Source organism: Dipteris shenzhenensis, chromosome 4, assembly GCF_047967505.1.
Source record: "Dipteris shenzhenensis isolate YYH24624 ecotype China chromosome 4, Dip_SZ_1.0, whole genome shotgun sequence".
Taxonomy (NCBI): domain Eukaryota; kingdom Viridiplantae; phylum Streptophyta; class Polypodiopsida; order Gleicheniales; family Dipteridaceae; genus Dipteris; species Dipteris shenzhenensis.
In genome coordinates, this window is record NC_141599.1 from 48,512,733 (window position 1) to 48,584,821 (window position 72,089).

At 44.6% G+C, this 72,089-nt stretch overlaps 1 protein-coding gene across 1 annotated transcript; it reads right to left on the reverse strand.

The window, feature by feature from the left end:
- Positions 1-4,737: 4,737 nt before the first annotated feature.
- UBP27 (ubiquitin-specific protease 27) lies at positions 4,738-51,329 on the reverse strand. The gene is made up of 12 exons (XM_087374086.1): positions 50,950-51,329; positions 26,490-26,625; positions 26,226-26,326; positions 25,821-26,081; positions 25,643-25,711; positions 25,398-25,529; positions 25,146-25,283; positions 24,530-24,592; positions 23,919-24,377; positions 23,625-23,694; positions 22,608-23,534; positions 4,738-4,967 (listed from the first exon to the last, which is right to left on the reverse strand). Exons 1-11 carry the CDS (start codon positions 51,280-51,282, stop codon positions 22,720-22,722), a joined length of 2,577 nt encoding a protein of 858 aa, XP_087230212.1. The 5' UTR covers positions 51,283-51,329; the 3' UTR covers positions 4,738-4,967; positions 22,608-22,719.
- Between the last annotated feature and the right edge of the window lie 20,760 nt (positions 51,330-72,089).

Below are 72,089 nucleotides of genomic sequence, written 5' to 3' on the forward strand. Positions count from 1 at the left end.
TGCACTTTCTGGCTGTGCTACCTGCAGAGATTTGCTCCCAAACTCGAAAAAGGAAAGCAACACTGGTCCTCTTACTAGGACACGGCGAAATTGGTTTGCTTTCTTGAGCTCCTTACCACGAACCAGGCTCTGATACCATGTGAAGATAGTGGGAGAGAAGGAAGGAGTCTCACTTGCGGCTTTCTCACATACACAATGGGAGAATGCACACAAAGGTGGAGGCTGAAAACAATTTTCCTCTTCTTAGTTGTGAAAGCCAAAAGAAGTCTAGTACAAAGAAATAGGAGAACCCTATATGTGGGTCTCAAACCAAACTCAGCTAACTAAGGTGGCATACTAACTGAGCCACGAACTATAGTACATAAGGATAGCTGTCATCCAGCTATTATTCATGGGCGGTGTACCAACCGCATCTGCAGCTAATAAGTCGGTGACATAAATGCACAACAGTCACCCTGGCATATCACGAGTGGAGCTCGATATCTCAACACCACTTTCGTTGAGAGCACTCTCAATGTGTGTGTGTGTGTGTGTGTGTGTGTGTGTGTAGTACAAAGAAATAGGAGAACCCTATATGTGGGTCTCAAACCAAACTCAGCTAACTAAGGTGGCATACTAACTGAGCCACGAACTAGAGTACATAAGGATAGCTGTCATCCAGCTATTATTCATGGGCGGTGTACCAACCGCATCTGCAGCTAACAAGTCGGTGACATAAATGCACAATAGTCACCCTGGCATATCACGAGTGGAGCTCGATATCTCAACACCACTTTCGTTGAGAGCACTCTCAATGTGTGTGTGTGTGTGTGTGTGTGTGTGTGTGTGTGTGTGTGTGTGTGTGTGTGTGTGTAAAGCACAAGAAAGGTAAAGGAAATCCAACAAGCATAGGAGGGAGCACAAAGAGGCTTAGGAAGACCAAGAAGCAAGTTGAAGCCTAAATCCATGCCCAAGTGGTAGGAGAGATCTAGGCCAAGGCACTTGTGTCCCCTTAGATGGTGGTCATGGAAAGAGTAACGAGAGCCTCTCTAGCGCGCCTCTTAAAAGCACTACCTAGTTCACTCCCAAGTGCAAGGAGATATGCAGACGAAGGCACTTGTACTCAAATGATCATGGGAAGAGTAATGATAGCATCTCTGGTGCACCTCTTAAATGCACTACCTAATTCACTCACCACTCGTGGAGTGTGCTCAAGCAATGATACATTGGCAAGCATCTCCAAAGGCATGGGTATTCGAGGTAGCGAAGCTAGAAGTGCTCCAAGACAGGATCCTCAATTTGGGTACTAACTCGTGCAACTAGGGCAATTGGATATTAATTGCAACCCCCCCTTATGTACCTACCTTACATATATATATATATATATATTGAGAGAGAGAGAGAGATGCAATGACGTTATGAAGGGCCTAAGCTATACCCAAGTTGTGGAAGGGGCTACTTTTCATGAACACGGCAAGGAGGATACAATAACATAAAACTACTTGGGCCACAAGAGACTCAAATGGGTCCAAGCCATATACTGTAAATCCACCCAATTAGACCTCATTCCTTGAGGGTCACTTCCCTACACATGCTTTTTCATCCTAGCCCATTTGGATTTGGACCTGAAAGACATGCACATAATAATGTCAATCAAAATCATTTAGCCAAAGCACGTTCCACTTCATGCGCATTCCCTATTTCTACACACCGGTCACGAAAGTGAGGATCTCAGCCATTGGATTGTGAGATTTTCTTGGATGTAATAATTCCATCTACCAATGTGATCCAAACTTGACACTACCCAGTAGCCACGCCCACATCGTGCGACAAACCGCTGTCGACCATGGTTTTGTGGCACACACCTCGTGGGCCATACCTCGTGGAATTCCCAACCCAATGCCTCATGGCACATGCACTTGTGCTGACCACGTCTCATAGATACCCCCCCCCCGTCACATCACAAATGGCCACTGCATCGTGTAGCCATGTGGCAGTTTTGCTCCCGACATTCTCGATGACAGTTGTCCCTTCGACTTGTTTGAAGCACCTGTGTGAAGAGCATTTTATTGACAATTATAAAGAATTAGTCCAAGGTTTTATGTTTTCCAAGCTGGATAACGAAAGTCAAACGATTAAGAAGACACTAGACGAATAGTTACTGAATTAGGCATAGGGAGATTTGCTTTTGTTTGTGCTCCAAGCACTTTGAGTTTAATTTTAAAATAAAGCTCAAAGCGATGCTCGCGGCTTGAGAGAGGTCAATTCACAGCTCCACAACAGCGATCCATCTCACTAATTTTGTAACATTCGAGGGATTCCAACTTACAAGCATGGCATCAGCGAAGAGTCTACTGCAAACTCTCTGGAAGCGAGACTCAAGAGGGTCGCTTTGCTTAGGGAAATTCAGGACATCAGAGATTTAATTACCGATTTTCTAGATGGATTTGATCAACATTTTTCAACGAAAATCTATTGGCTAGAACGGGCGTAACGATGTGCCTGCAGACGTGCTCCCTGGTTTCCTTGTATTCTTTTCTGTGTTTGCATCCACATATTTGTACCTCATGACCTTAACAAAGGGTCTGCGTTGTGAGTCAACATCGGCCTAAATAGGGACCCACAAATGCAATTTGGGGCTAACGGGTGTCGTTTATGCATGGCACGTCTGGAGTTTTCTGGGGGTTAAACAAGATAAAAGCATCATTTTGGCTTCGTCCCACGACCAAGGCGATGATGAACGCAACAAGCTTATTGACTGTCGGCGGATGATTGCATCGACGCGCGTATTGACAGCAATGGAGCCGACGTTGGCGATATATCTGTGGGCGGGTTGTTGGAGCTGGCGGATTGTGGATGAAGATGAAGGGCAAAAGGCTTGCGAGGTGTTGTGGCGCAGGAAGAGGACGCGGAGGCAGATCGGATTCTGAAGAAGCTCGATGGAGATGTGTTAGTGGTTGTAGACCGGATTCGCTTGGTTTTGGTTTGAGAGTGGAGTGTGTGTTGAGAAGTTGTGCTTTGTGCAGGACAAAGGCATGTCTACGAAGTCCAGGAGCAAGAAAAGCGGGGAGGCGAAAGTGTTCGAGTTAAGTATTACGGTGGGCGTAGACGGAATAAAGAATGTATATCAAGTATTGTTGATAAGAGTCGAGCTCAATAGATGAATGGCATCAATGTTAGGTGTAGTTTTTAATGTTTTCATTTGTTTTGCTTTTCAAGAGACATTTTGGTTTGAACGTGTGTTAATACCCTTCGCATTTGATTCTTGGAGTTTGTTAATCAAGACAAGACCTTGGGTGACTACAGCCAACACTCGTCGCAATCAAAATTCAAAACATTAGATTCCTTTATTACATTTCTAGTACTTGTTCAGTCCCTCCTCTTCAGCATCTGCAATGATTCCTATCGTAAAACCAGCATTAACTAGACATACACATGCTTCGGATCTGTTCACGAAAGTTCCAGATCCTAAAGACTATTTTCTATCATCAAAAATAGGAGTTAACGAATCTTAATAAGAGTTACAAATCTTAAAACACAAACTTTTAGGAGTCCCATGCCAAGACAAGACTCACTTCCAAGCATCACAAAACAATTACACAATTGCCTATAGGTGGGCAGGTAGATGCTTACAGGGCTTTTCTAGCAAAAAGCATCATGAATACCACCACATAAAGCCCCCAAGTTAACTAAAAGATTTTATCAAGCAAAAAAAATTCTTAAGTACATTGCTTTGGATAAATTTCAATTCACCACTGCACTAATTTGCTTGGATTTGATAATATGCCTAGTTTGAATGATAATGCAAACATAAAAGTTTTCTTTTTGAAAATGGTTGGACCTTGGGTTTTTGTATGTAATTCTAATATTGACACAATAAAGTGCAGGGTTGTAATAATGCAACTTCTCACAAAACATTCTAATCAGTCACAAGAGCGACATGCTAAAGTCAATTTTACGTTAAGAGTAGAGTGTTGAGTAAGAATTGAGAGCATGCAACACCCACACAATGACACCTATTGATAGATAAATGATCATGTTAGAGATCATGAATGCTATTTGATGTGGGCAAAAACACAACTACCCTTTATTTTGAGAATAGGTGCACTGCATATTCCACGCTTTTTGGGGTCAAACCTTCATTCCCATGGCATCTTGGAATTGTCAAAAAGCATTGGAATGTACACAAACGTGTATGTGCATGCACATAGATTCTTTTTGTCGTTAACTCAATAATAAGGGCCACATAAGAAATTGAAGATTGTGTGTTCTATTCCCCTTAAGGATGCTCCTTATCAGGAGTGTTGGCTCTCTCTCTCTCTCTCTCACACACACACATCTTCTATATGCACGTATAATTGAACATTTGAACATATTAGAATTTGATTTAGATTCTCAACGTTGTCATTGCAGCATGTGTTAGTAGATCTCTGGTGAAAATGATGCGTGAATGAGTGAATTTTAGATAATGATTGGGAGAAGGCAACATCCATGTGACAATTGCTAAATTTTAATTTACAGAGAACAGAGAGAAAACATTTGAACATATTAGAATTTGATTTAGATTCTCAACGTTGTCATTGCAGCATGTGCTAGTAGATCTCTGGTGAAAATGATGCGTGAATGAGTGAATTTTAGATGATGATTGGGAGAAGGCAACATCCATGTGACAATTGCTAAATTTTAATTTACAGAGAACAGAGAGAAGTATGAATTACTACAAAAAGATTTACAATTTCATTTTCCTTATGACTTTGAGCAACTGGTTATTCATGCGTTCCAGCTTTATAAACTCCCAACCTTATTCAATGTGTATCATTCATGTACTAGGATAGCAACTCTTGTGACATTTACAACTGTTTATGGATTTGGAGATCTTTTACCTTGCTAGTATTAGCATGTCTCGTATTTCTCCTGTCAAAAAGTGGGCTTGACGCCCTTTGCCTTAAAAACACCCTCCAACAAATGCATTTAGAGAAGTTCATGTCCTGCATATCAAAAGGAAAGAATCATATTCATCCTCTCTCTCTCTCTCTCTCTCACACACACACACACATTCCCTCTCTCTCTCTCTCTCTCTCTCTCTCTCTCTCTCTCTCACACACACACACACACACATTCCCAACACAACCACACACATACATGCATGCATGTACAGGCCACAATTTCTTTCTAACTTTTCCAATTAAAAGACATTTATTTCCTTCATAATACTCGTACTTTTAGATAGTTTCTTTACTTTAAAGTATGCAACAAGAACTCTCTTGACATTGACACATACATGCATGCACGTACAAGCCACAATTTCTTTACTTTAAAGTATGCAACAAGAACTCTCTTGACATTGACACATACATGCATGCACGTACAAGCCACAATTTCTTTCTAACTTTTCCAATTAAAAGTCATTTTTTAGCTTCATAATACTCCTACTCTTAGATAGTTTCTTTACTTTAAAGTATGCAACAAGAACTCTCTTGAAATTGTCATGACAGTGTTTCTATCCTTCAGAAAGTCTTCAGCATATGACAGGGGAACCTTTGGAATCTCTCTCTCTCTCTCTCTTCATGCCAAGCCTAGCCACCACCAAAATCACATCCTCCCATAGACAACAGGTCAAATTTTATCCACAGCCTCAATCAAGGACCATAAGAGCTTAAGCAGGTGGGGACAGTTCCAAGTAGTGAGCAGTGGAGGCACAAATAGCCATTGTGCAGTTGGCCATCGAGAAGACTTCCAACCGTTGTGGCAACCATTCTTGAGCAGTGTGCAATGGAGGCACAAATAGCCATTATACAATCAGCCATCGAGGAGACCTCCAATCGTTTTGGCAACCATTCTTGAGCAATAGTAGAGCTAGTAAGGCTCTCAACGTTAGAGTCAAGGGGATTCCTTGTACCTATGCACCCGCTTCGCGGCTTCTACCTTGGGAGTCCAGGAGCAGGGATTGAGGCACATAGCGCATAGGACGGGACCCCCCTCGAGAGGAGCCTGTCGTCATCTGATTCAGAGACACTCAGCTCGCCTTGCACTACTAGGATAGTTCTACGAGACTACCCCCATATCCATTTGTAAGAGGACCTCACACCCTTGCAGGTAAGGAGAGGCACACCCTCCTGAGATGAGCGGCTTCTAATAGGCCCCCCCATGGGCATCTGGTGGTCCCCTTGCATAAGGGGACGGGGTCTATGATACTCAAAGCATCGAGACTTGACCTGCACTGTTTGGAATTGTAATGGTACTTTATGCTCAAATCCAAAAACTTCTCAAAATCATATAACATATGAGATATAGCTTTCCGTCAGAGCCCAGAGCGCCCTTTGCCTATAGTCAGTGGATACACATGGGAGACAGCATACCAAGATGAGACTCCGGAAACAAGTGGAATACGTGGATCAGGCAATCAAACTTTGAGCCCTCACTCTCCCTAAATTTCCAAAACAAGGAGTTAACATATACCATGTTTAGTAACAGCTCTAAGGACTTCTAGCAAAAGCAAACCCCCTCTCCTCTCAAAGACACCAAACTATGCCACCCTTATGCATGCACGCTATAGACATTCCCCACCAACCACCACCTGACCTCTCACAGTTACCTCGTCCCACCACTTACGCACTGTTCACTAACCATTGACATCAAACACGCAGCTTTGAAGCTACATAATGACCAAGCCAAAGATCATGAGTGACTATGTAGTTTGCATATGGACTAAGTACTATGGCCCCGACCTTGGCATATATTTTCAATGAAGCGGTTTGCACCGATTTTGCCACATGTGGACCCTTAACACCATCACTCCCATTCAAAAGGCAAGGTATCCCCTAAGGCCACAAAACTACAAGATCTTATGATTGCGCATGTCATGTTCAAGTTCTATCCCTCAGTATTCCATACACAGGCTAGCCAATTTGCACAACTCCATGGACTCAAGGCCGAGGAATAGGCAAGCTTCTGGGCCGATCATGCAACTCTAGACCACATGTTGACACTCACAAGTGTCATTGAGGAGACCATAGCATGGAGCCATCTGCTTTGTAGATTTTTACAAAAGCTTTTGACATAGTGCCGAGAGCTCACCTTATCACACCTTTGCAAGTTCTGAGATATGGTCATGAGATCATTGGGGCACTCATGGCACTGTATGAGAGTCTTAGGCAAGGTCCAGACTGGTACAGGGTTGTCCGTTATCTCCAACCTATTTGGCATATATATTGACGAGCTTGAGACTTTCATCAGGACACTAGGGGGGCCAGGCTGCTCTCTAGCTGGCTCCTTGATCTAGATCCTCCTATTTGCAAAGATGTGATCTTACTCTCATCATCCAGGAAGGGCATCCAAAGACACTTGGATGCACTCCATACCTTTTGCAAGACACATGATCTGAAGGTCCAACCTTGGTAAAGCCAACGTCAGCCATGCATAGAAGAGCAATTCATGCTGGACAGATTACCAGTGGAGGTCGCCGCATCCTATACAATGTACATACTTAGGGATTCTTTTCTATAGCCCAATTTTACAACAATGCAAGCTCAACTGAGCAAGGGATATGCCACACTTCCTAGACTTGAGCAACATTTCTTTCACTCTCATTTCCAAGATCCTTGGACCAAGTCTCTTCTCTTTGACTCCTTGGACTGCCCAACACACATGTATGGCAGTCCTTGCTGAGGCCTGATCTATGAGACGTAGACTGGGCTTGAGTGGAGAGGTCCAAGTTCTCCAACTGCCATGGACGATCTACAATAAGTCATAAGGTTTCACACCAAATCATTTTGGCCAAGTTTGGGGTCCCCCAACTTCAGCTTGACACAGCATTCCATGTGATCACAAACCTTCACTGAGTCTAGGACTATGGATCCTCAACCTGCAGGCTACCATGGCTCTCCCTATCCGCATGCATGACATTAACAGCTAAGGACGATCAAAGGTCTTGGTATGCCCAATTCTGCTCACTTATCATAAGTCTTACCAGGTTATTCGGGAGGATCTCATTCAGCTAGACCTGGTTAGTGTTAGAAATGACCCAACACAAGGTATGCACAGCAGAAGACTGATAGTATTGCCCAGGAGCTCACACAGTGTGGTGTGGGGTGTGGAATCACAAACTTCTTAATTTATGTGCATAGATGTGCAAGCCAGTAAATAGACAATGCTCAGAGACAAATATAGAAGCAACACTTTATATTTCCGTCTGTCCACAAAGTAGGACAGGATACAATACCAACAGGTTGTCCTACTAGATGTCAAGCACTTCTAGATCTCTAAGCCCGCGTGCTCCACCTCGAGCAAATGTAGACTCTCTGTCTAGAGTGATCCTCTCCCCCTTGCTGTCTGGAAACCAGCCTAGATGGGCAGCCTTCTATGAGCTAGGACTGCAGCACAAGGTACTTCTTTCTCCTCCTGAATGTAGGCCCAAAGGTAGCCCTGCTGCTGCTCCTTCTGCTAGTGGATTGGCTGCTGCAGGTGATGCTGAATGAGGGCTGGAGGCCCTCCTTTTATAGGGCGCAAGGCCCCCTTGAATGGACTGACTAGCAAGCCTTGTCCTGGCCGACCAGTCCGCTTGCTGGCCGACCTGGTTGGCTGGTCCTCCAGCCAGCCCTTTATCAGGGCCTTTGGCAGCCCCTTTTGGGCTGCTGCCTTTGCCCATTCCTGTGCCTATTGCAGGCCTTATGACTGCCCATAGACCCCCGCCATGCAGCTGTACTGCAGCCGTACAGTTGCGCCACCTGTCCGCCATTATTTGGGGCCTGTTCCAGCCCGTACAGGCAGCCCTTGAGGCGCCTTTGACAGGCTGATGTGCTGTCCTTTCCCTGTGAGGTGCTGCCCATGTGGCAGCCCCCTCCCTTATTTTTTCTGCCTAGGTTCACCCCCCCCATGCTCTCCTCATATGGGGGTTTACAGATGGGGAGGTGACCATTCCAACAGTTAGCCCTTATTGAGCTTCTTGTGAAGCTCAGCTTCTACAAAGAGCATTGCTTACAAATATCAAAGGAGGGCTTCATCGACCAGCCAGGCTAAATACAAATCCACCTCCCCCACTCTTTGATAATTTCGAACGTGCAGTTCCGTCACACCGCCTATGCACTGAGACTCGACAAGCTGAGGACAACCTAGAGAGAGCCGCATATGCACTCTATGTGATCAACAGTGCATATGCGGTCCTCTCAATCTCTTGTAGATCACATAGACAGCATATGTGGCCCTCTCAATCTCCTGCAAACAAACACAACATCCGATGCAGCTACTACAGGGTCAATGTCAACAGCTCCGAGAGCCGTCCTGCTATTCAGGAGCATAACGACTATTTGAAGAGCTTGGGCTGTCGAATCTGTGCCCTGGCTTCCCTCCTTGCTTCCGGGGCCCAAGAAAGCCTCCATAACCTTCAAGTGCCTACAGGAACTGCTGTTCCATATTGGCAGCGGGGCAGGACTACCTTGTAGTCTATGGATTATCATTGTTTGCAAACAAACACAACATGTGAGGAGAAAAAGCAAAGCATGCACTCTGGTATACAGAAGAAAAGAAAACTGTCAGGAAATAGCAGGAATTACAGGACTATTTTGCACAATGCCTACACAAGGATGTGTGGAAGACACATGGGGAAAGCCAGCTTTGGAAAATGCTATGCAGCTTACTCAACAGGGACACCCCCTAAGGCTGCATCCAATGTCCTTGCCAACCTCAAAAAACATGCCTAGTCTTGATTGAAAATTTTGACAATTTGGAAGCCACAAATGTGGCCCTGCTAGCTGAGAAAGCACATGTGGACAAGACATTGACTGAAGTAAAGAAGCAAGAGGGAAAAGTGCAGGAAGAATGGAGGCCAAGAGGAAGGAATGGGAGAAGTAAAACTAGGTGGGAATCTGTAAAAACCAGCCTCCAAGACAAGTAGCATGCACTGGGAACTGAATTGCAGAAACTCAAAGACATGCCTAAGATCTATGGATAGGTCTTGGGATAGGCTGGTTTCCGGAGGTAACTTTCCACTCTTAACCACATCTTTAGCCTACCAGCCGTCATCCAGGAGGCAAGATCGAGATCCCAAAAAGTCTACACTTGCTTTGTAGACTTTCGGACGGCCTTTGAGACAGTCCCACGAGACCGCATGATTAGGAGACTCCATGAGATGAAGATCCCAAGGGACATGATCTGAGGGGTGACAAGCTTATATGAGTCAATCAAAGGGAGAGTGGCAGGGCACGACTCACGAGGGCAAGGAGCTCTGGTCCGATTAGAGCGACAGTGCTTTCAAACACACTCCCAAGACCCATCCGACAAAGGGATGGCTATTCGATACACTTGTGAGGCTGACAGCCATGTATGCAGCACTAGCTTAAGACTACCAATGTTGGCACTAGAGTCATCTAAATGACTAGCCGAGGAAGGGGTTAACACGCCTAGTATGCACACATATCCAGATGGTTTGCCAACCAGGGTATTTAGATAGACTACCTCCCCCCCTTCTAGTCCAGGTTGGATGCCACGTCCCTCCAGGTCTCGTGACATAAGATCAACCATATCATAGGATTGGATATACTCCATCTCTATACGTCATGGACTAGGCGGGGGAGCTAGGAGTTTCCCACAAAAGTCCAGTTCTAACATGACCACTTCCTAAGAGTATTAGAGGATGGAGTGATTATCAAACCCCAGAATTTAGAGGATAGATGCGTTTCACATGCACTAAGGATCACCATCGGATAGATGCGGGTCTCATCCCATCAATTGAGGATCAAAGCAAAGAAAGCCACAGGCACGCCTAGAAGCAACAGATCTACAGAGTAGGTGCAAACAAAGGAGCACTTCCTATGCACTTTCCCAGTCTACTATGAGATCCAAGGACAGTACCATTGTCTCTTTCACGAGGGGCAGGATCTTCGACCACTCTCCCAATTGATCCACTTCCATGAACAACTTTGCATTGGCCTCTATCTAATGAAGAGACCGCCTCACAAAGCGAGCCTATTAGACAGCAACAGGTGACAACGCCATAGAAGATAGATAGATTGGACACAGCGACGTGTCACCTATTTCTATACATTCGAGTCGTCTGCAGGATATATTGGAGTAGAGGAGGAGATAGCTGACATGAGAGCAGAGTGGATCAATGGGAAGAGAGGATGTGGAGCGGCTAAGCCAAGGACGTTGAGACCCCGCACGATGGAGAGGGTGACCAAAGCACGCACGATAGAGGTTCAACCCATCTCAGCCCTCCTCAAAGGGGACTGTCCAAGCCAAGGTGTCACTCTGGATATGGCCCCACCGAATACAGAGATCACGAAGACCACGCCCCTACAACAACAAGAGACGTCTCGATAGACACACATACGAGACATCTTTGCATCCCACCAGAGAGCTACCATGGCACTTGTATATGTATTTTTTTAGCACTAGTTTTGAGTCTTTGAGGTTTTTAGACTATTAGCATAGCACTCGGCAAGGGCCTTAGCGAGCCCTTTTCCTCAGCCCACAGGGCTTGTATAGTCACTCTTTGATTGTACTTTCTCTCATAGGCCCACGAGGCCTCCCGAAGATGTTAATCTCTCTCTCTCTCTCTGCACACTGTGTGACATGCAAGAGGTTGAGACAGAGGAGCATTTCATCTTCAGGTGTCCTATTTACTATGAGATCCGAGGGCGTTTCTACTGCCTCTTCAGAGACAGTGGTGGGGTTCTAGCCCGTTTCCTCTCCTACCCAGACCAGCGATGTTTGGCTGGTTTCATTCATGAGGTGCTCAAACACCGAGATAGGATACTCCGAACACGGAGACAAGAGAAGACTTCTTCCTCGACTGATACCTCTCAGAGCTCTATCACGGAGTTCTTTCAGCCAAATCACACAGACCCCCACGAGGCGAGACCTCGACATGACCGTGAACCGAAGCCTGTGACCCAACAGCTCAAACAGAGGGTTGACTCACAGATCATACTTAGGGACATCCCCTCCTTGTTTAAAGTCGGAGCCCGACCGATGGGGGTCACAGTGGCCCCGGTTAGACGTAGAGTTGCGACCAGGAGACGTACCAGGACTGCACCCTTGGGAGGGCGTCAACGCTTTATTGTTGACCTCATGCCTCCACTTCCACAGCCTCATTCATCGACAGAGGGTTGACTCACAAATCATACTTGGGGACATCCCCTCCTTGTTTAAAGTCGGAGCCTGACCAACGGGGGTCACAATGGCCTTGGTTAGACGTAGAGCTGCGACCAGGAGACGTACCAGGACTGCACCCTTGGGAGGGCGTCAGCGCTCTATTGTTCACCTCATGCCTCCACTTCCACAGCCTCATCCATCTTGAGGTCCTGCTGCTGATGATGATGATAATGATGGTTATGATGATGTCAACGATGATGCTGAGATTGATACATAGAGTCAAGATATGACTATGTTGTACTTAGGATTTAGTACTGCTATTTTGCATTTGCATTTTTTTGCATTCTGCATTGGTGTGGATGCTCATTTAGTAGCTCCACTACCATAGCTCATTGTATCAAGTTTTTCACAATCTCATAGACCCATCGGTCTTCCGAAGACTTTAATACACTTTCTTTCTTTCTTTCTTTCTTCCTCTCTCTCGATTATTAGCATTTAGCACTCAGCAAGGGCCTTAGTGAGCCCTTTGCTTCAGCCCCCAGTGGCTTGTATGGGTTACATATATGTGCTACACCTTGTCTCATAGACCTGCGAGGTCTCTTGAAGATGTTAATACACCTCTGTGTGTGTGTGTGTGTGCGCGTGCGCGCGTGTGTGTTATTTACTGGCTCTATTCCCATGCCACTGCGCAGTGTTTGCTTGGCGATGGGTTGTCAAGAACCTGGACTATGACCCGCTCAGTGAGACAGGGTTGCCCTCTTAGTTCGCTATTGTATGCTGTTGCTACTCATCCATTATTGTTGCATATGGACCATCTTGCAGACACAGGGCACCTTCATGGATTGCAAATTCCAGGAGCACAGCCAAAGTGACCTCTCTCATTTGATGCAGACTCTGAATGATTTTGGCATAGCTGCTGGACTGCATATTAACTTTCAGAAGTCAAATCTTCTAGCATTGAAAGAAGCTGATTGGCATGCACTTCTCTGGCCAGGCCACATTATTTCATCCCATATCATTGTGAGGCATTTAGGGTATCCCATTGGCTGGAATATTACCCCTCAACAACAGCTTAAATGGGTGCTTCAAAAGTTTAACAAGAAGCTGGAATACTGGCATTTGTCCACTTGGCCTCTACATGTTCGACTTCGGATAGTGCAGTCCATCATTATGGCATATGTGCAATTTTACTTGCCTCTTCTTCCATGGTCTATCAGGCACTTGGCTTCCTATATGTCCCAGGCTATGGAGATATTTTGGAAAAGCAAATCTCACAAAAAGGCTTTGCGATTACTTCCCATGCAGTCTGTTTGTTCTCCTAAGACTCATGGGGGACTGAATATACTCAATCTTCAGTTTCATATGTTAGCAAGAAAGAGCACTAAGATTGCTGATTTTTTCCAGCAAAAACAGCCATGGGCTATTATGTTAGCAGCTATGTGTGGAAACATGACGTCCCATTCATATGGGCATTGGATTACAGATCACTGGGAAGCAGTCATGACCACTTTTCAGGGGAAAATTCCTGGTTGTCCTGTTTCTACTACTTTTATTCATGATTGGAAGAGAATTCTTTCTTATGCTAAATGGTCAGGTGCTTCTTCCCATCATGGTAATTCTCTTCGCTTGGAAAGCATCCATTGGAGCAAGGTGTTTGAATCGCCTCTTGCTTTACAGGCACCTATTAAAGCATATAATATTATGAAATTGGGCATAAGAATTGTTGGAGATGTTGTGGATCAACATGGTTATGTGCTTTCATTTCCACAAGCTTGCAGGACATTCCCCTTGGGTCTGCATCATAGACCCATTTGGAGAACACTTACAATTATGTTACAGCCATTTGTTCCTGTTCCTCCGCTATTTGTACAGAACAGATTACTGGACTGGAATCTGGTTCCTCATCTCCTGCTACCTGTTCACTTTCAATGCATAATCTCACTTCCTCGATGGTCTACAGGTTCCTTCTTCCACCGCCATGGATTGATAAGCATGCCAACACTCTTTGGAATTTGGATAGGCCTTTATCTTGGTGGCAATCACGACTCAAGAAAATTTGGAAAGCCAAATTGCCATTGAAACAGAGGCTTTTTCTTTGGAGATGTATAGTGGGAGCTTTTTCCGTTGGGGTGAAATTGGCAGCACGTCGTATTGCTTCCTCTTCATGCCCTCGTTGCTCTCATCCCCGCGAGACAGTTCCCCACTTGTTATGGTCCTGCCCGCACTCTCGAGTATTGCTCACTCATGTCTCTCATTTGCTGCGGCTTCGATTTCCCTCTATCAGATTCGGGAAACTCTTTTGGATGTTTGGATGCTTCTTATCTCAGATGTCTCCTTTCCTCCTTTTCTTTCACTGGGCTCGTTTCTGGCTACTATGGACCATTTGGACACAGAGATTGCATTCTAGGATGGGACAATAGTTTCCTCAGGCATATGCCTTCTTCAGAATGTCCCTCAAGCAATCTTTATATGATAGTTATGCTGCAAAGGACTTGGATGCTACTAGTCTTGAAGTGTTTTCTGACTGTTTTTGAGTTCTTCGATTAGGCTCCTTTTGGAGTCTAATGCCATGTACATTGATTTCATGTTAATAATATAGCTATTGGTTTCACAAAAAAAAAGTGTGTGTGTGTGTGCACATTCTCACCAAAAAAAAGTGTGTGTGTGGACAGCCCTGCTTCACCTCAATCGTGCTCTCGAGCCAGTGTGATAAACGACCTGGGGAACGAAATTTGCCTCTGACTAACTCATATAAGCTCACCACACCCCAAATCAACGTCTCTGTAATCCACATCTCCTGTACTCTTTTGATCATGCAGAATCGCGAGATAGTGTCAAAGGCCTTTTGAAAGTCTACACAACATGTGTAGACTTTCTAGTGTCTGGATCTCACCTCCTCATTGATAGCTCTATGATCTAAAGTAGAGAGCTGCCTCCAGAATCCCACCTGTCATAGTGCCCGCTACCCCCGAGCCTCTGTATGACGGCTAAGCTTCCTATTTGGAACCGATCCATAGATCTTGGCCAGAGTATGGCCAATCATGAGGGTGTAGTAGTTCCCAGTCTCCATAGGATCCCTGGCTTTGTGTATCGGTACAATAGTGGTGGTGCTTCAAGCGCATGGGAAACCGTGACAAACAGTCTGGTTGAACACCTATGTTAGGACCGGAGCTAAAACCTCCTGCCCATGTGCAAAGTGCTCAATCCATAGGCCCTCATGATCTTGTGCTTTCCAGTTGTGTAGTCGACGGAGTGCATCTGTGTGGCAAACAAGTGACACGTGGCGGGCCTAGGCATAGAGGACATGTCCGGTGCTATATGCATCTGGGATCATAGAGGGAACATGCAAACGTGTGCCACACACCTGGGTCAGTGATGGGGATAGGTGGCTTCCCCTCCGATAGAAACCCCCATCCACTGGTCAAGTCTCCTCCTCGAAAAGATCCAATAATCTCATCCATCCTGTGTGAAAAGCCCCCTCTTGCGGTGTGTCAATCATCCAAAGATCCTCTGTGTCTCAGATGATGTCAAATGACCTAAGGCCTGCTTTCGTATGAGGTGGGCTCTCGCCTCTCTACACTTAGTATCAAACCAAGCGTTTTGAGGCATCTTCCCATCTCGGACTCGCGTGGATCGGTTCGTGGGAAAGGATTTGGTGGCAGCGTCCTATACCACTGAGACAAGGGTGTCCGAGGCTCGCACATATCATCATCACGTAGGGCTGGGAGCACCCTAGCTAAGTGACTCGCGTATACTGGGTCGAGAACACAGTCAAAGTGGATCTGGAAACGTGCAGGCGCGAGGGGGGCTCTCTATGTGGCTAGCATAGTAGCAAAGATATGAAAGGCCAGGTATGAGTGGTCGGCTCCGAGTTTGGGGGGGGGGGGAGGTACTAACGTCTGGGACTTACCTCGATGGAGACTACCGAGACTGGCCCTAGATTAATCCAAACGACTAGCAGAGGGTGGAGCAGACACATGGCATGCATGGATATCCACATGGTTTACCAGGCACCGTGTTCAGATGGGCAGGCTCACCTCTTTTCAGTACAGCATGGGTGCACCCCTTGAGTCGATCCCGCGAGACGAGATTAACCGTATCATACAGTTAGATCTCCTCCAACTCCCCATACATCTCAAACTTGGGGGGGGGGGGGGGGGGGGGGGGAACCAAGAGCTCCCTACCAAGTTCCAGTTTTACCGTGACCACTTCCTGAGAGTATCAAAGGAGAAATTCATCATCAGGCCCTAGTATCTCGAGGACAGCATACATTGAGGATCGCCATTGGACAGATGCGTATTTCATCCCATCAGTTGAGGATTAAGACGGGGCGAGCAGCAGGCAAACCCAAAGAGCAGCGGATCTGTATGCTATGCACACTAGAAGTGGCTGCGACAGAGGAGCATTTCTATGTACCTACCCAGTCTATTATGAGATCAGGGGACAATACCATTGCCTCTACCAAGAGGAGAGCAGTTTCGGCCCACTCTCACGACTAATCCACTTCCATGACCAGGTCTACATTGGCCTATATCTACTTAAGATGCGCCAACTGTCACCACAATGTAAATATCCTAAGTCAAAGTACAGTTGACCATTTATCTTATCATAATTAAAGAGTTTTCATATGTGTTAATTATGGTCAAAGAATTGACTACGGTCAAAGATACTTGACTCTGGTCAAGTAAGCCTAACTTTGGTCGGGGAGACTTGGTTTATTACCAAGAGGGTTAACTGCGGTTAACCAGAGAGCTACAGAGCTAACTACGGTCAGAGAGTGTTAACTTCGATTAACGAGACTTGGCATGCACCAAGAGCATTAACTACGGTTAACCAAGATGTGCCAACTTCGGTTGGAGAGACTTGACTATAATTAAGGCACCTCGACCCTTGGTCAAAGCCTCTTAATTATAATCAAGAGTGTTGACTCCGGTCAACCAGAGAATAAATATATTTTTTTATATTTGTTATGTGTGCACATGTGTTCAGTGGGGACGCCCACCGTGACTAGAATTAGTCCACAGTGTGTTATTTTCATGCAAAGCGCTAACAATTAATGGGTGCCATGGTGGTGCGCTTTAATTGTTGCAGGTACTAGGAAGAGTTATTTTCCTAAGCGCTACGGGAGCCTAACAAGCATCTAGGAGACGGTTCGTGTGACCAAGTGCTTCGAAGACTCCATAATTGCTATGCTGAACTTTTGTAACAACTTTCTCTCTTCATGAATAAAAACCTTCGGGGGGGTCCAACCCGACATTTTGTCCTGGGCCCTAGTGCATCTGTAGAGAGAGGGAGTGAGAGAGAGCATAAGAGAGAATATTTGCAGTAATTATTTGGAGCGAGGTTTCATTGGTATCAGAGCTCAGATCAAGCCCTTTCTTAAGAGACTGACGATCCAAGTTAATTGAGAATGCTTGACGCGTTTGAAGAGCGGGGATGGATTAGCGTGTAAATCAGACGAAAGGATTGGGGAGTTACACGCTTCTGTTCTTTACATCTGCTTCGGGAGCATAGTTGTACTATCAAGGAAACAGTTGGAAGAGCTTGCGCTGGGATCAAAAGCAAGCGGGAGTGAGCGTGGGATTTTCCGTTTGTACTATGGGTGATTCTCCATTTGGCGGCTCTGGATTTATTGACGAAGAGATGCCTTCACAGGGATACATGGTGCAGGCCCATTTGTTTTGACGGATATACAGACGTGCGCTGACGGACGAATTGAGGCGCTCAAACGACGAACACTAATCCGGAAGGCGTGAGCTTCACGTGACCTACGAAAGGTGATTTTGGAGATTTTCTGATGGGATTTCTAGGTTCCGTCGTTGATTCCGTGAGCGGGCACTAGGTGTTGTAGAAGCCAGAAGAGATCAGTGCACCAGCGCGACGCGCAACGCCGACCAACCAGCCAAGGTCTCAAACCTTAGGCTGACGTGGCAGCCAGCCAAGTTGATGTGGCAGACACGTGTCAGCAGGTGACGTGGCAGAGGACACCGGCTGACGTGGCAAGTATGCACAGAGCTGACGTGGCGCTTACACGTGGCACCACGTGTGGCTGACGTGGCAGTGACACGTGGCATGCTGACATGGCACAAGCATGTGCAGAGAGCAGACACGTTGCAGCCAGCCTGGCAGGCCAGTGGTTAAGTTAACTCTGGTTAGTTAACCCTGGTCAGAGGTCCAGTTAGTTGGCCCAACCAAACCAGACCAGAACAGAAACAGTCTGGTCAGTTTGACCAGACAATAACCATCCAGTCACAGACTAACCAGACCAGAGCCAGTTAGTCTGGTTAGAGTAACCAGCCGGTTACCCATCCAGTTACTGTTCCATTAAATTAAATTTATTTTTATTTTTTTTAAAGACAGTTGCAGAGACTGTTTCTGCCAGCAGATTTCACCTACCTGTCAGACTTTTACTGTCAGAAAAGCAGCAGAAAAGCAGAGAAATCAGAGATTTGCAGAAAAGAGAAAATGTATGCCTTTGTGCACTGGAAAGATAAATCAGATGCATTCTGAGTGTTTTTTGCAGCAGCCAGAAAAGGGGCAATACAGTTGTTGATGCTTTGGCAACTTTGTGGGTTTATGCTTTGAGTTGACAGCCCATTACTGGCACAAGTTGTGAATGCAAGACACCTCTTATTGAGGTACCTTCTTTCTGGAAAAGCAAAGGCTGAGTGCATCAATTGCTTACATAGTGTGTGTGAGAGAGTTGCAGATCTCAGACAAGTTGCAGAGATGGCTTCACAGCAGCATGCCCAATCATCCCATGAGGGAATGGCAGAGTCTAACCAGGTACAGCAGACTGAAGCTTTATAGATAAACAAAGAGAATGCCTATAGAGAGTTGATTACTCAGTTGGGAGAGGCAACAAGTGATCCTTTGTTTCGCAGGATGGTACAACCTCTTTTTGAGGGAAAGCCAGAGAAGCCTCCCTCTAGAGCAGAGCAGGAAGAAGTGGTGGTGAGCCATAAGAGGAAAAGTGTAGGTCCTCTTCCCAAGAAGAAGAAGGCGAAGCATCATCACAGTTCATCTAGTTCGTCTTCATCTTCTAGCTCTACCTCTTCATCTTTGACATCACCTCCTTCTTCGGGATCTTCAGAGTCAAAGAAGAAAAAGAAGAAGAAGAAGAAGAAGAAGAAGAAGTCCAGTAGGAAGGCAGAGACTAAAGAATTCAAGGATGGTGGGAAGTCAGTAAGATTTGCCACTTACAATGGCCAGTATGGCCAAGCTGAAAAGGCTATGCAGTTCATAAGGCAGTTTGATGCTGCCTTTAGCCTAGAAAAGTTCAGTGAGTCCTGAAAGCTTCATATGGTTGGTTTACACTTGACTGGTACAGCCAGTGCATGATGGATAGCTAAAACAGCCAACTATGTAGCCCCTAGGAAATGTGAGGACTTCAAGAAAGCTTTCTATAAACAGTTTATTCCCAAACACTTTCGGGATCATGTCCTTCTGGGTTGGGAGACATTCATATGGAAGCACAAGATACAATTGAGTCTTACAACCAGAAATTTTGGGACGCATACTTGCAGGTTTCGCCTTTCAAGAATATTTCTAACAAAACTCAACTCAGGAAGCACAAGGCAGGTATTTTCTCAGTGTCACAAGAAATGTTTCTAGAGACGCGTTTCTAGAAACTTTTCTAGACTTTACCCGGCGTTTCGTCTGGAAACAGGTTTTTTTAATGTATTATATATAAAACATAAATAATTATCTTCAGATTCTCTCTCTCTCTCTCTAAAAAGAGCTCTCAAATACACATATACACATTGAGCACTCTCAAAAGAGTCAAGACACACGTGACAACCTAGACTAGGGTGTTTCGCCCGTTTCGGCGGAACGTTTCGTCTATAAACGTTTCTAGCCTGATCGACACGCATTTTTGGTTACACTGGATTTTCCCCAATGTGGGTAATCTTGTCTCGGTTGCCTTGCCCTCTATGGGTGGTAACCTTTTTTCTGGGTCTTTCTCAGTGTGTTTGTTGGCCCAGTGTAGTCTGTGTGGGCAGGTATACTTTTAATATGGATATTTTAACTTGATGTCATTGCCCCTACTCAGATCAAGAGGGGGATTTTGGCAACATTCATTGACGTCTACACCTGCAACCGGCCTTAGAACACTAAGGGCAGTGTATCTGTCTCTACTATCTCACAAAGATGAAAATTCAGCCAACTTAATTGATTGCCTTTGTTCACAAACCAAACTCAAAGCATAGAACTTCATTGCACAGCATCATTGAACCATTCAAGACAAGGGAGGCTAGAATGCCCCTATTTAGAAACATAGAGAGTGACACCTGTTGGCCCTAACACTTGGCGCCCCTTGCGGTATTTATTTAAACTGGTTAGCTCAAAGATACAAAGGGACTCCCTTCTAGAGCTCACCCGTAGGTGCAACCCAGTACAACGCCAACCCGTGGCTGTGCTAGTGACCAACTCCCAGTGCTATTCCCTCGGTTCCTTTCAGCAGACATGCATAATCACAAGTAGACCAGTCTGACAACATGCCGAGCAATGCATTTCCCATTTCCAAGCCATTACCGAGCCCAAGGCCAACCACTGCACCCCCAGGAAGAGAGTATCACAACCAGTGCCCCAATCCTCTCCCGGGCCAACGGCAGGGCATCCAACCTGGCTGGAACTCAGTAGGAATGGCCATAGCAAAGAGTGTAGGAGGAAGATGAGAATTCAGCCAACAGAAAGAGCCTCTTTCAGCCTGAAACAGCTCCAAAAGTAGGATGAGAAGCGGACAGCAAACTCCAGTAGGAGAGAGCTGCCTAAAAGTCTCTTCCAACACCAGAAAAGATCAGAGAGAAATGCGTCCAGCAAGCTGCAACAGATCAGCCAAGAATGTGTCCACCAGAATAGAGTTTACAGCCCACAAACAGCTCCGTTTTCAGTGCGCCTTGCACCAGGCAGGAGTAGGAAGAGAGGCGCCCATGAATATGACTTCAGATGCAGAAAAGAAGAACTTCTGTCGCAAAGAAAGTCGAAAACAGCCTCAAAAGTGGCCCAAAATGAAGGCGTCCAGGTCCCAGAAGCATGCCAGCAATAGAGGGCACCAAGGGGAGGAGAACTGTCGCGAAGGAAGCATGAAATTCCAGTTCAGCAAGGAGAGGGAGAACTGCAGAAATCCGCCATGAAGAGAATGAGGCTGCCCTAGTGGGGTGAAGTCTCAAAACAGAAAGGAGAGCCAAGGAAGGGATCCAGAGGCTTCCAGAGGTGACACAAGGCAAGCAAATATGCCACCAGCAGACACCTAAGTAAAATGAGGCATGGGATTTTTAATGCCCCTAGGGGGTCAGATGGCACACCATGACCCTAGTGCAAAGGAACCAATGACCCTATTTTGAAGGATCTCTAGGGGGTCAGTTTTTAAAGGATGACCCCACTGAACCAAACCAATGACCTTAGAAAATGAAACCACTCTAATAGCACCAGGAGTTGCACTTGTTGCACATAAAAAATCATAGGTACCTTTTGGGCATTAACTAAGGCCCCTAGCCTGGTACCCTAGGCCAAATTCAGTGACAGTTAGTTTAGACACTTCACCATCACCACCACGTCCCCGTGACAACACCTCCCTCAAACCGGGTACTCTTTGGATAGCGCCAACACAATGGCAATGTGTTTTTTTTTGGAGAAATGTGGCATCCACAACGATTTTAATATGAAAATATGGCTCCACAATACTATATAAAAAACCAAAGATTTGAATAAACTGAGATTTTATACCCATTTTTTGACAAATTGTCGCGAAAAAACTAAACTAGACTATATTATACTAGGCATAAGTATATGGAAAATAGTAACATCATGATAAAGTTCGGGACTTTTCCGAGTGGAGCCTTGAAAAAAAAAAACAATGCACAATGGGCTTCTAGACAAACTTGATAGATTCTACGACAACGACTAGGCCATGCAATGTGGGACCCAATTACAACGGATAAAGAGCTTATGGAAGCCATCAAGGCCCTACGAGCACAAGTGGCCAAGTGAACCCCTAATGGTCAGGTATGGGCCAGAATGTGCCGGGACTGACGCATGTCATCGCCCATATAATCAGCTATACATGCATGAAAATCAGCTGTTCTGGATTGGCCAGCCCTAGACTGGTCGACAGATGTACAGACTGTAACTTGGGACAAATTGTTTCATAAGCCGGTTCTCCATCTTAAAAACAACTATGCAAGATATACCATCTAAAAGACATTCCGAGCCAGGAAAACCACAAAATTATACAGGCTTCACAAGAACTTGCTTCATTTCATTCACAGGCCACCGCAGCAAGTAGTTAACCATAAGATAAATTACTAGAAGTTTCTGTGGGTACGATTGACATCAGACAGTTTTGAGACAAGAAACGATTTATTGTTCACATTGACAGCAATCATGCACACATAATAGACACACCATAATAAAGCCACACACAACAGAGACCATTCTTTGTGCATAATCCATATGAAGCCCCCACTCAAAAAAAAATTTAAGAACACGTATAACTATTCTATGTTTTCTAGAGGAGGAGAAACTCTTAATACCTGACAGAATATCCGAAGAAAACATGCAAGGCAAGTCACCAGCCCTCTTGTACAGCTTTCAGAATCTGATCATTCTGCCACGAAAAAGATCAAGTGAAACATGCTAGCCAGTTCATCCCATGGACGTGTGATTTATATTGGCCCTCTTGCAACACCGTTCATAAAAAAGTAGAGTTGCCTGTGCCATCAGCACTTCATCTTCCATGACCACATCCACATGAGAATCTGAAACTCTGAACCAAAGCGCTGTCTCTTCTTTTGCAGTTTGGCAATTTACAAACTCCTGAGTGTTTCCCCTTTGTGAATCAATGCATCCACCAGAGTGGCCAAGCACGGCCTCAATAGGTCCCTCCGTGCACGTTATTGTGTGAGGCAATGCTGAGGGAACAATGTGAGGGATGGGTCCAGGACTAGTACTCACACTTTCTCCAAACCTTTCGTCACTTGCTTCAAAGTTCACACTCTTTTCATGTAATGTAGAGCATTCCTCCATCTCCTCATCGTTGGATGAATCCATAGCTACAGAATAATCAACTACACTGTCCTGTAGCCTCTTGACCAGTTGAGGATTGTCCAAATCGATGCTGTTTGTTGAAAACGTGCTATCAGCATGTTTAGGCACAACTTTTGCCTTTCTGTACACAGTATAATGCCCATTTCTTGGATTGCCATGGTGTACAACCACTGAAATTAGTTCATATAACCATGTCTCTGAACTTTTTGAATCATCTACTACATTACTTGATTCCCTGTGAAGACTTTGACCATCTCCAGTGAAGAAAGCTGGCATGCTTGCTAAAGAATACCTTTGTGCAGTACCTGTTGACATCAAAGTGAATAGAAGGGGGTTGAAACCATGAAGCATTTGTAAAGAGGGATCAAACCCAGTCACATGATCTCCATCCTCATTTGATTGTAAAGCAACACCTGCAAACCATAGGTATGCTCCTGGTTTAATTCTACATTTCAGACATGCAGTGATCAAAGCGGGAAAAGTAAGTTAAAAGCAGTCTGCACCTGATAGGTTAGAGACATTTGTAATAGTATCATTTCCAAAATCCAATGACCCAGGGAAACCAGGTAAAACCTGCTTGAACAAAGTCCATTAGGACCAGAGTCAAAAGTTACTGTGAAATCAGTCAGAAAGAATAAAACCAAAACAAATCCATAAAGCATGAGCTGCTTTCCAAAGAGAAAGATTAGCCCTAAAGTGCTCAAGCAACAAGAAGAAACCATTCTCGCAAAATTCCCTAGCTTCTATTTTCAATGTTTGAAAGTACTAGTATGTTCAATCAGGTCGATGTGATGTACCTTATTATGTATATCAGCAGTAGATACAAGACTATGACCCAGTTGGCTGATGTTTCCGGCAGCAACTTCTTCGTAACTTAGATTACTGCATGTAGGGTTATTACTGGTCTCAGGATGGATGTGTTTGGATGACTCTTCAGGATTCCCCATGATCTCATCACATCCCCTTCTAGACATGCATTCAAAAGAGGAATCTGATGCTAAATCTTCACTTCCACTGGAGGTGCTGAGATGCGTATCATCAGAGGCAGATTCATCTGTGCTTGCCAATCTATAAAGCTCAGATTCATCCTTGCCTTGCAGTCCAAATGCTTTGTTATTCCATAGTAACTTTTGAAGTGCCTCTCTATGTCCAATTGCCTGAGCTTGGGGGTTGACCAAGAATTTACTCTTCGTATATCCTTGAGCAGAGATAGTATAGGGAAACAGGTCTAAAATCAACGGAAAGGACACGTGTCCCTGCATCAAAAAAGCCAAGGTATACCTCAGGGACACTAATACATCCATTGCTCAAAAAAGCTAAATTGTCCATAAGCATCGGTTAACATGCTGTACCAAGCCTAGACCTTTGACTGCAAAAGGATCGAAAGAGACATGTTACACACACCTACCGTCCACTTTATCAAGTCTCCAGATCTATTTATGATAGCCCGCTGCACATGAAAGCTTAACACCTGCTATCAAAGAAGTAGAACACTTGTATTATGATGAATCATTTGAAAACACAACGCATAGTGCATATACCTAGATGAATCCAGTAACATTCCCAAACACAACGCATAGTGCAATTTGAATCTCACAACAGTAACCCACAAAGCTTGAAATTTATCAACTTCATCATGCATAGTAGGGACTAGCTACTATGGCATTGCCACTGATGTCATCAGCCCCCACTAACAATGGGCGCAGACTAAAGGATAAACACAGATCCATACATGTACACGAGCATCCATTTATACTAAGGAGGTCCACTACTGTGAATCATAACTAGTTAAACCAAAGATTCAATCACCTTCTTATGACCTAATTTTGGGAAAGAATGTCACAATTTTGATATTATTTATGAGCTCAACATCTGTCATTTAACTAAACTAAACCTTATCTCTCCCCTTATCAGCTATGAGAGGAAACTATGGCAACTTGTGCAGGTTCAAATTTTAGCTACTCCTCGCAAGGCAGAAAGACAGCAAAAACAAGTATGACCTTATCTTAAGTTAAGCATGTTACCTCCGGACAGCGTCCAAATCTTAATTGCTTGAAAGCATTGATGTAAGCATTTCTCCAAACCTCACCCTCTTTGGCCATTAAGTTCTCACAAGAGCAGTCATCATCAAAGGTACAATTCTCGATTTTCTGTAGTAACACCTGGAGACCATTTTGACAATTCCATTGAATGTCATATGTCTACTAGAATGATAAGCTTTTGAAAGCAAACTACGAATTGCAAATGTTAGCAACATCCAGAATATAGATAATGACCTTGTTAACTCCCTCTTTCATCCGTAACATGCGAAGAGCAGATATGTGAGAACAGCGATTGCATCTGACATGGGTGATGTCTTCAGGGGCAGTGAATCTCTCAAGGCAAGTTTCTATAGTGCAGGCCGTCACCTATTTGTAGGCCCACAAAACCCATCAAATGTTCATTTAGATATGTAAAATCCCGAAATATAGTCACTACCCATGTAAAACCCCCCAAAATACAGCTGGTTGTTTGGTCTTACAATATTCCCATCAGCCAACTGTGGTGGTGACAGTGGCACGTCATGGAAAGACTGGAACTGCGTAGAGAACTGCACATTAAATCTGCAAAAATCAAAGACCTACCAATATCTCTGTTGCCACTCTTGCTTCAGCAGCAACAGAAACAATTAAACAAACAAGATGAATCAAAAAGAGAACCTGGAATCCACATTCTTGACAGGTCAGTAAGCTTCCCATAGTGCCTTCCATTGGCCAATGTAGCTGTTGCCTCCAAATATGAAAAGCATTCTTCTTTGTTCTATTTCTCATATCAATATGGATCCCATCAAAAGCACCATCATCACTACATGTCCTTGAGGCATCAAAAAATGATTGCAGATAAGCCCTGCAACTTTGGAAAAATGCTAAATGTTCCTCTTGCAATGCAGATGCAAGATGAGTGAGTGCCTCGGCTGCATCCTGATGTTTCCAACAGAAATTTACAATGGTCATAGTATGACCCATCAAGCTCAAGTAAAAGATCTCAAACACAATCTAAACAGATGCAAAACCACTACCAAGGAAGAAAATGTCTATAGTACTTGAGTGAAGAACTCCATAAACCTGCTGTGCGGCAAGATCAAACTGTTTCACGTATAGCTCAAGTGCACGCATAACACCATGTGGACTTGCTACGCAAGGTTCAATATCAAGGACAGAAAGCTCTGTAAAGTAGAACCAGCTTCTGTATTAGTATACATAGTGAGAGTAAAATTTCTGATCTGATATGATCTGCTAGAATTGATATGATGGCTGACAGAAGAAACTGAAAGAAAGTATCATTTGGAAAAGAGGATGTGGAGCAGAGAGAGAGAGAGAGAGATTTACCCTCTAGCAAAGCTGAGAGGGCCTCCGTAAGTGGCATTGCAGGGCAGCTACTCTCTACACCTTGGAACATTGTTGTAGCACTATCCCTATCATACACTGTTAGGAATGACAACATACATCCAGAACTTGCAAGAGCCTGCATGGACAAAAGTAAAACTCAGAGATGACAAAATTTTGTAGCTGCTTGAAAGTTGAAAGGCCCCTAAAGAGAAGTCCACAAAAGTTGTAGAACAAACACGCTATTTTATTAAAGAGAAGCTTAATTGATGGTTAATAAAATCAACTCAGTTACAGACTAAGATGTGAGCTTATCTAACAAGTGGCTATTGGTGGAAAGAACCTCAAAGACAAACTATTCCCTTCAAATATTTCAAGACCAAAGTGATATTTCATATCCATACACCACTGATGTTTATGTCGGGTTATTTCAAAGCTAAGGTGTGGAAACTAGGCTTAAGTACGTGTTTTTGAGAAAGAAAGAAAGAAAGTTTATTAAAGTCTTCTGAAGACCGATGGGTCCATGAGACTGTGAAAAACCTGGTACAAACGAGCTGTGGTACTAAACGAGCATCCACACCAATGCAAAATGCAAAAATGCAGAATGGTAGTACTAAGTCCTAAGTACAACATAGTCATGTCAATGGTCGACTATAAATCAATCTCAGCATCATCATCATCAACATCATCATCAGCAGCAGCAGCAGGACATTAGGGTGGATGAGGCAATGGGCGCATGAAATCGGCAATAAACTGCTGTCTGCCACTCAAAGGTGCAGTCCTGGCACGTCTCCTAGTCATAGCTCCCACGGCTATTGTGACCCCCGTCGGTCAAGCTCCAACTCTAAACAGGGAGGGGATGTCCCCAAGTGTGATCTGTGTGTCAACCCTCTGCCTGAGCTGTCGGGTCACAGGCTCCGGGTCACGGTCATGTCAAGGCCTCACCTTGTGGGGGTCCATGTGATCTGGCTGAAAGAACTCCGTGACAGAGCTCTAAGAGGGATCAGCCAAGGAAAAAGTTTACTCCTGTCACCGTGCTTGGAGTATCCTCTCGCGGTGTCTGAGTACCTCATGAATGAATCTTGCCAAACACCGCCGGTCTGGGTAGGAGAGGAATCGGGCCAAAATCTCATAGCTATCTCTGAAGAGGCAGTAGAAACGCCCTTGGATCTCTTAGTAAACAGGACACCGGAAGATGGAAGTGCTCCTCTGTCTCAACCTCCTGCATGTCACACAATGTGCATATGCGCCTCTCCCTGGGTAGTCGCTCTGCTCTGCCGCTCTCGACACGAAGTCCGTGTGAAGATGGAAAGTCTTAGTAAACAGGACACCGGAAGATAAAAGTGCTCCTCTATCTTAACCTCCTGCATGTCACACAATGTGCATATGCACCTCTCCCTGGGTAGTCGCTCTGCTCTGCCGCTCTCGATACGAAGTCCGTGTGAAGAGACCCAGAACTACCCAAGAGAGATCCTCAGTGAGTGAAGTAGGTAAATCTATGTGTATCCTGGTGGGTCAATGAAACCCTCCACTGTGATATGTAAAAAGTGATCTCTATAGAAGCTAAGCTTCACTAGGAGTTCACTCAGTTCCAACCAAGTCCGAAATGTGTGTACGAGGGGAGAAAATGGAGCATCCATGCTGTACTGGAAGGGAGATAGTCTATCCATGTGGAGCCCTAGTCGCTCAAACCATCTCTCTATGCGTGCATACCAGCACCTCTGGTCCCCACCTGCTGCAAGTGCCATAGAAGAGGACAGAGCTAGCCATGGTAGCCTGCTACGCCTAGAGGTGTAATCCCCATACTCCCTAACTCGGTACAGAGACATGATGACCTGAAATGCAGCATCTAGCTGTAAAGAGGGTGACTCAAACTCAGCCTGAATGATCTGGTGAGGAACGGATGGCTTACCAGGAATCATCTGTGATAACATGAGAACCTGTAGCCGCTCCACACGGGCCCACTCTGTATCCGACAAGTCTGGCCCCCAACATGGACTGCCGTATATCCCCGCTGGGCGGACCAAGGAGTCAAAAAGCAACCTCTTGGTCCGTGGATCCTGAACATGCGAGCGGAAGCACTGTCTCTCTAGTCTGGCCAATGAAGCATATCCTCTACTCAAGCGTGTATGCATCGCGGGTCTCATCGTGAAGATGGGTCTGAAAAAGACAACCCCAAGATAGGTATATGATGAAACTATCTCAACAGGTGACCCATCAAATGTGAACTACTCCTGGCGCATGACGGCTCGAGATGTATTGAAGATCATGACCTTGGTTTTACCCAAGTTGACCTTCAAATCATGAGACTCACAAAAGGACTGTAGGGCGTCAAGGTGTCTCTGGAGCCCCATCTGCTCAAGCTCGTCAATGTAGAGGCCAAACAAGGTAGGCAATAATGGACACCCTTATTAGACCCCGATAGTGCTCGTGATCTTGTCTGTCCACCCAGATCCTACCCAGACTCTACCTAAAACTCTCTCGTAAAGTGCCATGACAGCCCAAATGATCTCTTGGTCATAACCCAAGTCCTGTAGGCGCTATATGAGGTGGGCTCTCAGAACCGTGTCAAATGCCTTGCGAAAATCCACAAAGCAACAATAAACCCTCTGCTTCCGTGCCCTCGTCTCCTCGATGATACATCTGAGCGTGAGAATGTGATCCATGGTTCCATGATCACGCCGGCATCCGGCCTATCCAGCTGCTTCAAGTCCTCGCCACTCCGCAAATTTGCTGACCTCAGAATCAAGTACTGATGCATAAACCTTGGACATGACATGTCCAATCATAATGGTCATGTAGTTCTCCACACTCATGGGATCCCCTGCCTTGTGGATGGGTGAGATAGTGTGTTAATGGTCCAAGTGCATGGAAACCCCAAACAAACAGCTTCATTAAAGAGCTTTACTAAGATCGCGGCTAGGAGATTAATCCCATATGCAATGAACTCAGTGCATAGCCCCTCATGATCCTTCGCTCCGCCATTATGAAGTTTCATTACAGCATCTGCAGGATGTGGAGCGTGGCATATATGAGAGGTTAGGGACTGGCTGATTTGAGATGTCATAAAGTGTGCATGCATAATCAAAACAGACCTCAGTATCAGTGAGTGGTGAAAGCACCGTCCTTCTAGAAATCTCCGCCAAAAGTCCTTAGAGTTGTTACTAAACAAAATGTTTAGTAGCTCCTGCTCGTTCCGATGAACGAAGGGTGCAGGATGTGGAGCGCGGCATATGTGAGAGGTTAGAAACTGGCTGATTTGAGATGTCATAAAGTGTGCATGCATAATCAAAACAGACCTGAGTGTCAGTGAGTGGTGAGGGGGACCGTCCTAGGAATCTCCGCCAAAAGTCCTTAGAGTTGTTACTATACAAAATGTTTAGTAGCTCCTGCTCGTTCCGACGAACGAAATCTAGTTTCTTTTTGCGTACCAATCTATGGTATTCGCATAGCGTATCTGGTTCGCTCGGAAGACTGTTTTTAGTTTCGAATCTGAGCTGGCGGCTTAAAACCTTACACTCATCATCGTATCAGCTATTACAGGGTACGGTCCCAAGGGGTGGTGGGTGGGTGGAGCGGGTGGTATGGGGGAAAGCGTGAAGGGCAGCCTCGGGGCAGCACGATCCTCTAAAAGGGGTATGAAGTCAATATAAGTGAGAAGTATGTGCATACGGCCAGAGTAAGTAGGTGAGTGATCGCGGTCAAAGCGTATATCATGGTAGGTGGAGTAAGAACTCGGTGGGGTGGAAGGTGTTATGCGACGTGGAGTGGAGATGCTAAAGAAAAGATAAGTGTGATCAACCCCTGGAGGGAGAGGCACTATAGTGAAGTCCGTGATGCGAGATGTGAAGGCAGGGGATCCCATGATGTAATCAACAACGCTGAAGCCTCCCCCATGTGGAAAGCACGTGAAACCACCTGAGGCGGGCGGGCCATCTGTCAAGACCATTATAGATAATGAGATCATGCATCCTGCCGAGATCTAATATGGCATGTCCATAAGATGTGAATGGATCTCATCTATCACCCGAAACCCATAGCATACCTGCCTCCTCAAGGTCAATGTTTGGCAGTAGAGTGGAATCATCCCTGAAGTCGAGGAGCAGTACCTGACAGGCGCCTGTCCTCGCGTTGAAGTCCTCCACTAGGAGGACTTCTCCACGGCTAGAGAAGTCAACAATGGACTGATAAAGAGCAGCAAATGGAGATGTCTCATCCTCACCTCGAATATCTCTGGCAAAGTGGGAGGCCTTAGGGGGGAAGTAGCAAACTGCAACAAACAGATCCCAGCTGTCCGTGTGCAGAATCCGAATCCAAAGAAACCTAGAATGTGCATCTCTCTGCTCTACTGAAATGGTCCCCAAAAGTGTGGATCTAAAAAGGACTGCAGCTCCACCTGACCCTCAAACCCCCCCTGTATCCCTTGTCTCATTTCTGTAGGCAGACTCCCATGGGAAGTGGGCGCTTTGGACTCTGATGTGTCTCTGTATAAAAGACTATGTCATGACCTATATAGGATTCCGATAAGTTCCCTGGTTCTAGCCATAAGGTACCATTACAGTTCCAAATGGTGCAGGATAGGGTCTCGATATCTGAGTCTCATAGACCCCGCTCCCACTTCCCCTCCTTCCAAGCCTGATCCCGCTGCTGCAGCAAAGCACGTCTCTCCTCAACCTGTAGAGGGGTGAGGTCCTCATCCATGGAGATCGCTGGCTGATCTCAAAGGACTGACCTGCGCTATAGAGCTGAAAGTCATGCCTAAGTGGTGTGAAAGAAAAATAAATAAATTTATTAAGAGTCTTTGAAAAGCCGATTGGTCTATGAGACGAAGAAAACCAAATACAATATGCTGAATGGGTGGAGCCTCTACGGGCATCTACACGCAAGACACGTACAACATAAATAGTATGGCTGAACACCCTAATCTCATCTATGTGCCTTGAGCAACTAGGCTCTGTGTGGTATGGCCTCATAGATGACAGACGCCAAACATTTCTAATCTAGAGGCTAGAGAGGGGCCCAAATCTATCCCTTAACACACAATGGTGGAGACCGTGAAGCTCATAGCACACAAGGCCTCTAAAAGCAAAATGCTCCTCCAACTCGATCTCTTGTTGATCACAAGAAGTGCAGATGCAATGCAAAACTTGAAAAGGCCCATAATATCTCATACTCAACTTGGGGAACAAGCGGTCTTTGCCCCTTTTATTTTTCAGCCTTGTCTTTTCAAAATGCAAAAGAACCCAATCACCCTCTGCAATCTCTAGTGCACGGCGGTGACAATCCGCTGCTTTCTTTTGCTTTGCCTGAGTCTTCTGGAGAGCTTGCTTGACTTTTGGATATGCTACATCCATGCTCTCGACATACTTGTCAGCCTCAAAAATCTTATCTTTTATATGCACAATGGGTGAGACTTTCCTCCCTCCTTCCACAATCTCAAAAGGAGCTTTACCCGTGGAAGTATGCACGGTGTTGTTATAAGCAAACTCCAACAAAGGCAAATACTATTCCCATTGCGTCTGATGCTCACACATATAACATTTTAAAAGATCAAGCACCATGCAATTAGTCTCTTTTGACTGCCCATCTGTCTATGGATGAAAAGAAGATTAGAACTTCAAAGTAGTGCCCATATTCTCAAAAAGCCCTCTCCAAAACAAGCTTGTCATACGCAGAACTCTGTCACTAATGATAGACTGAGGCAGGCCATGTAACTTAAAGATGTTATGCATGAACAATCTAGCCATATGATCCGTTGTTATCTTCTTCCTTACCGGAATGGAATGAGCCTGCTTACTGAAGCTGCATATCACAGTCCACAGGCCATCATTGCCTGTAGGCATCCCAGAAAAATAAAAAATAAATCCATAGCAATGCTCTCCCATAGTCTCTTCGGAATAGGCAGCGGATACACGGACACACCAATCCAGGTGCCTTTTGTCGGTCAAACTTGACCTTCTAACAAATAATGCATGTCCTAACAAAAGCCTCTACATCTTATCTCAAAGCTGGCCAATAGAAGAAATGCCCGACTGCCTTCACCGTGGCATCAGTGCCCATATGCCTTGCATACGGTGGAGCATGACTGTATCAAAACCTTAGGCCTCAACAGCTTTGTGACACAAAGGCGACCATGCATCATAAGAAAGCCATCTCTAAGAGTATAACGCTCAAGACCTTGAACATTAGACAATTAATCATAGATCCTTGCAAAATCCTCATCCTGCGCATACTAATCCTTTATTGCTTCCAACTCATGGTGGTATGCAATGGATACTGCTGAAACCTGGGGTTTCCTTGACAATGCATTAGCCACAACATTCTTTTTGCAACATGCACTGTCTGAAAGTGAAACATGGATAAGAAATCAGCTCAACGCATATGCTCTTAGACGACTTAGACTGAGTGAAGAAATATCTCAAGGACTGGTGCTCTGTCTAAACAATGAATTCAACCCAAGCAAATAATGCTTCCATGTAAAAAGAGCATGAACCACAGCCAACAGCTCTTTCTCATAAATCTGCAAATTTCTTTCAGCATCTTGCAAAATTCTATTCTCACAGGAAACAACCCCTCTATCCCACATGATAACTGCAACAATGCCAATTTTTCCACATGCGTCACACTAGACAGTAAAATCTTCTCGGAGATCTGGCAAGATCAACATTGAATCCGAAGTAAGCTTTCCTTTCAGCATTGCAAATGCTACTATTTCAACCCAAGCAAATAATGCTTCCATGTAAAAAGAGCATGAACCACAGCCAACAACTCTCTCATAAATCTGCAAATTTCTTTCAGCATCTTGCAAAATTCTATTCTCACAGGAAACAACCCCTCTATCCCACATGATAACTGCAACAATGCCAATTTTTCCACATGCGTCACACTAGACAGTAAAATCTTCTCGGAGATCTGGCAAGATCAACATTGAATCCGAAGTAAGCTTTCCTTTCAGCATTGCAAATGCTACTATTTCTTTTTGACCCCATGTAAAAGACACTCCCTTCTTCTGCAATTCATAAAGGGATGAAGCAATCTCAGCAAAATGACATATGAACCGTCTATAGTAAGAGCATAGAATTAAAAAGCTACGTACATCGTGCAATTTCTCAACTGTGGCCAACTACAAATTGCTTCTATCTTAGTAGAATCCATATGCACTCCATCCTTGGACATGATGTGTCCCAGAACGTGGATCTCACGCATAAAGAACTCGCTTTTCTTTGAATTTATGACCAACCTATGCTTATTGAGTTATGTAAAAGAGTTATGTAAGCACTATTGTCAAAAAAAGGGTCCAAGAGAAATGGGGGACAAAGCCAAGAAGGACGACAACAACAACAACAAAAAGAAGCAAACGACACAACTGAAATTGGAGGATGTGAATACACGGTACAACCGAAGTGGACTTGGGGTAGACAGCAAGGCAAAGGCAAGACCCGCCTCAGCTTCTTCAGCCCCTATCTCTACCTCAACCTCAACTCCCGCTACAGTTTCAGTTTCAGTTTCAGCTCCAGCCTCAGCTCCCTCTATCTCTATCTCTACTTCGACTTCAGCCCCCGCTTCAGGCTCAGCTCTAGTTCCAGTCTCAGCTCCCTCTACATCTACAATCAATGACATACTCATGCCCATGGCGCCCGTTGTTGTTCCCTTCCCCTCCTCTCCTGTTACAGCTCTTGTATAGCTTATGACCCCTACTTCGGAGGTGTCATACACTGTTCTGCATTACACTTCACTCTCCCCTCTCCCTCTCAGTCAGCCCACACTCCCACACCCCGTTGGGACTGCCTCATCCATTCCATTGTCATCTCCATTCCTCACTCAGTCACCATCCACTTTCCGGACTCAATCCCACACTTTCATGCCACAGTCACCACAGTTTCAGCATGGACATGGGTGGGCTGATACACTAGAGGCCCGTGAGACCTTGCTCATGGAGATACATAGTTTCCGTGAGCGTGAGATGGAGCTGACTCGCTTCGCACGGGAGCAGGTCCGCTTCAACCAAGAGCAGGGCCGCATCATATAGGAGCAGGCTAGGGCCATTCGGGAGCAGGCGGGTCTTATTCAGGGACTCAGACATGATATCATGCAGCTCCGACAGAAGGTCACAGCCAGGGAGTACCCCGGTGGTCGAGGCACAAATTGCGAGCATGCAATCTACTATTGAGGAGACTTCCATATGGGTTGACGTGGCCAAACGGGAACCCGCAAGGGTAACCGTTTCGGCTACCCTCATGGAGCAGCAGCAGAGAGCCAGTAAGGCTCTCAACATCAGAGTACACGGGATCCCACGCACTGAGGCTACACCGATGGTAGATGCGACTGCGTTCGTGGCCACTACCCTGGGTGTGGCTGAGCACAAGATAGAGAGGGCATGGTGGGTGGGGAGAGATCCCAACCGAGAGCAACCCCTGATCATACGGTTCCATGACACTCAGGCACGACTTTCAGCTCTACAACGCAAGTCAGTCCTTTGAGACCAGCCAACGATCTCTATGGATGAGGACCTCACACCTCTACAAGTTGAGGAGAGGCGCTCTTTGCTGCAACAGCGGGATCAGGCCCGGAAGGAGGGGAAGTGAGCAGTGGTACGAGAGGGACGACTTCTTACAGACCCCCGTAGGGCACCTGCCCCCTCCCCTACATAGGGAAGCGGGGTCTCTGAGACTCAGATATCCGAGACCCTGTCCTGCACCATTTGGAACTGTAATGGTACCTTATGGTCAGAACCAAGGAACTTCTCGGAATCCTATACAGGCCACGACATAGTCTTTTATACAGAGACACATCAGAGTCCAGAGCGCCCTCTTCCAATAGTCAGCGGGTATACATGGGAGTCTGCCTACAGAGATGAGACGAGGGGTACAAGAGGAGTTCGAGGTTCATGTGGAGTTGCAGTCCTTTTCAAATCCACACTTCGCGGGACCATTTCAGTAGAGCAGAGAGATACACATTCCAGATTTCCGGATTCGACACATGGACAGCCGGGATCTATTTGTCGCAGTTTGCTACTTCCCCCCTGAGATCTCCCACTTTGCCAGAGATATCCGAGGTGATGATGAGACATCCCCATTTGCTGCCCTTTATCAGTCCATCATTGACTTCTCTAGCCGCGGAGAAGTCCTTCTAGTAGGGGACTTCAACACGAGGACAAGGGCCCGTCAAGTACCACTTCTTGACTTCAGAGATGATTCCACTCTACTACCAGATATTGACCTTGAGGAGGCAGGTTGTTGGAAAGGTCACCTCCCCATCTGTAAGCCCCTAAATGAGGAGAGTGTGGGGGAGGGAGACCTAGGGCAGGATGTGCCCCAAAAGAAGAGAGGCAGGTACCTGGCTGATTTGCAGGAGCATAAGGCGGAGCAGAGGACAGCAATAGGGACCCAAGAGAAGAGACCACGGATGATGTCAACAACAGTACGGAATAGTACAGAGCTGAGGCGCACACGTGGCAGATCATGAGAACAGGGTAAACAGGCGCTGACATGGCAGGTCAGGAGCGCAGGTGTACGGGGCTGCATGGGGCTTGGTAGAGCAGCAAATGGGGCTGCCAGTGGGCAATGGCATGCCTTATATAGGCTGGGCCCCTACCTTGATTGGAGGGCCAAAAGCCCTAGAAGTGTGGGCCAAAGGGCCCTAGTTTTGTGAGCCCTTAAAGGGCTGTTAGACAAAGCTTGGCAGGGGCTGCCCACCTAGGCTAGAAGAACACACTGGACGGAAAGTCTACAGACGCTCGAGGTGGAGCACGCGGACTCGAGTCTAGAGATAGCCAACAGATAGGAGAAGGACCTAGTGGTTAGATCGGAGGACCACACCATTGGTGGGACTCTGGATCTATCTATTTTGTATTGTGTCCATAGTTTTGGACGGAAATATATACTTTGGTGGTTTCTCTATCTAGCTGGTTCATTGTCTATTGATGAGTCTGCACACCTATTTTATGCACATCAAGTAAAGAAGTTTGTGATTCCACACCCACACCACACTGTGTGAGCTCCTGGGCATTACTATAAGTCTTCCGCTGTGCGTACCCTCTGTTGGGCAAAATTCTAACACAGGTATGCTACGGGTTTCGGCTAACAGGCGAGGTCCATTCTCATCTTATGGGCAGGCCCTATTAGACCTCGGCAAGATACATGATCTCATTATCTAAAATGGTCTTGACAGATGGCCCGCCTCAAGTGGTTTCACATGCTTTCCACATGGGGGGGGGGGTCCAGTGTTGTTGATTACATCATGGGATCCCCTGTCTTCACATCTCGCATTACTGACTTCATTGTAGCACCTCTCCCCCCAGGGGCTGATCATACATAAAACCAACTCGTTGGTGAAAGACAGCTATCACCACTCTTAAACGACGGGATTTATGCTCTCAAAAGCTCTCCCTCACTCCCTCTCTCTGAAGATGCACTAGGGCCCAGGACAAATCGTCGGGCTGGACCCCCCCGAAGGTCTTTATTCATCAGAGAAAATCCGTTACAGAAGTTCAGCGTAGAGCTATCTGGTAAATCTCCACATTCCAAAACGTGAATAATCCACCTTTTTTACAAGAGCATGCCACTTGTCTAAAATCTAGACTAAATCCTATTACATGCCACTAAGGGCCATTCTGGAGTCTTCAAAGCTCTCGGTCACACGAACCGCCTCCTAGATGCTTGTCAGGCTCCCATTACGCTTAGGAAAAATAATCCTTCCTAGTACCTGCAACAATTAATTAAAGCGCACCACCATGGTACCCATTAATTGTTAGTGCTTTGCATGCAAATAACACACTGTGGACTAATCCTAGTCACGGTGGGCGTCCCCACTGAACACATGTGCACATCTAAACAAATATATATACAAATAAATATATATATATTCTCTGGTTGACCGGAGTCAACACTCTTGATTATAATTAAAGAGCTTTGACCAAAGGTCAAGGCGCCTTAATTATAGCCAAGTCTCTCCAACCGAAGTTGGCACATCTTGGTTAACCGGGGTTAACCCTCTTGGCGCATGCCAAGTCTTGTTGACCGAAGTCAACACTCTCTGACCGCAGTCAGGTTTACTTGACTAGAGTCAAGTATCTTTGACCGTAGTCAATCCTTTGACCATTACAATAACTCTTTGACCATAATTAACACATATAAAACTCTTTAATTATGATCAAATAAATGGTCAACTGTACTTTGACTTAGGATATTTACATTGTGGTGACATCCCCTCGGCTTCTATTCAGTTGACCTCAACTGAAAAGCTTCCTTGTAAACATCCAAAAGTTGTGGATGATCGGATAGCATGTCTTCGTCCATCCACTTGGCATCTAATGCTGTATAATTCTTGAATTTTACAAGATACCTGTAAAACTCCTTACCCTGAGGGCCTTTACGTACAATATGGTACACAATTTGCTCTGGCTGAAGGACTTCCTCCAGCTCATCCACTTCTGGTGGATCTTCTGATACTGGTTCTGTAGGCTCTGGTCCCTGAAATTTCTTTAGAAGACTCACATGGAATGCATTGTGAATCCTCCAATGCTCTGGCAATGCTAATCTGTATGCAACCTCATTTATTCTTTCTGTAACCCTGAAAGGGCCATAGTATCTGGGAGATAACTTTGCATACACTTTCTGTTTGCCTTTAAACTTGCGGAGCCTAGCTTTTTCAAACCTCAAAAGTACCCAATCCCCTTCCTTGAGATCTAATTGTCTCCTATGCTTATCTGCAGCTCTTTTATGTTTCTCTTGAGACCTTTCAATTGCTGTCCGGACTTGGCTGTAAGCTGTCTGGAGGTCTCTCACAAACTGATCAGCTGCAAATATTTCATCTTTGGTCCTCAATATAGGTGGCAAAATCACCTTCCCATATATGACTTCAAAAGGGGCTTTCCCTGTAGAGCTATGTACTGTATTATTGTAAGCAAACTCTACTAACGGTAGGTACTTTTCCCAGTCTGAACTTTGGTCACCCACGTAGCATTTCAGCATATCCAAAATTGTAGAATTTGCTACTTCACTTTGACCATCTATCTGGGGATGGAAAGAAGAAGAAAAATTCAGATTCGTCCCCATGTTATCAAATAAAGCTCTCCAGAATAGACTGGTCATTCTGGGATCTCGATCACTAACAATGGACTTAGGCATACCATGATGTTTAAAAATTTGTGCCATGAACAGCTTAGCCATATGATCTGCCTTTATGGTTTTGCGAACCGGAATGAAATGAGCTTGCTTGCTGAATCTATCTATGATAGTCCAAATCCCATCATTCCCTGACTTTGATCTCGGCAAATCAAAAATAAAGTCCATTGTAATACTTTCCCATGGTGCCTGAGGCACGGGAAGAGGCATAAGTAGGCCAGGTGCCTTCCGTCTATCATACTTCATTTTCAAACACGTAAGGCATTCAGTAACAAACTGATGTATATCTTTCCACATTCCTGGCCAAAAGAAATACCTCTCTAGTGCTAGGGTTGTTGCTGTAATTCCTCTATGTCCAGCATAGGGAGGTGCATGGCATTCCCCCAAAATCTTTTTCCTCATCTCCTGGGTGATGCATAGGCAATCATCTTTCATTAAATACCCATCTTTCAGGGAATAGTGACTGGTGGATTGCCCCTCTTGCATTTGCTGTAAAATTTCACCAAAATCAGAATCATGAGCGTATTGCTCCCTCATACCTTCCAGGTCTTGATGATAAGCAATAGTTACATTATTGACCTGGGGTCTTCGGGACAAGGCATCTGCCACTCTGTTCCGAATTCCTGGAGTATGGACAATCTGAAAATGATACATTGACAGCATGTTTGCCCATTTCATATGCTTCTCGGAAAGCTTGGTCTGAGTCAAAAAGTATCTCAGACTTTGGTGATCTGTTTTGACAGTAAAATCTGCACCCAAAAGATAGTGTTTCCATGTATGGATGGCATGAATTACAGCCAATAACTCTTTCTCATAGATTCCTAAATATCTTTCCGCATCCCGAAGTCGCCTGCTTTCATAGGCTACTACATGACCATTCTGATGCAATGCAGCCCCAACACATTCTCCACAAGCATCGCAATCAACATCAAAAGACTGATAAAGATCCGGGACTACCAGAATAGGCTCTGTAGTCAACTTCTCCTTGAGTGTATTGAATGCTTTCTTCTGTGATAATCCCCATGTGAAGGCTGCATTTTTCTTAGTAAGGTCATGTAATGGAGCTGCGATATCAGCAAAATGTCTGATAAATCTTCTGTAGTAAGAACACAGGCCTAAGAAGCTTCGAACTTCATGCACAGTTTTCAGCTCTGGCCATTCCTGAATGGCACGGATCTTCGCTGGATCCATTTGTATCCCATTCTTGGATATTATATGCCCCAGATAGTGGATTTCTTCCAAGAAGAACTCACTTTTCTTGCTGTTTGCATAGAGCTGATGATTTCTCAGCTCTTGAAACACTATAGCAAGATGTTCTCTGTGCTCTTCCTCTGTCTTAGAAAAAACTAAGATATCATCAAAGAAAGTACCCGTAAAATGCCTGTACTTCCGGAAGATGCGATCCATCATTCTATTGAATGTGGCTGGAGCATTTGTCAACCCAAAAGGCATCACTAAGTATTCATACAACCCGAATCTAGTGCGGAATGCTGTCTTGTGCACATCCTGAGGCTGTATCCTCACTTGGTGGTAGCCACTCTTTAAGTCTATCCTGCTGAAAACTGAAGCTCCATTTAACTGATCTAGGACATCATCAATGCGCGGAATAGGGAATCTATTCTTGATGGTCATTTTGTTCAGTGCGCGATAATCAACGCACATACGGAATGAGCCATCTTTCTTCTGTACTAATAGTACAGGGGAACAAAAAGGAGACGAGCTGGGCTGAATCAACCCTTTGGACAGCAAGTCCTGTACCTGAGCCATAATCTCCTCTCTCTGAGTCGCACTGACTCTATAAGGGGGTCTGTTTGGTGGCTCACTACCAGGCATTAACTCTATCTGATGATCTTCTGGTCTCTCTGGGGGTAACTCCCCTGGCAAAACATCAGAAAAGCAATCTTTAAAGTTTACAAGAAACTGAAACTTATCTTTGTCTGCATCATTCATTTCAGCATGCATATCATTCTCTTTTTCTTTTACAAAAACCATGTACGCAGAAATTGCAGACTTTATTGCTTTACCGCATGAAACATCAGATACAATGGGGATAGTGTCCCCTTTATTCCTGGCAATTAAACGCTGATTTTTCCCCCTATGCACAAACTCCAACGCTCTTTCAGGAAGAGTCAACTTCACTGCCTTGCGGTGAAACCAAGGCATCCCCAAAACTACATCATAATGTTTCAGTGGAGAAATGAAGAAGTCTTCCTGATCCACATAACTCTGAACATGAAGACGGAGCTTCCCTATCAAGGGAGTAACTGGCACAGGATTCCCACAAAACATTTGATCGGCATCCAAAGCCCTGCCTAACTCTTCCGTCTTTATTCCCAGCCTCAGGGCTAGATCCTCTGATATAAAATTATCAGTAGCCCCTGGATCAAATAAAATTAGCGCTAGCTGGTCTCTAACTTTGCCCCATGATAGCAGCAATTCTCGTTCTTCTGGGTTCAAAGCATGACCCAGTATATCAGGAATTCCCCCCGCCATTGGCTTTTGCGGTCCTCGTGGCTTCTCTGCCTCTTTTCCCTTCGAAGTTGAAGGCTTTTCTGGGCACTGGGCAGCCACATGCCCCTCTTTACCGCACCTGAAGCATTTCCCATCTCTACGGAATTCCGCTATCTGTTCAGGGGTAAATAGAGATTTGCCCTTATAAGTCTTTGAAAACTGAGTACCCCTCGGCTTCTGAGGCTGAAACCCTTTCTTTTCAGCCTTGGGGTACTCTTTCTTTTCTGATTTTGGAAAATCAGTTTTCTTTTTATCAGCACGTCCTGCATGCAAGGATGGCACTGTAGATGGATCTTGTAGCGGCACAAGACTCGCTACTGAAGCTGAATGCATAAGGTCTTGAATATTCTTTGCCCCCAAAGCATTCAGTACTGCCTGAATTCTTGGAGTGAGACCTGCTCTGTACTTCCTCATTTGGGTGCCTTTGGAGATCTTTTTGAAAGGTGCAACCTGCAAATAAGCATCCCAAAACTTTTGGTTGTACCCATCCACTGTATCTCCTGCATCCATGTGCAAGCTGTCCCAGTCTTGAAGAACATGGTCTCTAAACTGTTTAGGCATAAACTGCTGGTAGAAGGCTTTCTTGAAGTCCTTCCACTTCCTTGGGGCTGACCCATCTGTGGTCTGTGCACTCCACCATGCACTAGCCGTTGCTGTCAAGTGTAAACTGACCATTCTTAATTTGGAGGATTCTGAAAATTTTTATGTACCGAATGCAGCATCAAACTGTCTGATAAACTGCAATGCTTTGTCTGTATGACCATACTGTCCATTGTAGGTCATAAACTTGACAGATTTTCCTCCCTCTTTAAATTCCTTGGTCTCTTTGGAAGACTTTCTCTTTCTAGACTTCTTGTGTTTTCTTCTTTTCCTGAAGGGTTTATCTGATAAGGAAGAAGAAGATACAGAAGTCGAACTCGAGGTAGACGGTGATGGACCAGGAGATCGGTGATGATGCCTCGATCTCTTTTTACTATGGGACCGTCTCCTATGAGATCTATGAGATCTCTCTCTCTCAGGCTGTACACGAGAGTGTGCCTCTGGCATTGGCACGTCATATACTGGATTAGGCATAGTTTCTGCTTGAAACAAATGCTGAGCCCTGGGATCCCTTTTGAGATTTTCCAGCTCTTGTATACGAGTGCGTACCATCTGTTCAAATTCTTGTTGAGTTTGCGGCACATTTCTCTGTCCTGGATGTACATCCCTATCTTGTGAATCCCACTGGATAGGTGATTGATCCATATTCTGAGATCTGCAGATTTCTCACACCGTGTAGGTAACTGATGCACACTACCTTTGCTTTTCCAACAGAAAAAGTACCTCAACAAGAGGTGTTTTGCATTCGCAATCTATGCCAGTACTGGCTGTCAGTTCAAGGCATAAACCCACACAGTTGCCAAAGCATCAACAACTATATTGCCCTTTTCTGGCTGCTGCAGATGGCTTCAAAAGGCATCTGTTTTTTCCCTCTTTTCACTGCTCAAAGGCATGCATACTCTTTTTCTGCAAATCTCTGATTTCTCTGTTTTTCTGCTGTTTTCTGACAGTAAAAGTCTGACAGATAAGTGAAAATTTCTAGCAGGAACAATCTCTGCAACTGTTCTTTTTTTTTTTTTTTTTTAAAGAACAGTAACCAGATGGAGTAACTGGCTAGTTACTCTAACCAGACTGACTGATTCTGGTCTGGTTAGCTTGCAACTGGACTAACTGAACTGGTCACAGTCTGGTTGCAGTGACCAGACTGGTCTGGTTGGGTCAAGTTAACTAGACCTCTGACCAGGGTTAACTAACCAGAATTTATTTAACCACTGGTTTGCCACATGTCAGTGCCACATCAGCATCTGCCACATCAGCTTACCACGTGTCTTGCCACGTCATCTACTGCGCTGTCTGCCACGTGTCAGTGCCACGTCATCTACTGCGCTGTCTGCCACGTCAGTGCCACGTCATCTGCTGAGCTGTCTGCCACGTGTCAGTGCCACGTCATCTGCTGAGCTGTCTGCCAGCATGGACTGCCACGTCATCAAGCCAACCGCTCCATCCGCCATGTCAGCGCCTGCACGTGCATGCCACCTGGCTGCCACGTCAGCATCAACGCAGAGCCCCTGCAAACTTTCAGCACCATGGCACCGCGCGTGAAGAACAGGCGTCGTGAAGGATCATCAACGTCTAGCTATTTCCAGCCCGCACCATAGCGTAGCCTCCTCGAGTGTTATCGCCTTCACGAAGGTATGCAAAAATGACACAAGAAGCCAAAAATCACTTCGAGCGTTCACGCGATACCCAGCAGCTACTTCAATCGTTGGCAGTTTGATCACTTCATTCGCTTTGACTCTCCGTTAGAGGCGTCCTTACGCCGTCATAGGCATGAGGCCCCAAGTGTAGTAGCCAGCACCGCTTGTGCCCACGCCATCACCAGCGTATCTTGCCTCGGGTCAGCGTACGCTTCGCCTTCCTTCACGCTTGCGTATAGTCTAGCTTCAGCATATAGTCTGAAACTGAACAATTTACGCTATCTCTGCCAACGAATAACTCCACATCTGCATCTATGTCGCCCATCTGGTTGACGTTGTACCAGCGGCTGCAAATCTTTGCTTATCCTAGCTTTGAACAGGCCGCCATCTTATTCCTTCCTTTGGCTGCAGGCATCTTCTCAGACCGTCATAGCTTCAGAAAGCTACGAAGCTGCGCTCTGATACCAATAAAACCAACTCGTTGGTGAAAGACAGCTATCACTACTCTTAAACGACGGGATTTATGCTCTCAAAAGCTCTCCCTCACTCCCTCTCTCTGAAGATGCACTAGGGCCCAGGACAAATCGTCGGGCTGGACCCCCCCAAAGGTCTTTATTCATCAGAGAAAATCCGTTACAGAAGTTCAGCGTAGAGCTATCTGGTAAATCTCCACATTCCAAAACGTGAATAATCCACTTTTTTTACAAGAGCTTCAAGCTCCATTCAAATTGGCAACATGCCACTTGTCTAAAATCTAGACTAAATCCTATTACATGCCACTAAGGGCCATTCTGGAGTCTTCAAAGCTCTCGGTCACACGAACCGCCTCCTAGATGCTTGTCAGGCTCCCATTACGCTTAGGAAAAATAATCCTTCCTAGTACCTGCAACAATTAATTAAAGCGCACCACCATGGTACCCATTAATTGTTAGCGCTTTGCATGCAAATAACACACTGTGGACTAATCCTAGTCACAATGGGCGTCCCCACTGAACACATGTGCACATCTAAACAAATATATATACAAATAAATATATATATATTCTCTGGTTGACCGGAGTCAACACTCTTGATTATAATTAAAGAGCTTTGACCAAAGGTCAAGGCGCCTTAATTATAGCCAAGTCTCTCCAACCGAAGTTGGCACATCTTGGTTAACCGGGGTTAACCCTCTTGGCGCATGCCAAGCCTTGTTGACCGAAGTCAACACTCTCTGACCGTAGTCAGGTTTACTTGACTAGAGTCAAGTATCTTTGACCGTAGTCAATCCTTTGACCATTAAAATAACTCTTTGACCATAATTAACACATATAAAACTCTTTAATTATGATCAAATAAATGGTCAACTGTACTTTGACTCAGGATATTTACATTGTGGTGACAATACATACCTTTTCTTTAGCATCTCCACCTCCCTTCGCATAGCACCTCCCACCCCACTCAGTGCTTACTCCACTTACCACGATATACGGTTTGATCGGGATCACTCACCTTCTTACTCTGGCCGTCTGTACATACTTCTCGCTTATATTGACTTCATACCCCTTTTAGAGGATCGTGCTGCCCTTGTCACCCGCTCACTACACGAGGCTGCCATTCACGCTTTCCCCCACACCACCCGCTCCACCCGCCCACCACCCCCTGGAACCGTACCCTATAATAGTTGGTAAGATGATGAGTGTAAGGCTTTACGCCGTCAACTCAAATTCGAAACCAAAAACAGTCTTCCGAGCGCACCAAATACGCTACGAGTATACCGTAGACTGGTACGGAGGAAGAAACTAGACTTCGTTCGTCGAAACGAGGAGGAGCTACTGAACATTTTGTTTAGTAACAACTCTAAGGACTTCTGGCAGAGATTTCCGGTCCCCTCTGCCACTCACTAACACTCAGATCTGGTTTGATTATGCACGCACACTTTATGACATCCCAAATCAGCCAATCCTTACATCTTGCACCCTCTTCACTAGAGGAGGGGTAAAGGATGCCGCAATGAAACTTCATAATGGCCGAGCGAAGGATCATGAGGGGCTATGCACTGAGTTCATTGCATATGGGATTAACCTCCTAGCCCCGATCTTAGCAAAGCTTTTTAATGAAGCTGTCTATTTGGGATTTCCACACACTTGGACCATTAACACTATCTCACCCATCCACAAGGCAGGGGATCCCATGAGCCTGGAGAACTACAGGACCATTATGATTGGACATGTCATGTCCAAGATTTATGCATCAGTGCTTGACTCCGAGGTTAGCAGACTTGCAGAATGTCGAGGACTTAGAGCAACAGGACATGCCGGATTCCAACGTGATCATGGAACCATGGACCACATCCTCACGCTCAGATGTATCATCGAGGAGGCGAGGTCACAGAAGCAGAGGGTTTATTGTTGCTTTGTGGATTTCCGCAAGGCATTTGACACGGTTCCGAAAGCCCGCCTCATAAGGCACCTACAGGACTTGGGCTATGACCAAGAGATCATTTGGGCTGTCATAGCACTTTACGAGAGAGTTTCTGGCAGAGTTCGGACCGGATCCGGCGGGTGAACAAACGAGATCATGAGCACCATCGGGGTCAAACAAGGGTGTCCTTTGTCGCCTACCTTGTTTGGCCTCTACATTGACGAGCTTGAGACAGTGATGCAGACACAGGGGTGTAGGTTGCTCTCTTGCAGGCACGCTGATCCAAATTCTGCTCTATGCAGATGACGTGGCTCTCTTGTCTTCCTCAGCAAACGGGCTTCAGAGACACCTAGACGCACTACAGTCCTTTTGTGAGTCTCATGATTTGAAGGTCAACCTGGGTAAAACCAAGCTCATGATCTTCAATACATCTCGAGCCATCATGCATCAGGAGCAGTTCACATTTGCGGGGTCATCTGTTGAGATAGTTTCATCATACACTTATCTTGGGGTTATCTTTTCTGGACCTAGCTTCACTATGAGACCCACAATGCAGGCACGCGTGAGTCGAGGGTATGCTTCATTGGCCAGACTAGAGAGGCAGTGCTTCCGCTCGCACTTTCAGGATCCACGCACCAAGGGGTTGGTTTTTGACTCCTTGGTTCGCCCAGCAGGGATGTACGACAGCCCTTGTTGGGGGCCAGACTGGTCGGATACAGAGTGGGCCCGTGTGGAGCGGCTACAGGTTCTCATGTTATCACGGATGATTCGTGGTAGAGTCATCCGTTCCTCACCATATCATTCAGGCTAGATGCTGCATTTCAGGTCATCACATATCTATACCGACTTAGGGAATATGGGGATTATACCTCCGGGCGTAGCAAGCTACCTCCTCTTCTATGGCACATGCAGCAGGAGGAGACCAGAGGTGCTGGTATGCACGTACAGAGAGATGGTTTGAGCGATCGAGGCTCGACATGGATAGACTACCTCCCTTCCAGTACAGCATGGATGCTCCGTTTTCTCCCCTCTTATCACACGAGGTCAACAGGTTATCTGTGAGGATCTATTACAGCTACACATATTTCGGACCTGGTTGGGACCGAGTGAACTCCCAGTGAAGCTTAGCTTCTACAGAGATCACTTCTTACATATCACAGCGGAGGGTTTCATTGACCCACCAAGATACACGCAGATTCACCTACCCCACTCGCTGAGGATATCTTGTGGGCAGTTCCGAGTCTCTTCACACAGACTTCGCATTGAGAGCGGCAAAGCAGAGCGACTACCCAGGGAGAGGCGCATATGCACACTATGTGACATGCAGGAAGTTGAGATAGAGGAGCATTTCATCTTCAGATGTCCTATGTACTATGAGATCCGAGGGCGTTTCCACTGCCTCTTCAGGGATAGTTATGGGGTTTTGGCCTGTTTCCTCTCCTACCCTGACTAGCGGTGTTTGGCAGGTTTCATTCATGAGGCACTTAGACACCGTGAGAGGATACTTCGAGCACGGAGACAAGAGCAGACTTCTTCCTCGGCTGATCCCTCTCAGAGCTCTATCACGGAGTTCTTTCAGCTTGATCATGTGGACCCCCATGAGACGAGGCCTCGACATGACCGTGACCCGGAGCCTGTGACCCGACAGCTCAGACAGAGGGTCGACACACAGATCACACTTGGGGACATCCCCTCCTTCTTTAGAGTCGGAGCCCGACCGACGGGAGTCACAGTAGCCTTGGTCAGACGCAGAGCTACGACTAGGAGACGTGCCAGGACCGCACCTCTAAGTGGCCGACAGCACTCTATTGCCGACTTCATGCCTCTACTGCCTCATTTATCTTGATATCTTGCTCCTGCCGATGATGATGAGGATATTGATGACAATGCTGAGACTGATATATAGTCAACCATTAACATGACTATGTTGTACTTAGGACTTAGTACTGCCATTCTGCATTTTTTGCATTTTGCATTGGTATGGACGCTCGTTTAGTAGCTCCACTACCACAGCTTGTTGTATCAGGATTTTCACAGTCTCATAGACCCATCGGTCTTCCGAAGACCCGAAAGATTCTATCCATCATTCTATTAAAGGTGGCAGGAGCATTCGTGAGTCCAAATGGCATGACCAAGACCTCATGACTCTTAAGATCTGTAAGGCTGAAAATGGCTGATCCCTCCAACTGATCCAAGATATCGTCAATTCTTGGAATGGGGAATCGATTCTTGATGGTTATCTTGTTTAATGCGTGATAATTTATGCACATTCGCCATGAACCATCCCTCTTCTGGACTAACAACCAACACTAGTGAACAATAGTGCAATGAACTAGGTTAAATCAGCCCTTTTCCAATAAATCCTTCACCTGACTCGTAATGTCTTCTCCTTGGGCTGCACTAACTCTATATGGTGGCTTGTTCAGTGGACTACTACCAAGACTATATCAATACCATGATCCTCAAGCCTTTCAGGTGGAAGCTTCCCCTAGCAAAGAGTCAGAGAAACAATCCCCAAATTGGCTAAGGAAATTTGCCTGCTCTTATCCAGCTTAGAGAAAACAGACTGTGGATCATCAGACTTATTATCCTTTGCAAAAACTAAGTACACATAAAGATGGTTTTTCATTATTGAGCAAACAGCAAAAGCAAATACAACAGGGACTAACTTTCCCTTGAGTTTGGCATCCAAAACATGTGTCTTTTCTCTATGCATTAAAGTGATCTTCCGATTGTAAGTATCCAGTATAGCATGAACCCTATGACACCATGGCATTCCCAACAAGACATCACAGCCCTCAAGTGGAATGATATAGAACTCCTCATCGTCCACAAAACTCTATATATGCAAACAAAGCTTCCCAATGATAGGGGTAATAAGGACAAGCCAAGCCTATCTCACTCATGGGCCCCATCTCTTCTACACGGATTCCCAAATTGCTTGCTGACTCAAGAGAAATAGAATTTGCAAGGGTCTCTACGTCAAAGAAGATCAAGGACATCTGATCTCTCACCTCGCCACATGCTCTACATAACATTGTAGCATCCCCATTGGGCTTCTCAACAATGGCATCAAGCGGCACCAATCCTGAAGTGGGCTTAGGCTTCTTGCCTTTCTGTTCATCCCTATCATCAGCTTCTCCTTTAATTTGCGCTTTGGGCATTCTCATGCCACATGTCCTTCTTCTTTGCAATGAAAGCATTTGTTATCCCTCCTAGCTTCCACGCCCGAATCGCCACCAACCCGTGTGTCACGAGGACGTGAAATTACGGGACTTTTGATTTGTGACTCCCGTAATTTGTGCGTCACTGCCTTCAGCCTCTAGGGCGCGAGGGTCCGGCCATGGGGCGGGACTTGGGGAATTAAAATTCCTAGTGGGTCCTTGTAAATAGTGAATGTGCGCCCAGTTACTAGGCAATTAATTCCTAGGGCCAAAGTGTGCAACAGGGGGCCCAAAAGAGTGGTGCAATTTTTAAAAAACACTGGTTTTAGAGCCTACGGCTTTAAAAGGGGGGGGAAGCCCTTCCTTTGGATTCAATTGGCCAAATCAGTTCCAAAGACGCCAAATCATCAGTTTGGAGCTGCCAGAGCCTGCCAGGTGCTACTAGAGTCAAATTGCTTTTTGCCAAGGAAATTCGTGTTTACCCAGGGGCTAGTTTCAGGTGATCTAGAGCCTGCCAAGGAAATTCGTTTTTACCCACGTGCCAGTTTCAAGTGATCCAGGGCCTACCAGGGAAATTCGTTTTTACCCAGGGGCCAGTTTCAGGTGATCCAGAGTGACCTTAGGTAGGGTCCATCCTAGGATGTGCCTTTATGCCGACCCTAGTCTTGTACTTCATTCTTGTTAATGCAATTTCAGTTCAGCTTCCTTGAGCTTCATTCTCTCGCGTTCTCTCTCTTCTAGTTCCAACCTTGGCCAACCCATCACCTAGCCATAGATCCAGTATAAAGGATAGCCTGAGGTAAGCCAAACACCCTGCCACATCATGACCACAACCCTGTGTCTCATATATAGGAGTCCGCCAATAAAGGTGTTCGGGTGGACTAGGCAATAGCCTACTCAAGGTCCTAGTATCCCAAGGAGTCTAGCTTGAGAGATCCCTGTGAATGAGCCCACAGCTCATTTTTATGGACTTACTCAAGGGTGTCCTTAACTGAAGGGCACCCATACACTAGGTGTTCTAATTGACCTCTTTTAAAGGGTCCAACGCTTTGACATAAACCCATCAATAATGCCAGCTCATGCTATGATCTAGGGTCATAATAGGTTTCTTTTGCTATGTGAAACCCCTCATCATCTAAATATTCAATTCGTCCTCTCTAATGGTCCTCCCTCAAATGTAACCCCTAATCCCCACTACATAGCTGAAATCTCATCATGTTTTCGAGAAAACAGAATTCCAAAGACTCCATATAAGGAAGATTCACATCTTCTAAGCTATCCTACAAAATCAAGCTAAGTTCAAATCTCTCTATGCTGATATAAGTTCAAGGTGGGTGGCCTCTAAGCATTTGTTTAATCTCTTGAATCCTCCCTTGATGGTCTCCTTTCAAAATCAGCTCATCCCAAAAGCATTGCTTACCTCGCTAGATCGAGGTTGCCATTCAGGGGCTCCCAATTGAGTCTATCTATATATACCTTTGTACGACTAGAATATATCCAATCGTACACATTTAGAAATTTTGTTGTTCCTAATTTAGTCTATCGACTCGGAGAACCTCAAAACCTGAAAATTGCTCAAGAAAAGTCTGCTCGAGATCCCATGCACGAGCTCCATTGGAAAAATATCATCGTCTTGCCTAACGATGCAAATGTGGCCTCGCAGTCAATCTTTTTCTATGTTCAGAGCTCAAATTCCCACTCATTTCCAATAAAACACGCATCACTTGCCCGAAATCGCACTTGTGATTTTTGTCAACATAGTTAGACAATGGCTGCATAGCATCCTCTTTTCCTGTGCAACCTGAAAAGTTGTGAGTTCGGATCGGGCGTCATTCCCAGCTCGTCCCATTGGTAGATCATGAATAAGCTATACTAGACGTACTTCGCATGAGCTAGGTATTGGCAACGATCTTCCATGCCTTTCAGAGGCACTTTTATACTAGATACTTCCTTCCAGCGAGTGGCTCAGTTGATCATCAAAGTAAAAAGGAGACAAAAACCGCATAAAATCGCAGAGCTGCACCTGAAGGATGGCGTTGAGGAAGCAATTGTTGCCTTCGTTCCGCAATCCAGGGACGAAGAGCTGCTGCCGCGGTTCTGAAGCAGAGTCGGAGTCTTCCGGTTGGCTAGCGCGAGTCAACCAAGAGAGGGAAGGAAACGAGGCAGGGGAGACCTGGCGGAGGAGGAGGAGGGCTCCTAGGGTGCCGGCACCGAGCAAGGCAGCGGCGGTGAGAGGGAGGGGGGAAGGGAGAGTGAGGAGGCTCTTCCAGGAGCAGAAATTGAGGAGAGAGTGATCGGAGGTGGTGCTGAGGGGGAAGAGGAGGGAGGGTAGAGCTCTGGCGTGGTGGTGCTTCATGGCTACGGCGATGCCTGTGGCTATGGCGATGGCTCTGGTGTGGCTATGGCGATGGAGCTTGGTAGCAAAGCTATGAGTCTATATATCATTCTTTCTTTCTCTCTTATTTTTGTTCTATACTCTACTTCGCATGTGTGGGCCGGCACTTTTTTGGCCTCCCACCTTAAGAGCTCTCGGTTCACCCCCCGTCGTGGCTCGCCCTCGGAGCTTGCTGACTCGGTGGAGGACCCCGCACCGTTGCTAGGATGTAATCCAGCCAATGGTTCCAGATTGCACCTTCTTCAACTGCGATGCAAGAGGCGTGAGAAAACGTCCCCACTGCCCTGTGAAAAGCACAATGTCCCAGTCCAACATTCCTATGCTCGATTACTCTCAAAATTTGGAAAGCTGGGCTGACAATCCAATGCAAAGGTTGCAACAGCATTCTAGAAGCATGGGGCTGTGCAACGTTAATGCCAGTGGCGCTGCGAGAGAGCGCTACTGGCACACCCGAGGAGGCGCTCTAAGACCAGGTTCGAGTTTGGGAAAGCTCTTTTTGGCCTGGGTAGCCTTAGGGACGGTTCACTTTCCGCAAAGCAAAAATTGTGAATTTTTGGTCGAAAGATGACTATGTGAACAACTGTGTGTATGGCTGCGTGCTGAAAATGTCAAGAATGAACATGTCATGAGTCATCGTGGACTATGCAACTGCTCTATAGAAGAGGCATCCGGATGTGAGGCTAGTCAATGTACCTATGGCGATGTGATCCGGTAGGTTGTGACATACAAGGGTGTCACCAACACCAAAGAACTGATAGTAATGTGTGAGGTATGCTGCAGTACTGTAATCTCTATCGAATGATGCGGGGTCAAAGAAGACCGCATAGTTAGTGTGGACAGAGTGATTGATCCAAGGGCTGAAAATCTGGGGCCGAAAGTGTAGGTATGATACGTTGCTCTACTGAATAAGAGGCCCGTACAAATGACAAGGTATGGCAACCTATCAAACCTATATGCTCAACTGTCATGAGCTGGAGGTCGTCTGATGTGTGCATAGCTAAACATTCGTCGGCATGGGATGTAGCAGCTGTCATAGGCTCGTCAAGAAGGAGTTGACAGTATAAAGGCCTAGAAGCTTGAAATACAACTGAAAAATCATAAGATGTCCCTGAGGCATATGTGGTGCCGAATGTTGATGAAGGGACTAATCTATAATCCTGGATCCAACCAATGATATGCATCAAGTATGGATTGTATACGACATCCATAAGTGCATGATGAAACATTGAGTCTCCCTAGGTTGCGCTATGGCTGAACTTGATGATGTCTACTGCACTAGAGTAGGACCGCACTGATGCATAAGTATCCTCGTGCTGAGGAATGATCTGCTGATTGAAAGAGGTGGTGATCACTAGATCCAAGGGTGCAATGTGGCATGAGTGAGCCGATGCGGAAATGTCCTGAAGACTGATGTGCTGATCTGAACTGCTGAAGGGAACTGAGCCCAAGGTATGCTCTGTGCCAGAGGTGAAAGCGTCAATGATGGATGCTGGAATGGAATCACCCGAAGAGCTAAATGCGCTCGGGCATATATCTCTGCATGCAGCAGAAGATGTGAGTGCCTCGTACTGAGGACTTACCTGCTGAAGAACTGGTTGTACATCACTGAAATCAGAATGAGTTGATGTAGATGGGACTGGCTCGTACTGAGGACTTACCGTCAAATATGCCTCATGATGAGGGCTTACTGCCGAATGTGCCTCGTGCTGAGGGCTTACCAAGAAGTGTGCCTCATGCTGAGGGCTTTCCGAGGAATGTGCATGATCAGAAACTGCGGGCTGATCCATGCTGACATGTGAAGTATCGGCATCTGCATTTGATCTGTCAAGGCCAATGAGGCTCGAGTCTGCATCATAGACTGGTACATACCCTGTGGCAATGAATGGTCGGAGAAGGTTCTTTTTCCACTGATGGATATCATCCGGCATCATGACTGGTGTATCATCAACTGTGTGATGAGAATAACTCCATGATGGAGGTGGTCTGGTGCTCTGTGCAAGAGGCTTACTAGTGTACCGGCGAGAGTGTCTACCCATGAGAACACTGTGTGAGAGCTACCACTGGGGGGCTTACACTGAACGGTCAAAACCAAGTCATGTGAGAACTACTGTGTGTGCCAAGGATCAAGCCTACAGTAAAGTGATGAGACAACTGTGTCGGGAGTAGCCAAGAGGCTGTTTAAGGCTGATGTGTATGCATGCAGGAACCAATGCCAAAAATAGTCAACAAATGTGATTGTACATGGGTGGCATGTGTGCGTGCAAAGGTGCAACAATCCTGAATTTGAGAGGAAGATCAATGCCAAGTGTCACTCTGAGGTGATAAAGTGCCAAATGCCAAGAGACTGAGCTGGTGTCAGTGTGTGAATATGTATACCGATGATAGATCCGAGGGGACTGATGCCGGTGGGAACTGATCGGGTAATGCGGCAATGGCTTACTTGGCTTGGTGGAGATGGATCTCCTCTATGGCAGTGCTAGTCTATAGCTAGACTACACATCGATGCGATAAATGCAGCAAATGAATTAGTGCTGGGTGTTCTACAAAGGATCAGGAGGTGGTTTTGATGAAGAGGAATCAATGATGCTGACCTATGGAAATCTTAGATAGAAGATCTGAAGTGCTCAGCATGTAGAGCACAATCTGGTGAGCATTTTTGCTTTTTGGATCACTTCCAAATTCCCCTTGGATCAAAAGTTATGGCTCTTGGAAGGATGGCCAAATTTTGATTCAAGGAGGGGGTCCAAATTGATGATTTGGCATAGAGAGTGATGTGGAGGTCACATATAGTGTTACTGTGTAGAGGAATGTGCCTAGAGAGCACTATGCCTAGGTGGCATTGTGCGTCATATGCTCATACAAAAAGGTGCTTGTGAGGCACTATGTGCTGAAGTGGCACTAGCTGCTGCTGACTGGATAGCAGGCTGGGGGACCACTGATGATGTGGCAGTGCTATGTGTCAATGACGTGGCACCAGCGAGGTATTGTGATGACGTGGTAGGCTCCGTAGGTGTGTCAATGACGTGGCAGCATGCCATGTGTCATATGGCTGGCCACATGGTGAGGCTTGAGGATAACATTGATCCTCCACGTGTCCTCACCGAAATCTGCATGGATCTCGATGGAATCTCCAAGAGATTCTGTTGACGGAGGACGTTGAAGAGCAGGCTTTGTGGCCCTATGGCTCTGTCATGCGGGCTCGCATGAGTCATGTTGGAGCTCAAGCTGGTGCTTTGCAGGTGGGCTAAGAGCCGGTTGGAGTAGCCGCTTAGAGCCGATGAAATGGCAGAGGCCGTGTGTTGGAATCGATAGCCTTGGAGCTGGCGTTGGGGAGCACAGGAGCCGTGTTGAGTACGCTGCTTCATTGAAGATGCTGAGAGGTTCAGAAGCTCGTTAAGAAGGTGCGTTGGAGAAGAATATGCATAGCGCGCATGGCTGTTGGAGCTTTCGTGTTGCTTGGTGGTTGGAGAGGCATTCGAGACATTTGTTGGAGAGCCACCGGTTGAAGTTGCTTGGAGGCTTGGCGTTGGCTAATCGTTACACAGATGTGAGTGGTGTAGGAGCTCAAGGCGATGCTTGTTGGGGAGCGCGAGGCTGAAAAGCTGCTAAGATTGTTGTGGATGGAGGGTTCAACCGTAGGGAGCACTGAGATGTTCGGAGAAGGAGGCCGGATGGAGGAGGCTTGCGCTCAGTGGCCGGAGTGTTGGAGAAGGCCGATAGAGGCTGCTCTTGTTGCTATTGTAAAGCTTCGCCTCTATGTTGAGGTTGTGGGAGGCTTCTAGATTCATGGAGCGATTGTAGTGGCCTGGCCAGCTTGCAGTTGTTGAATCCATTAGAGTTGGAGAGTCAAGCTATGGCATCTGAGGCCATTGTAGGATCTTGATAAAGGAATGGTAAGAGTCGACACTCGGTTGGAGGAGCCTAGGCACTGCTCATCATTATTTGAGGCCTAGCAGTCGCTGAAGGAGCTGGTTAAGGCACTGCTGAGGCTAAGCTTTGTGGAGGATGCTTGGGCCGTGTTGGGCGCCCGTTAAGCTATGGAAAGCGTTGGGCGCTGTAGCAGAGTTGGACGTAGGAGTTTGGTCGAGAGATCTCGTGCTGGCCAAGAGATCTCTGCTACTGGAGTTTCTATTTGGTGAAAAATGCCTGCTAAGGAGCATCGCTTGTCTCCGTAGTTGGAGCCGGTGAAGTTGGGTCCAAGCCGTGAAGTTGGGTCCAAGTCGTTGGTCCAAGCTATGACGTAGGAGCCGGTGAAGTTGGGTCCAAGCCATTCTTAGAGCTTTAGGCGTTTGGGGCATTACTGAATGAGTCAGATGGCTGTAGAGGCTAGTTGCTTGCTACTCCGGGAGCTTTAGGTGCTTGCTTGTTGACAAGCATTGAAGGAGGAGACGTTGCTCAGTTGGAGGACATCACCTGTCGGTTGGAGTGCCAGCTACAGAAGCCTCCAGTATGCTTGCTGAAGGAGCCAAAGCAAGGACTGTTGGTGGTTCGCTAACTGGCCTGCATGCACGGAGGCGAGTGTCACTTGCTTTTGTTACTGGCTATAAGCACAGGGTTTAGTGGTGAAGAATCTCTCTGAAAAGAAAACAACACTCAGAGAACCTTAGCCACTGAGAAAACACTCAAGGTCTCTCTCAAAGAATTGAAAAGGGAGGAAGACTAGAATGAGCATAACTCTCTCCCCATAGCTCAGAATGGTGAGCTTTTTGAAGCAAATCGGAGAGTGGACTGAGGTCTACAAGGTGAAGTAGAGCACAAATGAAGATGCCTCAAATGGAGGGCTTGTTTCCTTGACTACAGCAAGGGCTTGACACCTTGATGAAAGCAAGGGCTTGACTCTCTCTGACGAAAATCTCTCTCGATGGAAGATGCCTCACGCAAGGAGGGCTTGACACTCACGAAGGGAGTGGAGCACCATCGGTTGTGATACCATGATAGCGGAAGTGAGAGAGGGAGAGAGAGAGGAGTGCACAAGATATAGCTACCTGTACACTAAGTGTATTAACAATGAACATTAAGATATACATGTGAACCCCTTAGGGTTAGGGTTAGGATTAGGGTTTGCCCCTATGCCCTATGTGGATAGTGCAATTCACACTATCTTTAACAAGAGAGAGAGAGAGAGAGAGGGGGGAAGAAGAGAGAGGGGGGGAGGGGAATGGAGGGAGGGGGGCCGGGGGGGGATGGAGGGAGGTGGGAGGGGGGAAAGGGGTGGTGGAGATGGAAGGGGTGGTGGGGAATGGAGGGAGGGGTGGAGATGGGGGGGGGGGGGGGGGAAGGGAGGGGGTGGTGGAGATGGAGGGGGGGGGAAGGGGGTGGTGGAGATGGAAGGGGGGGGGAAATGGAGGGGGGGGGTGGAGATGGAGGGGGTGGTGGAGATGGAGGGGGGGGAAGGGGGTGGTGGAGATGGAAGGGGGGGAAATGGAGGGAGGGGGTGGAGATGGAGGGGGGGGGCGGGGGGTGGAGATGGAAGGGGGGGAAATGGAGGGGGGGCGGGGTAGGTTTAGGGTTAAATACTGAACTCTTCCCGAGCCGTAACTTTTTATGATTAGCTCGGATCGCTTTTTTGTAAAAAGATGAAATGATCAAAATTGCAAGCTCTACGCATTCATGTCCACTACCTAGCCTGATTATTTATCAAGTGGCTTCTTTTTAAGAAATACAAAAAATTTCTTAAGGTAGTAACCCAAGGTTAATGCCTGGGGTTGATATGTTTGGCTGGAGTTGGAAAAACTTTTACTCTCCTTGCCCTTGAGTGTTATGTTTGTGAAAGCTCGAAGTAGTTTGTTTTTTACACATACCTGCATATGTTTACTCGTTACTTGAGACGCTAGTCTCCTCGGCAATGGCGCCAAATGTTGGCTCTTTCCCATTATGCAGGGTTCCGAGGCTTTTTGTCACCTATAGATATATCGAGGTTGTCGTTTGTAGTATATGTGTAGCTTAGGACCTCGAGTTGTATTTCAGAGAGACATAGGCTTAAGTATGGTAAGTAAACATAGTGCATGCATGTGTCAAAGGAACGTGCATCATCATGGTTGAGGTAATGAAGGCTTTCGCCTTCATTGGGGGTTGTAGGGTTTAGGAGGAGTTTAAAGGTTAGAGGGAGGTTCAGGGTTTAGAAGGAGGTTCCAAGGTTTAGAAGGAGGTTCCAAAGTTTGGAAGAGGTTCTAGAGTTAGAAGAGGTTCCAGGGTTAGAAGGAGGATCCAAGGTTCAGGGTAGAGTACATGGTGGAGAACTCGTCTCCCTCGTAGATCATGGAGGTTAAGGGTTGAGGAACTAAGGGTTTAGGGGGAGCATGGGAGTGGGAGAGGAAGAAGGTGTAAGAGCATGGGGGGAAAGAAGAGAGAGGAGGAGGGAGGAGGACGGAAGAGGAGGAGGGAGGAGGAGGGATGAGGGAGAGGATGGCTTGCAAGGTTGGAGGAGAGGGAAGGAGGAGTTGCAAGGTTAGAACATGCTTTTGGACGTGGAGTGCAAGGAAGCATGGACACTTGAGACAATTTCTTGGAATATCGAAGTAGAACTCAACACAATGCCCCAAAGAGTGTGGGCTTCATTCCATTATGGGGTATTTATACAAGTTGGAGAGCTTCTCTCTCTGCATGTAGGAATTGTAAGAGATTCTCTCTCTGCATATAGAACTTGCATATAGAGGTTGCATTAGAAGTTGCAAGTTGCATGTAGAACTCGCATGTTGCATGTAGGAGTTGCATGTAGAACTCGCATGTAGGAATCGCATGTAGGAGTTGCATGTAGAAGTCGCATGTAGGAATTGCATGTAGGAGTTGCATGTAGGAGTTGCATGTAGAACATGCATGTAGAACTCGCATGTAGAACTTGCATGTAGGACTTGCATGTAGAACTTGCATGTAGAACTCGCATGTAGGAGTTGCATGTAGGAATCGTATATAGAACTTGCATGTAGAACATGCAAGTTGGATTTCTAAGAGGGATTATTTCTAGCTTTATGCAAGTACAAGCGGAGCTTTGCCGCTACTCTACACACATTTATGTACTACCTAAATCCATGTTGGCATAGAGACAACAGCTCTGCAAATGGAGGACTGGATGTTGAGATCCCACTCACACAAGAAATGACAAAATGAAGACTTCGGAGTAGATAGAGCTTCACCATAGCTTCATTTTTTCCCCCCAGAGATCACCATAGCTTCATAAGTTCACAAAATTGGAAGTAGCTTCATAGGTAGAAGTTTTGGACATCAGGAATGTCAGAACTACAAATGGTCGCATGGATATGGAGATCAAACACACCAAATCCATGGAGGAACAATTTCATTACTTTTTGTAGGAGTTGTAACTTTTCACTGAGAACTCGTATGACAGAGATGTAAAAGCAAAAAATGAATTACTCAAAGTCTTCTACAAATTTTCTGTTGATATTAGGTTAAGATTCAGCCCCTAGGGAAGGATATCTTCATCACAAGACTGTTAGGTCTTTTGTAGCTTCCTCTTATGAGTTGACGATGGCCTTATCTTCCAGCTCTGATACCTTTTGTGAAGAAACAAAGGAAGCTCAGAGGGAGAGGGATCCCGAGAGACACACACTTTTGGGGGGTGATTAGACACCCTAATCTTCAATATACCTATATAAATATAGTTTGAGTATACATAGCTGGGGTTAGGTGCAGGGGCCTTTAACCCCACATCTTTAACCCAAGAGCATCAACATTTGAGCAGTGGTTGGTTTTTGCCAGCTCATGAGGACTCAGATAAGGGTAGCCGAGGCAAAATTTTACCCCACGGGTTAGGCTAACACGGGGCCATGGGTTGAAGCACAATCATCGAGTGTCGACCTTGGAAGCAGTGGACTTTTGACCAAGCACTATAGATGTAAAGAAGATTGTGGCATCCCCACCAATAAGCAGTAGTGGTATGATGCACTTAGCACTTCTACACTTAGAAGGAAGTTATGTAGGTAGATGATGCAGTTGTAATAGGTAGAGAAGGGAACAAGAGAAAAGTGTGTGCCGAGTTCTCTTCCTCATACTTGAGCTTGCTATGATAGGAAATGCTTGAGTGTTCATTGCAAGCCAAGGTGGCTTGGTTGTTAGTTAGATCCCCATAAGTTGAGTTAATACAAGTTGATTCTATCATTGTCCATATACTTGTATTTATTAAGGATTTGCTCAGTATTACTTTAAGTGTGTGTAACTCGATATTCTCCCATCACCATACGATTCTCTTGTGATAGCTAACCCCAAACTTCAAGTGTTAATCTTGTCAATCATTCTTTTACCCAAGCATGTCATACTTATGACTACAAGAGAGGGCTTCACTGAGCGCATCATTAAGATGGATTAACACTGTGCACCTTTTCTAAGTTAGTCATGGGTGAGGGAACCAAACTGTCAACATTGATTGAGAAATGGATGTGAGGTGCATGTGTAATTCACAAATTATGTCAATGTGTGTTAGGTTGTGTTAATGCAATAGGAAAATCATTTTATGCAATTTTCCTAGGATTGTTCACCTTGAGAGAAGGAATGTGTGTGTATGGATCATGAATCACAGGTTGCAAGAAAAAGTTATGCGCGAATTAGTATGAAAAATAGTCCATATGGGGGGCATGAATTATTTAAAATTTGGAATGTCAAAATGGTGCATTATGGGCCAAAAAGTTTACCCATAGCATTTGGGTTTAAATGAGGTTCGATTTGGTGGTCAATTGATCCAAGAAAGAATAGGACTTTAGAAGACTGTGAGAAGCATTTTTTGAATCAGTATTGGATAGAGGCAATTCACACTACAAACTACTTGTTGAATCAACTTTTGGGATCGAACCAATTCAAACTATGACACCTTATAAGTCATTAACTTGGTATAAGACATGGATTGGGCATCTTCTCATATTTGGTTGCATGGCATATGCTCACATGCATGATGATCATTGCAGAAAGTTGGATGTCAAGTCACGTAATTGCATCATGCTTGGCTACAATGAAGAGAGCAAATAATAAGTTGTATGATCCCATCAACCAAAAAGTCTTAATATCTAGAGATGTAGTTTTTGATGAAGAATCAAAATGGAAAACATCAAATACATAGGACATGGTCAAATTGATTACTCAAGCACCTATAGAGAAGGTTAATGAAGAAGATTAAGAGTTACCAAAGAAGAGCAAAAACTCACATGGTCTACTAGGGAAAGTAGACCACTAGTAGGTTAAAAAATTCTCAAATATTGACACCACCAACTATGCTCTTATGACTACCATCATGGCTACAAAGAGCCAATGTACTTTGAAGATGCAGTTGACAAGCCATAATGGCAAACTCCTATGGATGAAGAGACAGACGCTTTGTACAAAAACCACACTTGGGATTTTTTTGACCTTCCACCAGGAAAGAAGGCCATTGCAAGCAAATGGGTTTACAAAGGTAAGTACAATCTAGATGGCAGCATTGAAAATCCAAACTAGTTGCAAAATGTTTCACACAGTAATGTGGTCAAGGTTATGATGAGACTTATTCTTTAGTGGCAAAGATGGATTCCATAAGGTTTTTGATATCACTAGCCACACTCAGCTGATGGAATGTGTCAAAATTGCTTTTCTCAATGGTTTCCTAGATGAGGAAGTATACATGCAACAACCATTAGGGTATATTGAACCAAGAAAGTCAATGACAATTACTATTGGCAGCTCATCGGATCCCTTATGTATCTGTCTATCACAAGGCTAGGTATTTGTTAACCAGATAGCTCACTCGCACAATTTATGGAAAATCCAAAAAAATCTCACTAGAATGTAGCCAAGAGAGTCTTAAGGTACACCAGAGGTATAAGACAATTTGGAATAAAAGGAATTCATCCAATATTGCATGGATACTATGATAGCGGCTTTGTAGAAGAGCATGAGACCAAGAGATCCTCACAAAGATATGCATTTTTCCTTGGTCAAGGTGCTATATCACAATTGTTAACTATTTCTTTTTCTTCAACTAAAGTAGAATATATGTTACTCCACAACAGGTGCATTTGAGGCTATATGGCTTAGAAGGGTATTAGAAGAAACATCATTAATTTGATTAGACAAAGGCAACAATAATATACTGTGATAAATCAATTAGCTCAAGCATTAGCCAAGAATTCAATATGTCATTACAAGACAGAGCACATTGATATCAGAGATCATTTCATCAGAGAAAGGGTGTTACTTAGTGACATCATATTGCAACACTGTGATAGTAAAAAGAATGTTGCACATATCTTTACCAAGCCACTTGGGAAAGAGATTTTTCAGAAAATGTTGACAAGCTCTTATGTTCAGTCCTTCTTCCATTCCCCATAATTGTCATCTTGAGGGAAGGCCTACTTCATGATGTTGATCTTAAGGGAAGGTGTTGAGGATTTGTCTTAACATCATGTGGTCATAATGTGCATAGCACTAACACAAAGAGTGCTTAAAGGAACAAGGGTTGGAAATCCTAACCCCAACCCTAAAGAGATATGTACATATTTATTATTTTCAACTAATATAGTGTATGGTTATTCATTTGTGGTGTGCTCTCTAATTGTTCCCTCACTCCTCATCTCCACGCTTCTCCTCTGCCTCTTCATATTTGTTAAAAAAATACTAATCTCTCATACATTTGGTACCTCTTGAAAATAAAAGTATATATTAAAACTCTTGTTCTTTCATTTATATGCTTAAAATGATTTGCTAGTTTCTTCATATACCTTAGCTTTGTTTGTTTGATGGCTATATGATGTCAAATTAATAATGTGCGGTAAGCAAGGTAGATAGCTAGGTGGCAAATAGAGTTAAAGTTCAATTAGACCACCTAGGAGGTAGATCTCTATCAAGTTAGTAGGTAAGTGCCATTAAAAGAAACTTACTATAATGTTATCTTGAGCCTCTTCTAAGCTTGCATGCATGGTTGGGAGTGTCCTTGTAAATTGGTTATTTGAATGGCTTTGTTGTTGTTCTTCTTTTTTTGCTTGCCAATAGGTCTTCTTTTTCTATACCTACCACTACTACTTTTCTTTTTGGGACTACTACTAAAATTTAATCTTTGTGAGAAATTTATTCCATGCCTTTCTTGATGGTGTGGGACTACTACTACTACTACAATTTAATGTTATACGGGGTCATACAAGGACACTCCCAACCATGCATGCAAAGCTTAGGAGAGGCTCAAGATAACATTATAGTACTACTACTACTAAATCTTTTTGGGACTACTACTACTACTACAATTTAATCTTTGTGAGAAAATTCTTCCACACCTTTCTTGATGGTGCTCTATCTCTAAACCCATTGTTGCCATTTAATTTTCTCTCTCACTCCATAAAAACTTGATTCATCAAACAATGGCTCTTTACATACCTTCAATTCTCTTATACAAACAAAAGGTTACGTTCCATCATTTGATGTGATTGAATGTTGTGTAAAGAAATTTAATGTTTGGTTAGTCAAATTCTTATGGATTAGTTTAAGGAGGGTAATAATTACAAGAGGTTCTATCTTTAAAAATAATTAGAAGAGATAAAAAAAGGGAGATTGTCCCAACTAGCCCCCAACTAACTTTATGTGAACCGGAGGCATGATTCTCCATTGTTATCGCAGTAATAACTTATCAAATCTTGCACTATAATTTCATTGGACCTTGAAATAGTTTTGAAGACTGTTTTGTATTATGTCTCAAAAGACAATATGATAACCTTAAATTCTAGTTACAACTTCTTCAACCAATAAAGATGAATAGAAAGAACTACGAATAGAAGAAAAAAAATGGAGATCGAACATCAGTTAAAGATTGAGTATTTGTTGATTTAGCTTTGAAGTCTTTGATCAATACCTTGCCATCTTGGAAGACAACCCATTTGCCTTCCTTTTTGGCCATCTTTACCTTTGCAAGCTTTGAGGTTTTAAATATTTGGTTGAGCTTTTGTGAGTTCCTCTGACATCCACACACATAATCCTTTCAGCTTATTAGATTTTCTGATAATCTAGGTTGTTTTGTCTTTTCTATTGAAAGTAAGGATTGCAAGCTCTCCTTCTTGACCAATATTAAACTCCAAATCTACCCATTCAATTCTAGATAAAGTTTGATGATTTTTTCATGAGTCTTTTCATAAGAGTAATTTAGTAAATTCCAAAATTTTGGTAAACCTACGATCTTAAGCATTTTTTAGTAGCTCAATCTTTCAACTTGCTCTTTTACTTCCTTCTATAGTTGAGTAGACATGTATGTATCTAAGGAGCTCTAGGGTTAATTCTCCTTTCATCTTCTCTTGGATCTCTCCCTTAAGATTCTCATGCATCTCTTCCATTTGTCTAAAGACATATTCATCATCTGAAACTCTGGGTGTTTGCTTTTTCAGTTTACTGTCAGCCACTTTTACTCTCTCTTGTAGCTCCTAGAACTTGTGCTTTAGCTGCATGCTGTTCTTTATGAGAAGGAGAACTTGTTATTGCAGAAGATGAATGACCTAATTTTGCCTAGTGTTAGGCAAAGGTGAAACTAATGTGGTAGCATATGAAGTCTGATTCTCTAGTTTCATGTCTCCCATTAAAAAATGAAAGTCTGCCAATACCCCCTATGCTTGCGATTCTCACAAGAGCCAAAGGGTGCCAATTTTGACTTGACTTAAAAGGATAAAATAAATCTTATCTTCCAAAGAATAAACTTGCTTTACTTCCAAGTGATTTGAGTAGACCTCAAAAAGTTATGGTATTCATTGTCTATGTAGAAACCAATTTGGAGCAGCACTAAACTTCGGTTAGCTAGTAGAATGGCAACCAGTGAGGATCCTCCTGGGGTTCAAACTAAATGAATTAGACTTGAAACAAGCTCCAAGATGAGGCCTAACCCCTTGGTTTGGGCCATGGAGTTTAGCCCAACCTTGGGAAGAAAGCATAAGGGAGGGGAGGGAAGCATGGGAGGGGGGCTTAAAGGGTTGGAGACTTTACTAGGATAAGCAGTCAAGAATTATTTGAAACAAGTCTAATCATGGTGGTTGTCAAAGACTTCATATATGGCTAGGTTAGAATCAAGTGTTCAACACCCCTTTGTATGTGGTTGGGTAGGTTATTTTCATTTTCCTAATGTTGAAAGTGAATAATCATGTGACAATGGGCCGGGCTAAATGTAAATGCCCTAGTCATGGGTTAATTAATTTGAAAATAGATTACATAAATGGGACCATAAGAAATGAGATCTAGATAGGGAGAAACCATTCTTAGGTGGCCCAAATAGCACTAAACAAGCAAGAAAATAGCATTGCATATATTCTATGAATAGATGGAGTAAAATAATGTGGCTCAAAACTACTAAATAAGACCAATACTAGGCCATGCAAGCATGGTTTGAGCCCATAATCAATGTATATGTATGTAAGTAAGTATGTACATACTATGTGAGTATGTACACATGTATGTACATGTGTAGTATATATGTGTATATTTCATGGGATGCCTTAATTAGAGCTACAATATGTGAAGAGAAAACACACACCGATGGAGTTGCAATGTAAGACAATGTCATGCCTACGTGCATATGATGTGTGAGAGGTTACACGTAACCTTGACTTTGGAAGTGTGTTCATTGTAAACACAAAAGTGGGAGAAACCTTTTTGGAGTGGGATTTTGAGGGAACAATGGACTTCCATGCATCCTATTTCTTCAAGGAGGGGGAAGAAGTAAGGAGGCTCTTTTGCCTAAGAAAATAGAGAGTGGCTCGAGCTAAAGGTGTTGAGAGATCACGCTCAACATCATGTTATCATATTGGCATAGCACTAACCCAATAGAGAGCTATAAAGAAAAGGGTTAGATGCCCTAACCCTAACCCTAAATGGGTTTGTATATATTCTACATTTTCAACTAAATCTAGTGTACATTTAGTCATTTGTGGTGTGCTCTCTAGTTGTGCCCTCTCTCCTCATCTCCATTCTTCCCCTCTCCCCGCTTCATATTTTGTCAAGGTATTAGACTTCCTTGCCTTTCGCTGAGGCATTGCGACCCTTGAGAGAGATTGAGAGATCGAGAGAATGAGAGCAATTGAGTGTTCTCTCACTTCCATTGAGTGATAGAGAATTTCCATCCATTGAGAGAATTTTCGTCCGTATTTTGTAAGAGGAGTTCATTTCTTTTGAGTGACTGTGATATATTCGACACCTTGTGAGGTAGATTTTTTCTGAGATTTTTCGTGAGGGAGAGATCTATTTTATGAGAGGGAATTTAGATCCTTGAGAGTACAAGAGACTCTATTCTCCTTACTCTTTTGCAAGAGAGAAACGGTATCGTGTTTTGATGAGAGATAGATAGGGAGAGAATAGACAACTTCCTATTCTAGCTCAAGAGAGAGGCCCTTCAAAGATATACCTTGCCTAAAGCTAAGCTCCTATCTACAACTAAGCAGCTCCAAAGTTCACGGTAGCTCTACAATGACTCAGCCAGCAAGTTCAAGCTCTTCAACTACTGTAGGTGACACAACAAAAGCACAGTCGCACATGCATCTCCTTGCAACAGACTATTCGCACCGGCACCCCAACAAGCTCCCTTCAACAGCTGCTTCTCCATCAAAGAGCAATAGCACATTGCTCCAAGCCTCGCCATCGCCATATAACTCCATCATCAATGACTCTTATCAATACGACAAGGTCCACAGCACCCTGCTCCAATGATCCGCGATAAGCTCCTCCATGATCACGGTAAACCACAGATCAACAAATGAGAAGGTGGGACCTGCAACCACGCACCAACACGTAGCTTCAACTTAAGTGCCCAGCGGCAACCCTCTTGTACTACTGAGTTTGCTACACCCACGGCTAGTAGCTCCGTCTGTCTCCTGCAACAACGTCCAAACAACCGACGAGCCAAACTGCTGCTCTCCACCACCGATGACTTCTCCGATCTCCACAACGTTTGACTAGCCTCAACCATGCCTCAAAGCCACGGGCTACATATCCATGATGGACTGCACTTAGCTCCCGCGACTCAGCCCACAATGCCATCGCTAGCTAGCTCCATCCAGCCATATCCAGGCACCTGCTTCTCCATGCTCCTTGTGCGAAGTGAGACCTCCAATCCACCCAACCTGGCTCCCGACTGATCAAATGACTAGACCTTGCTCCCAGCTCATCGAACGTAGTAGCACTTCAAGCTTCCTCAGGCTCCTACACATGCACTACTGCGACAATGTCTCCATTAGCTTCAGCGATGGACGTCTCATAGTAGTTGAATGGAATCTTCCTAGATTCTATCGAAATCTAGAAGATTCTGGTGTGGCCATCTCCTACTGATATGTGGCACACATGGGTCACCTTATCCACAGGGGAAACCTTCATCGACATAATCGACATCCTAGGAGCAGGTGCATCATAGTATCGAACCATTCGGTGGTCTCCTTCCTGGCCATTTGTCACTTAGTCTCCAGCTCACGGGAGAAGCTCTGTACAGCCTTCGCCATCGCACGGCTGCTATCTACACACAAGCCATCCAACGAGTTCTCCTAGGCTCCAAACATCATCCAAGCTCCATCAGCCTGCTGCAGAATGCCCAAGCGCAACGGAATAGCCAGCAAATGGCCAAGCCTCTAAGGCTCATAGCGACCACGAGACAACAGCCGATGCAGGCTCAACAATGACTGCTTCAATGCCTTCCCAGCCTCTGAGCAGCCGAAACTGCACACCTCATGGCACCTCCAACAGCCAGCTTTGCTCCAACCGGCTCTCTAATGCCCAACGCCTCCTAGATGGGTCAAGCTTTGCAAGCTCTTCACTATACCAGCACCGATGCCATCTCGGATAACATAGCCTTCTAGACCATCTCTTCACGGATTAGCTCCATCATAGTGCTCCACTGCCTTGCACATGGCTCCAAACGCGAGCCAAGAGCTTCTATCTCCTACTCCATGATCAACGACTAGCACCAACCGAACAAGACGACGGAATTCAAGTCCGTCGACGGAATCAACAGATTCCGTTGGGATCTCTCAAAGATTTCGGTAGCCCTTCTATCGACACATGGTAGATAAGGGGCTACCCTTATCCCCTGATTGACCTCACCTTTGGTTATAAATTTGACATGTGGCAGCCGATTGCCATGTCATCACCTTATCTCCAACTGCCACGTCAGTAGCCCAATGAGGCTACCACATCATCAACTCATCTGATCTACCACATTACCCCTGCGAGCTCAGTAGGCCATGTCATCAACCACGTCAGTAGTCCATGTCACCTATGCCATGTCATCACTGACACATCATCAGTGCCACATCAACATTGCCATGTCATCAACCACATCATCATTGCCATGTCACCTTGCTGACATCATCATCTGTGCTCTCTAGCTGTGCCCTCTCTCCTCATCTCCACTCTTCTCCTCTCCCCTCTTTATATTTTGTCATGGTATCAAGGCATTACTATTGCACTTTTGTATGTAGATGATCTGATTGTGATAGGAAGCAAGGATAGCTTCATCAGAAAACTGAAACAAGACTTATCTACAAAGTTCGACATGAAAGATCTTGGACTTATGCATTATTGTCTTGGAATTGAGTTATGGAGAAATTCAGATAGCACATTCATGAGTCAGCTCAAGTATGTTGACAGTATCCCGAAGAAGTTTCATATGGCAGATTGCAAGATTGCAGCCACTCCCATGGAACAGAGTTTGAAACTTACTAAAGATTCAGAAAAGCCTACAGTCAATGACAGATACTACAGGCAGCTCATTGGATCTCTTATATATCTGACAATCACACGGCCAGATATTTGTTATGCAGTAAGCTCACTAGCACAATTTATGGCAAATCCAAAACAATCTCACTGGAATGCAGCCAAAAGAGTCTTGAGATACATCAGAGGTACAAGATAGTTTGGGATAGAATACAGAGGAAGTCATCCACGGTTGCATGGATACTGTGACAGTGACTATGCCAGAGATCATGAGACCAGGAGATCAACATAGGGATATGCATTTTTCCTTGGTCAAGGTGCTATATCATGGTTGTCAAACAAACAGCCAATTGTTTCTTTGTCTTCGACTGAAGCAGAATATAGGGCACTCACTACAGGTGCATGTGAGGCTATATGGCTCAGAAGACTATTGTCGGAAACAGATTACTTTGATGAGTCAAAGCCAACAACAATATACTGTGATAATCAATCGGCTCAAGCATTGGCCAAAAATCCAGTATATCACTCTAGGACAAAGCACATTGATATCAAAGAGCACTTCATCAAAGAAAGCATGTTACTTGGGGACATCACACTGCAACATTGTGATAGCAAAGAAAATGTTGTAGACATCTTTACCAAACCACATGGTAAAGAGCTATTCGAGAAACACCGATTAGCTCTTGGTTTGAGGCAGAGGAAGGGCATTCCCATTAAAGGGGTGTGATGGAATGTAATGCTCAGTCCTTCTTTGATTCCCCAAAATCATCATCTTGAGGGAAGGCCTACTTCATGATGTTGATCTTGAGGGAAGGTGTTCAGAGTTCACGCTCAACATCATGTGATCATGTGTGCATAGCACCATCACATGATCATATGTGCATAGCACTAAGCTTATAGAGTGCTATAAAGGAAAGGGTTAGATCCCCTAACCCTAACCCTAAAAGGATTTGTATATATTCTATTTTTTCAACTAAATCTAGTGTACAGCTAGTCATTTGTGGTGTGCTCTCTAGTTGTGCCCTCTCTCCTCATCTCCACTCTTCTCCTCTCCCCTCTTCATATTTTGTCACATGTCCCAATTCATCATGGGTTAGATTATAATCAATTTATGTATATTTCTTCTAATAAAGAGTTTCATGCCAAACGCTCATCCCCTTTCTCATGGATGTAATTCAATATTTCCATAATGTCATAGTCTTACATGGGATATATGGGTATATTTTGCAGACCCATATCCATAGACCCATGTCCATGTAGATATCTATATCTACACACACACACACACACACACACACACACACGTATGAATTTAGGCCACTCAATCCCAATAATTCTTTCAAATAAATTTATCTCAAAGTATCAAACATATACATCAATTATCCATTATGGTGAAGATATGTCCACTTATGTCATCAAATCTATGCTACCAAAGGCATTAGTGCACTATGAATATGTGGTGAAATTAGGGGATTAGTTCATATACCTAAGGCATATTGGTCCATATATTTTCTAGTCCTTGCTGCTAGACAACCCCCTAGAAGTGTGTGTGTGTGTGTGGATTTAATAATCTTGTCAATAAATGAACCATACAATCGATTCAGTCATACAATAGCTTAACAACATTAACTAGAAATAATTTAGATATGGATAATAAATACTTGAAAAACTCAAATCAAGTTAAATTTCAAATGTATTATTACAACAACCAAACCCCGGGTACGGTTACAAAAAATGAGTAAATAAGTGTCGAATCCATCAGGTAGTCCAGGATTTAAGGGCAGCGTCCACTTACCTACCACCATCCAAATAGACCTTATGTTAGAACAGTATAGCTTAATTTTCGTAGACATGTAATGCCTATTTCCCCTGGCTTGTTATCGCTTTACCTAGGAACAAGAACATTCCTCCATATTCTAGGGTATAAAAGTATAATGATTTCACAAAGGAAAGCACTAATAAACAATGCATTAACTTTGTTTTAAAGAGAATGTACCAATATAGTAAATTTGCATTTAAAGAAGAAATTAATTTAAACTTTTGTGTGTGTGTGTGTGTGCACGTGTGTGTGTGTGTGTGTGTGTGTGTGTGTGTGTGTGTGTGTGTGTGTGTGTGTGTGTGTGTCCCACCCCCAACCCAAAGGGTAAGACCGCATGGTGGGGAGTAAGCCCACCATGTGGAACTTACTCCCCACCTAATAGAATGCTAAATGACTTTTGTACAATAGAAATGGATAAGTATGATAAGTGTGAAAAGTGTTTTTATAATAAGTAGTTACATACTCCAAATTCACAAGGGGTTGGATCCAATGTTTCTACACAAGAGATCAATAGTTAGAAATCAAAGGAAAGAGTAGCCATTACTAAACTAAAAACCGATTGTATGGTAAAACCCAACCAAGGGCAAGTTGGGAGATCAATGTGTGTGTTTAGATTTAATAATCCGATCAATAAATGAACCATACAATCGATTCAGTCATACAATAGCTCAACAACATTAACAAAAAATAACTTTGATATGAAGAATAAATACTTGAAGAACTCAAATTAAGTTTAATTTCAAATGTATTACTACAACCAAACCCTGGTAGGGTTAGAAAAAATGAGTAAATAAGTCTCAAATCCGTAAGGTAGTCCAAGCTCTAAGGTCAAGGTCCACTTACTTGCCTCCATCCAAATAAACCATATGTTAGAACAATATAGCTTAATTTGGGTAGACTAGTAATGCTTGTTTCTCCTGGCTTGTTAGCGCTTTACCTAGGAACAAGAACATCCCTCCAGATTCTAGCTTATAAAAGTATAATGATTTCACAAAGGAAAGCACTAATAAATAATGTATTAACTCAGTTTTAAAGAAAATGTACCAATAGACAAAAGTTGCATTTAAAGAAGAAATTAATTTAAAAAGTTTTAATGTATGTGTGTGTGTATGTGCACGCGCACGCACGCATGAGTGTGTGTGTCTGTATGTTTGCATTTTCACTGATCAAAATGTGTGTGTGTGTGTGTGTGCACGTGCACGCGTGCATGTGGGCATGTATGCATGTGCGTATGTGTGCGCATGCACACGTGTGTGTCCATGTGCGTGCGTGCATGCATGCACACGTGCGTGTGTGTGTATGTGTGTTTAGATTAAAAAGTCCCATCAATAATTGAGCCATACAATTAATTCCATCAATTGGATAAAATGTAAAAAAGGAAAACATATAAGAAAAAAATGTTTGACACATCTAAGTTGAAAAATGCAACAATTAGAGTTTGCAAAAGTTTCGATCAAAATTAAGAATTTTAATAATATTGAGTTTGACAAACATAATATTGAAAAAAGATGTCGAATCCTTAGGCAGTATAGGTTCCGAGGTCGGGGTCCAGTTACGTGCCACCATCCAAAAAAACTAGGTGTTGTAACATCATAGTTACGTTTGGGTGGATAGGTAATGCATGTTTTCCCTAGCTTGTTATTGCTTTACTTAGGAATATAGACAACCACAGGGATTCTTAGATATTAAAAAAAAAATTAAGCCACAAGTGAAGTTCAAGTCACAAGTGGAGTAAGGAGCGAATGAGTGATTTCATGGGGGGTACATATAAGAATAATTCATAGTTGGGAAAGTGTGTGTGTGTGTGTGCTCGCATGCGCACATATGCACGTGCACTTCGCACACACGTGTGTGCGCACATGGCTGATGTAAGAGTACATGCACTTGCACACCTTATTTTGTGATCTCTATCTACATTGTAACTTCATTTTGTGTGAATTATTCACATGTACCACATAGGCCACTAGATTTGTTTTTCAATGTGTGTTTATCAAGCATTATATATATTTTTTCAAGCACTATATTTCATTGAATGTTGTGTTCTCAAGCACTATATTATGTTTATTCAAGCTTTATATTCCATTGAATCCTTAATATATATCATGCAAATGTTTTTTATTCCATTGTATTATTGCAACTTTGTACTAATACCGAACAACCAACACCATATGCAACTTTTAATCATGATCAAGGATTATTTTCAGTAGTGGTGACTATCGACTACTATTGATGACAATAAGCCTAAATTTTTGGTGATAATATATCTTTTACTAGAAATAATTGCCCTATTAGCAATGGCAATGTC

Excerpts from the sequence above, each read along its gene's own strand:
- UBP27 (XM_087374086.1), bottom strand. The coding sequence starts at position 51,282 with ATGAAGCACCACCACGCCAGAGCTCTACCCTCCCTCCTCTTCCCCCTC. Across the intron at positions 26,327-26,489 it reads CCTCTCAGCTTTGCTAGAGG|AGCTTTCTGTCCTTGATATT; the intron begins GTAAATCTCTCT and ends TCTACTTTACAG. Across the intron at positions 26,082-26,225 it reads TTGATCTTGCCGCACAGCAG|GATGCAGCCGAGGCACTCAC; the intron begins GTTTATGGAGTT and ends TGGAAACATCAG.